The sequence below is a fragment of the Hetaerina americana genome, unplaced genomic scaffold (genome assembly GCF_022747635.1).
Source record: "Hetaerina americana unplaced genomic scaffold, ioHetAmer1.1.p SCAF_3, whole genome shotgun sequence".
In the NCBI taxonomy this organism is placed as follows: domain Eukaryota; kingdom Metazoa; phylum Arthropoda; class Insecta; order Odonata; family Calopterygidae; genus Hetaerina; species Hetaerina americana.
In genome coordinates this window covers 1191609-1263697 of record NW_027286874.1, presented here as the reverse complement: position 1 = coordinate 1263697, position 72089 = coordinate 1191609, and positions in this window count along the sequence as shown.

Here is a 72089-nt window from a genome sequence, read left to right as displayed (position 1 = left end):
CAGCATACCTATTCTTCCCCTGGCCCTATCCTGCCAACCAAAAAGGCTAGCCCCCGTATATCACAGTTCAGCATTCCATTGCCGATCAATATGCCCTCGATCCACTTCTCCCGCTTTTATATTTCTCCCACCAACCTCTACTCGTCCCCTTTATCATGTTTTGCTCGCCTACGTTTGTTTCATTCTTTTCACATTTTATATTTGCCATTCCTCTCTAGATTTATATCTAAAAAGTCTCCATCCCACGCTTCTCCTATTCGCTCCACGAAATGGTTCAAGGTGCCATACAAAACTATGCTCCATATCACCTGAGTGCGTCATAACATTCGCTTTCTTTCCACTGATCCTCAATTTATCACACCGGCCTTTAAAAATGATAGGCTACAGTAGACTACAGTAAATTGCAAGCCTTCGGGTGGAGAAAAAATAAGATTGAAAACCTCATAAATCTACGACGAGTTGGATATGGACAAAGTAGTAGGTTCTCCCAAAAAAATATGTGATAACAAATTCCTAAACGAAGCAAAAATCTTATGAATAACTTGAACCAAGAACTGGTATCGGTGAAATCCGATTAAAATATGCATTAACTGTTAGTTTTACCGCTTAAAATTTACAATAATAGAAATGATAATTTGGAATTTTAACCGTTGTATCGCAAGATTTTTAATTTTTCATGCCCATTTTTTTCAAATTTGAATATGGAAAAATAAAAAAAAAACGCTTGAATAATTGGATTAAAATTTAAGAAATGGCCGCTATTTTTCAATAAATCCAATGGCCACGAGCTCTAGGATAATAAGCAAGGAGACGTGTTACCCTAGCGTGTCTAGGGTGCTGATGGGATGACCCAATATGATTTATGGTGACTTGGGACACTCTCAGGTTCACCCAAGCTACATGGTGTTTCAGATGCCAGGCATCCTTGGGAAGCCACAGACTCCCCCCTTTACCACCCTGTTGTGTGGATTTCACACACCCCGTAAAGGATTTATTATGAGGTGAGCAGCCCCATCCTCGCCGACCAAACCAACCTCCGGGTTGATTACCTTGGTTAAGCAAGTAGAGACGAGGGGGAGCTGAAAAACATCCAGCGGAGAACAGGAACAGGGTAGGGTGGTTCTCTTTCGAGGCGCCCTCATTTTTGCCCCAGGGCCTCCTCCTTTCTTCCCTCCCTCCATCTCATCCCCCTCCATCTCCTTTCCTCCTGTAAAACGCTGCCTCGCCTCTCGCCCCTTTCCCTAATCCTCAAGATCCTTTCTGCCATCAGTCACCTCACATATCTTCCTCCCCTCTTTCTCTCCACTGGTGTAACGAGAGTATTAAAAGGAAGGGCCGAATACGACGTACATTTGCGAGTTCGGATACTAACCATCGCCAACTATTCCCGGCGACAACCTTCGGCGGAAAGATGGTTGTACTCCAAGCAAAATAGCATATGGGAAGGATGGTATCTTGCAACAACACTCACTCCGGCCTTAAAATATTCGCTATAATCCCTCCTTATTAGCCTAAACGGTATCTCCTCTTTCCCATAATTTGAATAAACTGTTTTGATTTCAAGGAAAGGTCACTTTTAAGAGTTTGCAAAAAGTTTTCGCGCTCTGTGGCGATTTATTTAATAGTGTAACATACTCGAATAATTAGAGTAAAAATGGCCTTTTAAGAATGTGCCCATTGTGAATCACATCTTACTATCTAGTCCAACAATTGTCTTAAGTATATTTAAAGTTAATTTCGAAAAAGATACTTAATTTATAAACTCTGTAACACTAGAAATTAAGCTGTTATTTTTGTAATGTTTTAGGGGAGGCGACCGACAGCTAAGTTCATTTGCGCCATTAGGGATGGATGGGGAAGTAGGAAGGGTGGAGAGAAACTCGGCGTCCGCATTAGCCCACTCTTGTCGAAAGGCGCGAAGGGGTCCGCAGGTAACGTCCCATCAAACGGCCGTCGTGCTCACTCAAAGTGCTCTCCACAAAGCACCTCAAGTAGGGATCGGGATTGTCTCCAGGATTTTAACCCGGGCCCTCTCGGTGGGGAGCCTGTATGTTAGCCACCGCACCTTCCCGTCCCCCGATATCAAGCTGATTATTTCAAAAGAGATGTTCTCATGGATAGGTAGCTCACAAATATTAACTTAGATTTTTTCTGGAGAGAAACACTGCACAGAATCGGTGGTATTTCTGCTATGAAATTTTCGCAGATATCTGTTACCTTTTTTCTTTATAATACTTTATATTATTTAATTCATATTTCAAATAAAAAATGATAGCAAAAGTAAATTTCATATACCAATCTGGTACTCATACATGCTCGTATTTTTACCTTTGTGCCAGTACGAGTAATCCCGAATTTCCATATTTTGAAAATAATTGAAATCTCTCGTTATATATATATATTATATATATATATATATATATATTATATATATATTATATATATATATAAAATATATATATATAATATATATATAATATATATATATATATATATATATATATATATATATATATATATATATATATATATATATATATAATATATATATATATATAATATATATATATATATATATATATATATATATATATATATATATATATATATATATATATATATATATATATATATATACATACATATATATTTCCATCAGACCTGATCAATCACTCATCTATATCCGTATAATACCCCTTAGCGACCGCTGGGATATGTAGAAGTATTAGTTTGTAGGTGCACTTGAGTATATAGTATGTTAGCTTATATACAAAAACACTCGAGCGCATGTATACGTAAATGCCTTTGGATATGATGAAATAGTTGTTTCGTTTGAATAGCTCATTAAATTTCAGTATTTAAACTGATTTCATTCTTCGGGCGCTTGGGCTCGACATTGCATTGGCTGCACGTCGTGTAAGGGCAGAACGAGTGCTTGCCTCTGAAGGTGGCGGTGTACATCACTGTTTATTTATCCTGGCGCTCTATTTTGCCAATATAATTGTGTGTTATAATAATTCTTTATGTGTCGCAAGGAAACCCTTCCCCCCGGCCAATTCCTTGCAGGCATGCATACCTGTGGCGCTCACTGATTTCTCGTACAAAGTTTTGACAATCCTAGCAGATTTACTCTGAACTTTAGAAGATTTTTTATAAAATGTTTCCTCCCATGGGTACCAGATACTTGCCATTTATTCTAAATGTGGCCTAACTTAAGCAAACTGCCATCATCTCTCACCGAGGTTTCCGCACCTCCCACTCCCGCCCCGAGGGAGCCGCCAAAGTTTAACCGCAGGTGTACGGGAATGGAGGCATTAGGAGAAGGGACTATTAGTATTGAGTAAGTCTATCGTCCAGCGGGTGTATAATGTCCTTGCTGCGATGTAGAGTCCAACAGGAAATAGTTTTTGGATTTTTTTGACTTGTTATACAACATACGCATGCAAATTTACTGCAGCGAACCACAGTAAACTCGCATCCCTGGTGGCGGGATTCCCCAGGCGATGCAGCCGATGAAGGCGGCAGTCACTGATACGGGTTGCTCCAGGTTACGCATCGTAACGTGAATCTGAAGGGATCCTGTTGTCCATTAAGGAGGTGCACTCGGAGGTGAAACGGGGCGAGACAGAGTTTTAGCTAAATCGACCATCTGCAGTAGCGTATCGACTGCGGAGGGCACGTTTGGAGTCGTATGGATGCTATCAAACGGAGAGTGTTGGATATCTGCAGGGAAAATATACTAGACATTGTTCATCTGAGGCCTGTTCTCCAATCGCATCGGTGTCCTTCATACCGCGGACGCATCGTAGTTGGCAGTGCAAACGATTAGATAAAGAGGGTTTAGCATATCGTGAGAGGGAAGGACGAGCACTTGAATCTGTGATTTGGTGACAGTGGGTCCATCCCTCTTAATTTATGTCGGTGACAGAATCTACCAATAGAATTGCAGTCATAATATTTCCCTCTGTTCGGCAAGAAAACTCTGGTGCTCTGTAATTTACTAAAATTTTATGTCTTGTCTGCTATCAAGAGGGTTCCAATCTTATTCCTTCGGCGCACCCATGGCGCGTACTCTCGCATGTCCTTACTGTCTCCTTGTAAAGAGATTCTTCATCTGTATTGTCATGATCTCCATCATGACGGGGATGATATTACAATATCAACATAATTACTACAAACATTTGGTTCCTATTTACGAAAGAATTAATTCCTGTTCATTTTTTTTTGACTTTTAATGGTTGAGAACCGTTTTTTTTAGATAAATTTCAAGATTTTCTGCCATTAAAAGTTGCAATTCTTGGACAACATTTACGTTACAAAATTATAAGGCGACGATGAAAACTTTCAATGGAAGAAAACGAGAGAAAATGAAACGGAAGGAAAGTGGACGAGCGAGTAAGAAGACTTTTTCTTTCGTTGGCAAAGGGGCAGTGTAGGGGACGAAATGGAGGGTGCAAGCTGGAAAGTCGTTTTTACCCATGAGCCAGAGCGTTGAGGCGTTTCATGCGATGCTTCATTCAGTCCTGAGCTGAGAATTATTAAAACTGCATCATGTTGAATTTGGACTGAGTTGCGTTTTCGGTGGACAAGGTGGGAGGGAGTGTGGAGGAGCAGGCAGGTGTGGATGGGGAGCAGCAGAGTGTTTGAAAGGGGGTTTCGGAACGGTGGGGTGCTCAGCTCAATTCCATTTTCATTGATAAAACTGCAATAAATACTATAATTCTTTCCCATCCGTCTTTGCCAAAAAAGACCATTTGTGAATATCGTGGCATTTTATGGAGCTGCAGGTAATGATGCTCAACTCCAATGAGAATATTATTTGAAAGAACCTACAGTCGTCAAATCTAGAAATTTTCTCCTGTCAGCGCATGAATGCCTCTTTTGAAGTTTGAACTGTCAATTTTAGAGAGACTACGCCATTAATTATGAAAAATGTCTAATATTACCATTGATGAGTGAAGGCTGGAAGCACATTTAAATAAGAGACTTGGGGCATGCACTTAAAATAGAATGTCACCCCTAAAAGTTTGGGGGGAGGGTGGAGGCTTATAAAAGAGATTCATCCGTGACTTAGACCCAAGTTCGAATCAAGTTTCGAGCGAAATGAAATCGGTTCCGATTTTCAATGCTCAAATAACAATCGTGTAAAGCAAAATGTTAAGGTGATCACGCACTCGAATCGAATGAATCAGATTTACTGAAAAGCATCTGAAATAGAGCTCCTTTTAATAAAAATTTTAATTACTGCCCTCTGCATCATGTTCCCCCTTCATCTGTCCTTCATTAATGTAAGTTTAACATAGTTTCTATCATGTTATCACAATACTGGTATCAAAAGTAATAAACATTATGTGATATAAGGGATTATCCAGTCAAAAACAGCTGATATTAAATGAACATTATTGGATCTTAATGCAACAATTTCAGAGCGTAAAAATCATTCGCCTTGACTGGGACTCGAACCCAGATCCCTCAATATCCGGTCGAGTGCTTTAGCCACTTAAGCTACCGAGGCGTCCTCTTAAACTCTGAAATTTTGGGGCTTTTAAAGGAACTAGATGTTATGACGAAATACCGTACATACAATGTCACATGCATTCGTAGTCGTGCGCGAGGCGCCACTGTCCACGAGGTTAAAAGCCAACTTTAAACACGTATGGTGTTTTCCCTTTGACAAATTCCAAAGAAACTGCGGGAGATGCCGCAACAGTAACTTTTAACGGAGTCATTCGCTAATGTGCATTTTAATGCAACAATTTCAGAGCGTAAAAATCATTCGCCTTGACTGGGACTCGAACCCAGATCCCTCAATGCACATTAGCGGATGACTCCGTTAAAAGTTACTGTTGCGGCATCTCCCGCAGTTTCTTTGGAATTATTGGATCTATTTTCGAATGCGTGGGCATGGCTGGGATCATGGTGCCTTGACTCTAATATGGTACGCATTTCTTCATACCTTTCTCAGTTTGAGTTGAAAGCTATGTATTGATTATGAATATGCGACGATTGAGTGAAGAAAGATCGTGTGATGTTCATATTAAATAAGGTAAAAGTTGCAAATTACATGAATAAATACAAACAAACGTCAATTTAACATTAAAAAACCATAAACACAGTAATCAACTCGAAGGTCGGTTTAGTAGGTGATGGTAGAGTTCACCAAGTACTAAGCCCGACGAGGTGTGACATTCACACATCAAGGTAGTGTGGCCAGTGCCTTTCCCTGAGCCGGCTATGGTTTCCCAGGAAGATCTGGTCCCCGAAAAATCACACAGCTTGTGCTCAGCTGGTGGTGCCGAGAGAGGCTATCCCGGGAAATGAATCCGGGCCCTCCGGTAGTAATAGTAGTTAGTAGTCCAACGCTCTACCCCTGGACTACCACAACCCATAAGTTAACGTAATGGAAATGATAATTTTAAGCAATATTCGTTTGTATTTCCAAATATTTAAAGCGACCACTATCTCTGTTAGATATTAGGAAAGGTCAAATAAAAACATTGAAACTTATGTATTTTTAATTTCGTAAATTTTTAAATAGAAGAATCAGGTCAAGAGGAGTATCTTAGAGAAGTAATACCTTTTAGGAATTTGCTAGTTCATCTGTAAACGTGATGAAGTGACAGATAAGTTCATTCATTGAATTTCAATGTTTTTCCTCGTAACTACCCAGAAAAAATGAGAGCATTCTGTTCCTGTGGCTCATATTACAAATACATCTGCCTTGTTTACACTATTTTTGAACCTTATTGTTGCTTTCTGGCATCATACTGAAAAATATGGACCACTTATCAAACCGTGGCTATCACCACTGCCAAGTCACTGGAGAGTGAGACAAAATTTTTGAGTTGACGTGAAATTTCAAGGATTTTCACTTGATTCACCTTCTATAATTCGCAATAGAAATCATCATCTTCAGCCATAAACACATTGATCAACCCGAAGGCCCAAAGACCCAAGAAGGTTTGGTAGGTGATGGTAGAGTTAACCCAGAACTAAGCTCGACGGAGCGTAAAATTCACATATTAGGTTAGGGGGTCCAGTTCCTTTCCCTGTGCTGGTTATGGTTTCCCAGGAAGGGTTGGTACCCGAAAAATCACAAAAATTGGCTGGAGCTGAGGGTGCCCAGAGAAGCGTGCCCGGGAATGGAACCCGGGCCTTCCAGTCAGTAGTTCAAGGCTCTACCCCCTGGACTACCGCTTAACCACATTATTATCTTATTTTATAAATTATATTTCATTAACAAACTTAATATTGTAGTTCATAAACTGATAAATATGCTTCAATTACTTTGAGAAATGATTGATCGATATCATATTGATGCACATACAAGTTAAGCGGGAGACAGTTCATACCCGCTGAGACTCACGGAGTTACTCGCGAGCCACAATTAGAGCAGTGAACCCCCGACGCCAGGGTATGCGCGGAGGGTCTTTCTGAGGGAAAACGTCGGGCGCAGGCGATAGCGTCCGCCCCCCCCTCTACACGCTGGCTGAGGAGACGCTTCCGTGTGCTAAGAAATTGCATTTAGGTCCCCAGAAGACCCTCCTTCGTGAGCAGCCTCATCGCGTCACTTGCCATGTAAGAAACGATCCCGGGGCGTGAGTATGGATGACTATGGTGGGGTGGACAAGGTGGGAGGGAGGAGTGTGGATGAGCAGGCAGGTGCGGATGGGGAGCAGCAGAGTGTTTGAAAGGGGGTTTCGGAACGGTGGGGTGCTCACTCATGAGGCATCTTTAGGGCCGGAGATGGTGAAGGGACGTATTGGAGTACATTGAAGGTGTGTAGTCAAGTAATAAAACTCATTGAATAGAATTAACACACCTGTCAACTAAGAAATAAAGTGAATCGCATTACGTAAAGATTCTCTTGTTATTTTGAATAATATCGAATGCTCTATTTTTTATTTAATAAATATTTCTTGTAATAATTAGATTGGTGTTTGAAGGAAACCGATCGGTTCGCCATTGTTAGCAAATACTTATGGCCTGTGATTATTTATTCGTTGAAATCGCGTAACTTTTTAATTGTAGTTGTATTGAGTAAAAATATGGTTCACGTGATTTAAATCGTGTTTTTTAAAGTTACTTCCATTTATTTTCTCAAAATAATTCGCATGGTGTGTTTACTCGTTATTATGGAAAAGGTGCATTTGAAGTACTCGTCCTAGAGTACGTATATGGATGGTGTAGAGCTCCGAAAATCCGGGGAGACATGACGAATCTGGGCACCATGTACCCTAGACGTTCGCCCAAAAGGTTCGGGCAGATTTTATCAATGATGAATCAATCACAAACCACAATAATTCACCCGAAATCTATTTTGATATGATATTTGAATTTGGAGCTCTAAGTACTGCATTCTGTGCGAAATTCACACTTTTTTAAAGGTAATAATGAGGGGGTCCTGTCCCTGATTCTTTGTGCTACCATTCGTGTTTGACCATCAATATCTACCAGAAGAATCACAGTTTGGGTTAAATTGGTGATGCTAATCGAACGCGGGCTCTCCGATCATTGGCCTAGCTCTCCACTTACTAGGCTACCAGGCCGCTTCTATTATGACTGTAGTACATTGTATGCACGTCAGGTTATACCCATACAGACAAGAAAAAAGTGATCGAGTGACGGAGATCGGATTAGTGCTATTGCAACTGTAATTGACTCCCACCCGAGGGCCCGGGCTAAAGGTCTCAGTTGTTGGTCACTTCCCCTAATTAATACAAAACAATGAATGACAAATATGAATATATCATTTTTTGGAACTCTTATTTGCCATATTGAGTAGATGTCTGTTGTCATCTGTCTAAGAGAGAAGGCATCATGTAGGTCAAATAAATTGAGGTGGTGCCCGTGTTCTTATTATTTTTGAAAGAAGCGCTCTTTGGGGAGCCGTGGGGGAAGGAGCTGGGGAGTGGTTCGCCGGGAATTTGTGTGGGCTGAGGGGGAGGGGGAGCAGCGAGTGGAGAGGGGGGCGGGCGATGGTGCAGCCTGCGGCGTCGCGGGGAGGGGCATGATTTAGGGTAATAGGGAACGAGCACAAGTAGAGAGAGAGTGTCACTCGGATGAATGGCTCACCGCAGTAAACTGCAAGGATACGTTTATCTAAACTTGGGAAGAGTTTCGAGCTCGCGAAATTCAAGCAGCCCTGTTATTCGTCGCGTAAATTGATAAATTGGTCAAGTTTGAAGAACGAATGAGTGTTTATTCTAGGTGACTGGCTCTCCCATTATGCTGGATCGTATAAATCAAGGATGTGCACACAAAAGAGCCAATTATTCATGTTGATTTGCATATTACGGTTACCATACTTCTCCGTCACCTTCGTTTCATAGAAAAGAAAATGCTCAACAATATGAAAAATTGAATTAGGACTGCGAAGAAAACATTTTGATCACGTCTACCATTTTATATTAAAATTTGTTATTGTAACGACTTATCAGTAGGACGAAATTCTCAATTGGGTTACCTAACATGTCATTCATAAACAAATTGTTTGAATTAATATTTCACAGTTTTAAAATCACACTTCATGATCATTTAGAAGATGATTAGAAAACGACATTAACACAAATTCAAAGCAGACACAAACACTTGCAGAGTTAAGGTTTGCGCCAAAGGCTACAATTTCCCATTTTGCATGCACCTATTTTATAATCATAAACAGTAATCAACCCGAAGGTCGGTTTGGTAGGTGATGGTAGAGTTCACTCAATACTAAGCCCGACGGCGTCTGAAATTCACGCAACAGGGTAGGGGGGCCAGTTCCCTTCCCTGTACCGGTTATGGTTTCCCAGGAAGTGACCCGAAAAATTACATATCTGTGAGTACGTGGGGAGTAGGAAATTAATGGGACAGAGTTAAAAAGTGGGTGGGAGAGGTATAGGGTCCTGAAAATAGGATGTTTTGCATCAAGCTTTATTGCAGGGCATGGGAGTAGCTTTGGGACGGGGCGGGGATATAAGGAGTGGATTGACTGATTTGTGGAGATCTGATAAGTAGGCGCGGCGTTTGAAAGTAAAGGAGGTACATCTGGGAAAATGTTGGCGGTGGAGTTATGGTTTTAGAGGATAGGGTAGAGGTTTTTTAGGATTGATCTCAGAGACTCTAGGCGAGGGAAATATTTCCTACAAATTGAAAGAGGGTAGGTTTCTGCGGTGGAAGAAGGTTAAGGAATATAAGCATGTCTTCGGATTCTTTCGTTTAGGTGGGATTCAGTATAACCTCGTTGGAGGAGGGAATGGTATAGTTTGAGAGGAATTTATCAAAGGAGTTGGAATGGTTGCAGATTCGTGTCCTCTCATCGAAAGGGAATGAGGAATGGAGCCTTTGGTGTGATGTGCGTGGCAACTGTTATAATGTTTATTTATATATATATATACATATATATATATATATATATATATATATATATATATATATATATATATATATACACACACTCGTACATATAGGAACAATAGTCAATCAAAGAGTTAGTTTTGTTGGAGCTCACCCAGCAATATGCAGTTACTTACAAATGTCTTCATTCCTTTGCGCTGACGATTTACACGATCTTCTGTTACTCGTTATCCTTCCTTAGCCTTTCTCGGTAATTTTGCTTCAATTTCTCTTGATTTGGGTAAATTATCCTGTCCAGGATGACGAAAATTGATTTCCCTCTCCTTCTTGTGTCTCCCACGTCTTCTATTTTTGTTCTTCTCCTCATATACTATCTTAACATTCTTCCGAGTTCTTTTACGGCACATTTTCTCCTTTATTGGCAGTCGCTTATGTCAAGATCTTGAAGTCACTAGTTGATTCCGGCATAACATTTGAACTGTTTTCGCAAGTTCTTACTTTCCGCATGTATCTACTGCTCGCCGGTAGCTGATGGAAATCCTTCTGCTCTACCATTTTGCAACTTAATATCTTCTATTCTATCTTCTAGAATCTTCTATCACTTATAATTTATTTCCTATTAAGTAAAACTTTTCCTCTTGTTCAATTGTACTCTCAAGTGTCCATTTGAATGATCTTTTCTCCTTCATTTTCAAACCATTATCTCAGTTCCGCTCTTTCTTCTCTTGTTGTTTTGCTTTGTTATCAACGTCCTTATGCAGACCTGGATTTTATTCATCACTGAAAGTGATTTTATGCCGTGTGCTAATCGACACCTACTTAACCACTGTTTGTGTATTCAAACTCTGCCTTCGGTCCTTCATTTACTTCGCTTACATTGACTTCTCAATTCACAAATAGAAGAATCAGGGTGTAATAAACGACTATAGTGTCTTCCTCAACGCCTTTTTAATTTTACATTATTTTTTATTTCACTGTATTTAATTACTGCCATCTGCTCTTTAAAAAAATCCTTTATCGTACGTCTATTCTTGTATTTTGTCCCAATTAAGTTTTTCTCGATGGTGAAAAAGTTATTCTCCATAAATTTTTAAAAATTTTTATCTCTCATTAGTTCGAAAACAGGACTCTTTGGCCTTTACAACGGTTTATTACAATGGACAAAGTTGTATGCACTCAACTCCTAGGTGGAGGAAAACCCACCCAGGTGGGAATCGATCCCGCGGTTCTTGGGTTGGCAGACGTGGACCACGTCGCCACCGAGGTCATTAACAAACTACGGTCATTCTACCTGTTTCCTCTTTCTAAGATGGACCTCTGAGCAAGAGGAGTTTCACTTTCACCTTTTTTTTCTTATAAATCCTATTTAGTCTAATTTTTACACTTCTTTGCCGCCGCAATGGCTTCTCGGTATGTGCTTATCCTTGGAATAGTCTTCATTGCATGAGTTATCCGGCAAATTGTCCGCATGGGTCAGCGCTTTTTATTTTGATATTGAGATAATAAATTATTTTTAATTTCCATTCGCTCTCTGCCCGCATCATATTTTAGATTGTACAGCTGCGTCAAGGTCTTATTTCCCGAAATGTTTATTAGTTGAGAAGGGATTTCGTCGATCCATTGTGTTGGCACATGTATCCTTCCCTTCCTCTTCAACTTCTGCTCGAAGAAAGTAGCAGATTCCTCACTTTTTAATAATACCAGCATTCATTCTCTCTTTAATTTCCTATCATTTGCAAAGACACTCGGAAGACTCTCCATCTGTTCGTGTTATCCGCTGCATCTTCAACAGGCATTTCACCTCTGACATTCCCAGAGGGAATGGCATTTTCCCCGCGTTTATTAAAGTAGTAGTTTGTCGGCGGTGAGGTTGAGGTAGTTCCCACGTTTCTGTTAGTTGATTCTACTTCTCGTGGCTCAAAGTTAAGTATTTAGGACTTCATATGCTTCTATTATGTTAATTTGAATTTTTTAAACTTTCAATAGAATTCATTTTACATTCTCAGCACTTTCCGAAGCCCTATTTCTGCATCTCCATCTTTTTTCTATTAGGTATCACTTCGTTTATGCCCAGCGGCTTTCTTTTCGCGGAGTACTGCATCAGTAAGATTTGTAAATGGGAAAATGTGAATTACATTGAAAGATTGCGAATGAGGATAACAAAGACCATGACTTTAACAAAAACAGTAATATTTAAAAACAAACTCTGAAATACGTTGTAGCTGAAAGTATTTGTAACGTCGTCCAACTGGCAGATGAATTTTTTTGTTTCTTCTGCATCCACATAAATACCCTGCGATTCACCAAATATGTGTGTGGCAGGGGGTGCAAGAACCAGGTGGGAAGGGTAAGTGGTAAGAGAGGACATGGGAGAGGAAGGGAAAAGGGAAAAATATTCAGTAAAAACCAATTATATAGCGTGTAAATTTGTATGCATGCTGAAGAAAGGCCCAATTCAAAACCAAGCGTTATAGTTTCACTCCAACTGACAATTCACTAAGTTTACTATTGGAACGCGAGTTTTGTGAAAAATTATTTAATCTGTGGTGCTTATTATATAACGTAAATTAAATCACAAATTTCGATGGAATTCAACACAATTTAGAAAGCAGTTACATATTAACATCTCTTCTGAGTTGTTTCCCATGGTTCCCTGACAAACTATTCATTCCGTTTTGGCTTCCTCTCTTGAAATCTAACATCTTCTGCTTCTAGTATGCCTGAGGATACGTCCAATTACTCAGCTTCCTTCATCTCTTCGTAATTGCCCTATTCCACAGACTTCTCTCCTCGACCACTCTTCGAATTTCATCTTCATTCTCTACACTTTTTTGTGCATTTAATTCGCAAATTTCTCCAGCAGCACCGCATTGTTATCGCCTCCAGTTTTCTTTTACCTGCTGATCACATTTTCAGCAAGAATGACAGTGAAATCCATGCAGGGGTTTCAGTAAACCTCGTCTCGCCTTCCTCTTGCCTTGATTATTAATATTTGCCGTTTGTAGCCCCCTTGCATAACATCCACTTAGGATAAAATTAGTAGAGCACTTTGAATGCACCGCGCTTTCTTGTGAGAGGGGCAGATGCTTCCTCAAGCGGATGATTAAGCTCTGCGGTGCTTACTCGTATTGCACCGGAACGGACCGCTTCGGCGAACCGACGACGCACGTGCGACCGCCCTCACGGAAAAATGATAATATTTGTCTCTCTCACCGCAGTCACCGGTTTGCAAAGTTGTGGCGAGTTGAGATGTTTTGCAGTGGAAGCGAGCGAAAATGGTCCATATGCGACGCAGCGTAATTAACGTTTCGAATGAATTCACGGATGAGCAGAATAATTTTAAATGCCATGATTAACAAGTATTCGTAGTTCATTCAATTGAGCGAGCATTACGTAGAATTCTAGAAATTGCACGACCGTGCTCTATGCATGCAAGCATTGCGTTTTAGTTGCATGGGGAATTGGTGTCAAGATATTGTGATTTAATGTAAATTTGTGGGGAAATAAGATAAAATGGTTAAATTTTAAAATATTTGGATTTCTCTAGCATATCTCTGTATATTCATACAAGAATCCCAGTAACTTACCTAATAAATGCACTGGAAAGAAAGTAAAGAAAGAAAGAAGTAATTATATCAAACAGACCATTATACAGGGTCGCACCCAAAAGTGGTAGGCCTGATTTTTTTACAAGAAATTTATTGACGATATACTTACATCGACTTAATAATCTTCAAAGTATGCTCCTTGAGCTGCTACACACTTAGTATAACGTTGCTCCCATTCCCCGAACGCCCGCTGGAAATTTTCTTTGGGGATGCCGTTGATGACCCTCGTCGAAGCCTCTTGAACGGCCTTTATCGAGTCAAAACGTCGTCCTTTGAGCAGTCTTTTCATTAGGGGGAAGAAGAAGAAGTCCGGTGGCGCCAGATCGGGAGAATAGGGCGGGTGCGGCAACGAGGCAACGCCGTATTTGGCCAGGAGCTGTCTGACGACGAGCGCGCCATGGCAGAATTTTCGGCACCATCTTGGCGCACACCTTGCGCATGGCCAAATCCTGTGAAATAATGCGTTGGTCGTTGGATGCAGACAGACCCAACTGCTCTGCAATTTCTTCACTGGTTAAGCGTCGGTCTGTGTTCAGCAGTGTCCTCTGTCCACATTCGTGTCGGTTCTTGCCGTCGACGGCCGTCCAGAGCGATGGTGGTCTTCAACGAGCTCCCTACCCTCTTTTAACAACTTGTGCCACTCAAATACTGTGGAACGACTTAAGGCCCCATAAGCCTGCTTGATCATATCGAGGGTCTCAGTTGTTGTCTTCCTGAGTTTCGCACGAAACTTCACGGAATAACGTTGCTCTAAATTCAGATTCATTTCGTTTTTCGACGCGGACAAAAAACTTGCTTCACTAAAAACGGTGTCCTCACTCAGCGACAGCCCGCAGGCGACTGCGGTTGGTGTTGGTCCTTTGCTAAGATCCCCCTTCACCTTACCCTGCCAGGCAGACTCCCCTCCACCGCTCCGTTCGCGCCAGAGAAAATCAGTCCAACCACTTTTGGGTACGCCCTGTATTTTAGCATAAGGCTGCGTAAAAATCGAGCTTAAGTGAAAGGTGAAATGACTGATAAACGTTTATGCATATTTTTAGTATTGTTTTATTGCTGAGACTCAAAAATTGATCATTCAGAAAGTAAAAGTCATTCGAAATTATTAAAAAAACTTACCAGAAGATAAGACGCTTTTTCGACGATAGGATATTTCATATTCTGTCAACAGTCAACTTCTTAGTTATCTTGGCCAGAAAGCATCTTGTTCCTTTTAAATTTTCAAATAATTTATTTCATCATTTAATTGAGCAAAAACATACTTTGAAGGCATCTTATACGGTTGGTGAATGAACTTTTTGTGGGAAGTAGCATATCATACGGTATCTATTGTTTTATTTATATCACGATTGAAAGTATACTTTTGAAGTATCTATTTACTCTCACATGTGCTCCCATACTAGGCCTGTCGAAAAAGAAATTTACTTTTTTTATATTTTATCTTTATAGCCGTATCGACCAACGACGGGACCCTTCCGGCTGTGAGGAAGGATCGGTCGGGCATTAGCTATAACACGAGCGGGCGGGGGCGATGTGCGCCGGAATCATTTCCGCGAACCTGAGGGTATGAAATGGAGATCATACGCCCTCCAGTATACAACATGCGCCTCTCAACGTAAGAGTGGAATTATCACATAATAATAACAAACAGAAGACTCTAGCGATAAGTTATTAAAATTCATGCTAGAAAATAGAGATTTAGACCGTCCAAAATATACCTGTGAAAGGTAGAATGTTTTAAATGAAGTTATTGAAATTAAAATTCCACAGACCGCTATTGAACTCGTTACGAACGAAAACCGTTTGGGCAATTACCTTAGTGAACAGACCAATATGCACGGAATCATATTTTTCTCGTAAAATTTGCAAAAAATACAATGTAAATACATGGCGTGGCATTGATCTCGACCAAAATATTAATTATAAATATAGATAACAGAAAAATAAGTAATTTCTAATGCTAATCAATATTCTGATTTATTTTGACCGTGCACCCACTGCCGCAAGGGCACTTGCTAACGCGAGGGCATGCGGCATTACCTGGAAAATGCCTGTCCCAAAAATAAGTAGATTAAATCTGGGAAAACATTTATTGCAGGCCAAAGTACAAATTGCTAAATTTCTTTATAAGAGCACCCTTATGTATCAACACACGAATACCAGTGCCCCTGCCAGCTGTGGTATGCTTCCTGTAAGGCATCAACCGGGCCCTCGTTCAGGCACATCGTCATGATCTCTTTGCCATAATCCAGTGGTCCAAAATGGTACTCAAAGGGGTCGTGATCATGATCCCACAAGACCCATATCTTGACACTAGTAACCACTTCATATTCTGAAAAGTTCGGGTCTCTTTCACCGTAGCCCAAGAGGTCCAAGTTAAGATTGTCACACAGGCAGTCTTCAGACAGCACCTTGGGGAACATCTTGATACACCTTCCTAATGGCTAAATATTCTGTAAGAATACAATGCACTATGCTTTAGTAAATATTGCACTCTTAAGCTAACATCCTTATACTTGGGGGTCAGTTAGAGCTGAGCATGTGTTCAATTTTTGCAGGTTTTCATCAAACTGTGTCGTTGATGGATATCCAGGGCATTCCTCATTATCAATCTCCTCGTTACTCTCCTAGGACATCCTGTGCAAGCAGAAAACCTTCACTTAGGACATTTCTATATCTACATAAGCATTCTAAACCATGGTCATGGCCTTTGAACCCAATTTTCCAAGCTTAATGGACAATTTCATGGCATAGTATTGCTCCATGGAAAGTGGCATCGTGAATTCCTGACGTAACCGTCTAACAGCTGTCCAATTTATCATCAATTCGCGCACTGTAAATGCCCACAGTTAACTAACGTGGGTTGTGTTGATTTCCCAAGACCTCTCATTGCCTATCCCACCACACTCCAGCCATTTGCATTGGTGGTAAAAAATCATTTTACTTATTTTGGGGACAACCCTGTGGATAAAAAGAACCTGGCGAAGTAAGTGCAAACCAATCTATTGCTGTTCCCCGAAGACTGGTCATCGAATGTGTCCTCGAGATTATTCAGGATCATTTGCTAACATTTTGTGTAACCACACTTGGCACTAAAAACTGTGGCTAAATATTATTTTCGTAATGCATATGTACGTTACTGCAATTTGGACGATGCTCTTCGTCATCAATAACTTTTAGATTAGTACCAACAAATCAACTGTCAGTATAAATTACCCTTGTGACTTATTTTAAAGATATAGCCTTCACACTTCGGGTTACCACTTTTTAGCTTGCAATTTCCTCCCACCTGTCTCTCGGTGGCTATTCTAACAAATTTGCTGGCCTCCATTTCTTAGTATCCTGCGTGCTCTAATAATCATATTGTCTACCTCAACAGGGAGAATTTGAACTATTTTGGATCATTTGCCAGGTCTTTGGTATTTGACAAGTTTTTACGAGGAAAATAAATTGTAAATTGCATGAAATTGTATTATAAAACAAGTTCATAATTACTTAGTTTTTGCATAGCATGATTTTACACTGCATATGAGATAGAAATACTGCTATTACCCGTTTTATTCTATACATAAATGAAATTTTTTAATATATTGAACGTATTTAGACACGCTTAAAACTTGTAAATTCAGTATACCATCGATATTTCCAGATTGGAGTAGTATTTTAATGGCGCGTTTACCTTATAAAGCAACCGAATATCTGAGTCCCATGTACACAGTATAGATGTAAATTTAACAACTAAGTAAAAATATGTTAAGATACTGAAAATCAGTAAAGTAATTACACTTTCTGGAAGGGGATAAAACAAATTCTTTACGATTTAAAAGTAGACTTGCTTCAATGGATGATTACCGACGAGGAAAGTCAAAAAACGTGGCGCACTTTTATCTCTCTCAATCCCCCTGAGTCTGTGAGCTCTCTCTTTCTCGGTTGCCGAGATACCAGTTCACGTTGCTTCGAGCACATTCCATTCTCCGTTGGGGGGGGGGGAGACTTCCTTCTGCTCATCCGCCTCTTCCTTCTTCAGCGCGACACTTTCGGAGACTCGATTTCGATGCGATGGCTCGCCGGGTCATTCCCGGCAAAAGTGTCCCGAGCCGCCCCGTGGGAAGGGGGTTTTCGTAAGAGCCCAGCTCTAAAAGCCGACGGCCCTTAAAGAAGACCGAGGTACTTGCTTTGGGCCCCATCAGCCTTCCTTGACGCAACCTCTCTTCACTCTCTTTCAGGCGCAGACAATCTTTCAGATCGGCGAACGGAAAAGCCATTAGAGTTCAATGAAATGAGGAACCCCATCACTTCTTCCAATTAAGTTTTATCCAGGTATCCGACACGTTGGCTTGCATGCCTAAAGATGATGCCACTACGTTGAAACTAGTTATACTTGCATCATATTTTACCAGATGAATGAATAGTGTTTTTTAGTTTTTGAACATGAAACAACGCATAGTTGAGATGATAATATAATTGGATCGGGAAGATTAATACTTATATAGTAGTGATGTTTTGCTGCGAATAAATGGGAAACACGAGCCTAAAAACATAGCGGAGATACACAAGTTGTAGTTAAGTGAGTCGAAAAAAGCCGAGTATTTGTGTATCACTCTTACCTCCATCCTGTCATGGGGCGATTACATATAAAAATGAGAAATGCCTTAAAGAGATATTAGATAGGTTTTGGGAAAATGTCATGGAAAAGTTATGGTACAAATTCATTTCGCAATGGTAAAAGATCACTTATGAAATGAAAAGCAAACATTTGGGATTCATTCATAGAAATGATCGAATTCATGACTAGCCGAGTTTAAAATAAAGTCCACCTGATTAGTCAAGAGATCTTTTGAGATGAACTCATGCGGTGGAGTTGCTTTTTAATTGTGAATTCCAAGGAGCTCAAAGAAGGCGGACTAAACTGAGGTTTCAAGAAAGTTATGATTGCTTGAGTACATCTACTTGTGACTTGTCGGAAGGGAAAGTTATTAAAGGAAGACAAACATATTGATGGATCGGATAACATGAGCGATAACATATGAGAGCGAGAGTTTCTGGCGAGAACATATCCAGATACCTTTCCTTCCCTTTTGCACAATTTGTGTATTTCAACAAAAATAATGTAGGAAGCTAATTATTAGCAAAACCCAGTGCCACAACACCCCGTCGTCGTCACACGCTCCTGAGCAATCTTTGAAGAGTATGTTAAACGTGAAAAGGATAAATTCTTACGCCCTATTTTTAGACTGACACTATTAAATAATACTTCCTTAAGCTGTAAATGGCTTACCATTTATGGCTTATGGAAATAATATATAATATAGTCAGTCTATGAAAAAGGCGTTGATTCATTTATTTGGTGCTTCTCTATAAATTAATATTATATTTGGAAATGGACGCGAAATAATTTCGGACTAACGATCAAATGGACGAATGATGAAAAAGGTGTAATACTACGCGGGAAAGGGATGTAGGGCAGGACGTTGCAGACGGGATAGTAGTATGTGAGCTGCGACACAATATTATACCTATGTATCTGGAAATATAACTATGTCTCGCGTTATTGCCATCCACTCACTATTCCGAATAGGAAAAAACCGATGATTTCGATTCGAACTTTCGATTATACTGTCTTCGGATTATGCCCATTGACACAAAAATTAATTTTCGGTGACGTATTTTTTAGAACCTCGTGTTTTTTAAAAATAGCAAAAAAGACAGTTCCATGAACTTTCCTACCACTGAACCGATACCTTTTCAATTTACTTCTTCAATAACTTTTCATTTAGTGGCACCACTCTGGCACCTGAGAGAGGAAGAATTTTGTCTTTTTGGTACTGGCCGTTCCATGGAATCATAGATGGATACCTTGGAAAATATTGGCGCCATTTATGCAAATGTTTTAGTCACTTGTATTTGATATTTCATTGTTTCCAGTAGCATTTACTGCTATGGCCCTTATTTATGCCGAGAGGTTTCTCGAAAATTATATAGACTTGCCTAATTATTTGCCATTTGTTCTTGAAGTGATACATACATTTCGGTCTCTAGCAAACTCAAGTAAGAATAAGTGGTACAAAGTAATAACAGTTATGAAGAACAGCAAAACATTTATGGAGAAAAGATGAGCGCTCTTTTAAATTTGCCAAAATACCTCGATGCGTGATATTACGCTATAATTACGTCACCAACACTCAGAGTAAAGTTTATTTAGGGCCCTTAATTTTAATTTTGGCTGCCAGTACTAAACATTTTAATTTTTTTAATTTAACAAAGAAAACAAAAGTTTTGGAAAAAAATATTTTTATTTTTCAACATAATCTCCTTTCAGCTCTATACACTTTTACCAGCGATGTTTGATAAGTTCGATACCCTTTTTATAATAAGAACTGTCTTGCTCCTCGAAGTAGCCATTAACTGCCGACATCACTTCTTCACAGGTTGGAAAATCTTTGACCACCAATGCATTTTTTAAGTTTGTGAACAGAAAATAATCCGCGGGGGCTAGATATGGCGAAAAGGGTGCGTGAGGTAGCAAATAAAACAAAAATTAGTTCATGAGTTTTGGCCATTGCAATAATGGATTTGTGAGCTGGTACATTGTCTTGATGAAACAACACTTTCTTCTTAGCCAAATGCGGCCACTTATGCTTAATTTCTTCGCTCAAACGTTGCAATAAGTTTGCATAATACTCGCCGTTGATTTTTTTCCTTTTTCAAGATAGTCAATGAAAATTATCCCACGCGCATCCCAAAAAACCGACGCCATGACCTAGCCCGCAAATGAAACGGTCTTCGCCTTCTTTGGAGCCGGTTTTATCTCCCTTTTGAATCCATTGTTTTGACTGTTCTTTTTTCTCAGGTGTGAAGTAAAGGATCCATGTTTCATCCATAGTTATGAAATGGTGTAAAAATTCTGCTTTGCTGCCGTGAAACTTTGCTAAACACTCAATTGAAACGTCTTCACGACACTGGCTTCGCTCGAGTGTGAGCACCCATCTGGCACACAGCTCTCTCATTTCCAAGTTTTCAGTAAATATCTGATGTACTGCACTTTTTGAAATGACTACTATGTCTGCTAGCTCGCGCACTATCAGTCGACGATCATCCAGTATCACTTTGTGGATTTTCTCCACCGTTTCTGGAGTCGTCACCTCATTTGGTCGACCAATGCGATGCTCGTCTTGACAGCTCGTATGGCCTCGTCTAAACTCTGCTGCTCAATATTTTACTGTTGCAAACTACGGAGCAGTCTCACCCAGAGTAGAGTCCAGTTCAGCTTTCATATTGGTTGGGCTGAGGCCTTTCGAATAAAAGTATTGTATCAATAACGATAACCATTTTTCTCCATTTTTACAAATTTACTGAAAACGTTCACTATGGATGGCTGCCAAACAAATGCTAAAGAACGTGGCGTGTTCAAACTTGAACAATATGCTTTTAAGATTGCTTACTTTCTAATACAATGATAGTTTTGAAACAACTACCGCCATCTATAGGTCAGGCCGGGAATTTATGGGGCCACCCTCTTAGAAAGTCAAATGTTCCCGTTGTATTGGGAAGCGATACATGGGCATCAGTTGCCATGGAGTGTGTCGAGCGATTGTTTGATCAGTTCATCCCTTTCAGTGAAAGAGCTAAGATCTTTGATGTGACGCTGCCCATAACGTGCAAACTAGGGAATTGGTTGGAGACGATAAAAAAATGCCAGTTCTTTAAAAGGGCGTCAAAGGTGGATCTAGGGAAATTGTGAAAGAATCCCTTTATCTCTTTTTACCTATTTTATATTGTTGGGTATCATTTGAATACCATTGACATTGGATTTAAAGCTTGATAATTGGGCTACAGGGTACGGGCACTTTGAAGAAAGTCGAAAGGTGGTATTTTTCAAAATTCAGTCTTTCTTAAGAATAGCGATGCACCGCAGTCATCAGCGTGAAGACATTAGAAAGGTGAGGATAATTTGCTCATCGCCATATCTATCTACTCCTTTGTATGGTGGAATTCATACATTGCATCAGGATAATAGCGGGGGCTCCTTCCCCTTTGCCGCCTCAGGATCCCTAGGAACCGCTGGCACCCAATGAAATCACACAGCTTTGATTTTGAGCTGGATCTGTTGAGATATAAAGCTGAGCTTAGTATGCACTTTATTACTGCACATGTAATAATTAATTTATTTATCCTAAGATGCTTTGTGCATCACTGCTGAATGTTGATCATAGTCCAGTAATGTTTTCCCCCTTTTGGTAGGTTTCACCTATTCAAAGGAGAAAGTTTTTTAATGCACCTGCTACTCTAAATGTTGTTGTATAAATAAATAGCGATAATTCTTAAAATTAAAATAAGGTTTATGAAGGAGTAATTTCAGAATCAGAGATTTTTCACGCTCAAAAGCCTCGTTAAAATGTGGATTCACAACGGCAGTTTTATTTTATGGGTAATGGTAACACTTGAATCGGAGGCTCAAAACTTCTTTCCTAAAATTCATATATCAAGAGTATATTTTAATCAGGTCAAACCTGCGATTTTAATGTATTTCAGAAAAATCAAGCCATGAAAGTTGCGTTTTATACTTAAAATGTTGGTCTAAATATACGATATTATTCATTTGACAATTAATATGTTGTCAGATTGGTGCGGTGATAATTCAAACAATTGGATTTAAGAAATACTATACCTGAATGTATTTTTCATGGCATCTATATTCTGATAATATTGGCAAAGACGAAGAGAGTAAAACTTACCATAAGATCTACTCACCGCAGGTGAAACGAAAACATTTTTGCAATTGGGTATTGTCTCATGTTTGCGACATTACATGAATCCGTTGAATAGGCGTCTCAATTAACGTGATATTAATCGCATCAGAGAATGTGAGCTTGTCAAAATAACCAGACATTTTATTTCGTTGTGTAGGTAAGATCCTTTGCCTATCCCTCTGATTATTTTTCACTTTCTGGGTTTTCGCATTTTACAATTGAGGCTCTAGTTCCATTACGGTGATTGGGGGCCGGTCCAAGTGGAATATCAGCGCTAGAGCACGCATTAGAGCAAAAACGTTACGCCTATGCTTAACCCTGAGCTATCCTTAATTTTCCGGGAATATCTGGTACCCGAAATATCATATCAAAATGATAAAATTGAGTGTCCCGGAATCGAACCCGGAACCTTCCTCTTAGTAGCCGTTTACTCCAACCACTAGATTACCTTACCTCTTGATGCTTTTAGCATAAAATATAAAAGCTAATGTCATGGCGTTACCAGTTATGAGAAATAATTAATGTGATCCCTGCACTGGGAGAAGAGGGATGGAGGGGGAGGTCACAAAGAGGAGAGGAATATCACCCCGGCTTCGTAACACATGTATGTATTTCTATTCCCTTCCCAACATCCTCCCCTCCCCTATCCCGCGATTCCCCCCCCATCCGCCCGCCCTCCCCCTCCTCCCCCCCACCCCCACTTGTAACGGGCCTCTCCTCCCCTTTCGATCGTCCCCCTCCGAACCCCCTTTTTCACCCCATCCTCACTCCCCTCTCTCCATCCCGTCCTGAATTTTTCATTGGACTGCCTCTTTTTCAATTTACGATGAACTGGCTTCGGAGCAATCTTGCCTTCAAGTGCACACCGCACGACGCTCTCCCTCCCCCCTCCTCCCGTTCTATCCGCTCTCAGGAATCGAATACTTCCGACGGTGTTCGCACGGCGAGCGAGAGGGAGAGGCGCCGCTTTGGCAGGCAGCTATGATTCCAGCTTTGATAAACCCTCGAGGGTGTAAGGGTATTGTGAGGGGGAGGGGTAGAGGCAGGGGGGCGGAGGGAGAGACCAGAGGGTGCGTGTACGTGATTGGTGCTGGTTGGTATGATCGTATGCCTTTCGTCACGAAGGGTCGCACCGAACCGGGGGGGACAAGGGGTCAGAGCAGCCTCGGTCAGAGGTGATGCCCCGAAAGATCATCTTCTCTCGCACGCCCCCAAACCCCCTTTCAGATGCACTCCTTCCAAGTAGACTCGCCCGGGCCGAAGACTACTGGTATCTCTGCGCAAGGGCCACGAGCTCCCAATCGGACTGCGAGGGTGGTTTTCAAAGCAACGGGATGTCTTTACCCGCGAAGGCTGTAAAAGGGGACCCAAGAAGAAGCGCCGTGTGTTAAAGTAAGGGATTGGGGGGGTTTGGGACGACAGAGTTCTTGGATGTGGCCAAAGGGGGGAGGATGAGGGGGTCGGGACGACGCTTCATTTGACTCGGATTAAGTTTCTACCCGCTCGCGTTACGCCGATCTGATTCGCCGGCACAATGGCGTTTTCTACGTGGCTGGGAGGCGTTCGAAACTGTTTCCCATCAATAAGCAAACACTCCGCAAATTGCCTTCAACTTGAAGGATGGCTTATTTTTACTAGGCTGAATGAGAAAAAAGAAATTAATAAATGCCTTGTTTCTCGAGTGGGACTAATTAGATAGTTAATTCAAGTTTCTACTTAAAAGTAATTCAATTCCTTTCCCAGAATATGGGGAGAGATGAAAGGAGTCTCTTCGACTATATTTCATGGATTTATTTTAATTCAATCCTTTCCTTTATTGGCTGAATATGCTTTTTTATAATAACCTACCTGTTTGTTAAAGTGCGATGTCTATGGATGAATTTTGTTGGTCTTTGATCAGATGAAAGTCCTGATTTTTCAGAGCACATGGTTTTTATCTCAAGTCAACAAGTAGGTAGACATTTTTCTTCACAAAGCTTGGGAAAAAATCTCGAAAAAAGAAAGCTTCGCCTCCCTCTCTGCTTTCATTTCCATTTCTTATTCCATTTAATTCATTTGATTCGCATCAAATCTTTACTGCCTTTCTTTGGACGTTCTTTAATTGGCGTTGACTTTCTGGTGTAATTATGAAACTTTGCAATGCAATGCAATAATTTCAGAGCGTAAAAATCATTCGCCTTGACTGGGACTCGAACCCAGATCCCTCAATATCCGGTCGAGTGCTTTAGCCACTTAAGCTACCGAGGCGTCCTCTTAAACTCTGAAATTTTGGGGCTTTTAAAGGAACTAGATGTTATGACGAAATACCGTACATACAATGTCACATGCATTCGTAGCAAAATTTCAGAGTTTAAGAGGACGCCTCGGTAGCTTAAGTGGCTAAAGCACTCGACCGGATATTGAGGGATCTGGGTTCGAGTCCCAGTCAAGGCGAATGATTTTTACGCTCTGAAATTGTTGCATTGAAATGCACATTAGCGGATGACTCCGTTAAAGTTACTGTTGCGGCATCTCCCGCAGTTTCTTTGGAAACTTTGCAATCTTAATTCTTGGTAACACTCATTTTCGCTTCAAGTCATTATGTTCCTGAGTGAATTATTATAAATGACCGTAAATAGTGATCTATAAAGGATTTAACGAAATTATGTCTTACATTTAGAGTTCGTTTTCGGAAACGGATGAGTAAATTGTACATTCAGCGCTATTGGCCATCAAGCTTTTGCGTTAAATGTGGGTCGCATCATAATGACTGAGGATGAATTCCCCAAATCGCGAGGTGTTTATAAGGTTTCTCTCTCAACCACTCGTATTATAGTCTTTTTGACACCATATTACATATTTCAAATAACATTTAAAAATTGAGAAAATTCATGGTCTCCACTTCAGGTCTTCAGCTTCTCCATGCATTTAGAAGATACCGTTGAAATTCTCTGCCTCGAAATCACTTTGATGAGTATCTTGAAGTTACCTGCCAAAGTTATTTTTCTATTTATATTCTACAAATGTTTTTTTCGATTACTACAAAAGAACTATTATGACCCTATTGGAATGCTTTTTAAAGGAAAGCATGTTTCAATTACCAAATTTTATGAATACCCCAAATGTTGCTTTATGTGAGCTTCGAGAATGTAATTCTTATTCAATTCAAAATTCAAACTAAATCATGAGTAATAAGAGTTTCCTAGATTAATATATAAATCAAACGGTGAATTGAAATTTGCATTGCATTCAGAGACTAAAACTTAGCCAAAGTCTGTGACAAATTTAAAATTTTATTTTTTAATACTTGCGATTAATATTTTGAATACGAAGTATTGATTATCTTAACAACTACTTATCTAACTTAACAATAGTTCTTCATATTTTACAAATAATTAATAAATCACCTTAAGTGTTTTAATTTTAAGATGCAGGTTTACTGCAGCTCTCCATTTTTCTCAATCTAGTGTTCATTCCCTCTCTTCCACGCATAGCCTCTCTGTTTTACGCCAATCCGTGGGATTTTCCTTTAAATCTCGCCTTCAGTTCTTTGGTGTCTCACCTTTTCCATATTTCTTATCTCGGATTTGTATCGTGGCATGCTCCAAACAATCGTTTGGACAAGCTTCTCCCTTGTTTACAACCTCAGGCTCTTTAAACATAGTACTTTCCTTTTCTTTCACGAACGCCTTCTTAGCTTGAGCTGTTCTTCGCATGATGTCGTTCGAGCATCTTTCAACCCAAGTTATACTGATACTTAGGTAGACGAAGGCTTTCTCTTTCCCCGTTTCAGTCCTCATTATCTACTTTAGCTTCTCTCTTTCACAACACAATAGGATTTTAGTTTTCTTCTTGGTGGCCTTCATAATATATCCCCGAAGTACTCGGTCCATAGCATTGAGAGTTGTTTACAGGTCCTCTCGCGTTACTGAAAACTACTGCCACGCTATCTGCGAACCCGCACATATTAATATCTTCACTATTTGCCTTGTCTTCTTTGATGTCAGGTGTTTGCTTCTTGCATTGCCACTTCTCGATAAACGTAGAATAGTGCTGGCCACAGGGCCCATCCTTGTCTAACTCTGTTTATTTAGGCTTCTTTTTCGCTTCTGTTTTTATTTGTATTGCTCTAACCTGATTATTGTAAATATGATTGATGATAGGGATTGATTTTTCTACTCTCGTTGCAATCCATTCCGAGTGCTTCTATTATCTTGTTCATCATGTTCCATTTGGCGTTGTTAAAGGGTTTTTTTTCCAAGCTCAGAATTGCCATATAATGATTTGTTTACATGCATGATTTTTCTCCAGTACCCTCTTGCTAAGTATTTTCTATCTTGTTTCTCATTTTTTTCTGAAACCGCATTGATTTTTCATAAGGCTATCGTTTATTTTTCCTTCAACCCTTTGGCTAATTTTCAGAGTGTTTTCGATGCAAAATACATCAGACTCAATAATCTAGAGTTCCGCACATTTCTCTGTTCTTGATTTCTTCAGCGTTGCATTCCAAAGACTGACATCATCCCTTGTCAAAGTTCTTTGGTAGTTTCCCACTGTTTTAGCTATCTTTGATTATTCCTAAGAGGGTATCCATCGCTTTACCCGAGGGACTTTATTATTTCCCCGTTTATTTAATCAACTCTTGGTACCTTGTTGTCCTTCTGGTCATTCGCGGCTTTTCCAGATTCCCTTCTCAGTATTTATAGCTTAACGTCTTTCTCTATCAATACCTCCAAATTGTCTATTAGTCAGTTTGTAAGCAATTTCGCCATTTCTTTTCTATATTTTGTCTCTAATTTCCTCACAACAAGTCCACTATTGGATCTTCTTCTATGCTTTCAAACTTGGTTCCGCAACTTCTTATGAAGACTTCCCTCAGTTTCATTTCTTTTATTTTTATTAAAATAAAGCCGCTTAGAATTTGCCGCATTTCTCACGACTTGCTTATCTACTTATTTTTGTTATGATATTCTTTATTCCCTCCCATCTTCGTTCTATGCTTGTCTTATTTATTATTTCTACTTTTCTGCCAATGGTTGCGGTGAGGGTTTCTTTTGCTTGCTTTTCCTCCGGGGCCTTTGTGTTTTATCTGGGTTTTTGTGTCACCCTTTTCACCTTCTTGTATTGTATTGGGCTCTCCACGACCACCAGGTGGTGATCACCGTATATCTCTCCGCAGGAGTAGCTCATATTTTGCTTCACTTGACTCTTATGTCTTGCTTTGACAAGCATGTAGCCACTTTGATATATTGTACTGTTCTTTGACATATTCCACGTGTATTCTCTTCTTCGATTTTATTCAAAGAGGGACTTCGTCACTACCATTGTTTTTGTTTTATTGGACCTCTATCAGTCTTCCTTCCCCAATGTTCCGCTTCCTCAATCCCAACTCTCCCACGCTACTTCCCTCTCGGCCCTCTCCGATCAAAGCGTTCCAGTATCCCATCAATATTAGTTCCTCCTTTTCTTTTACTTCTCCTTTAACCTCTCTCAGCTAATCGCATACGTCTACTATTAGCTAATTTGAATAGCTGGACGAGGATACATAAATGGGTGGTTTGAAAAGTTTCCTCAAAAACTTCACCTCACCTAAAAAATTGCTTAAAAATTAGAAAAAATATCTTGTATTTTTGATATGTCGAAAACTGTTCAGACTACCCTCGTACATACCTGCTCTGTCACGGTGTCCACCAGCTCTCTATCTATCTTTATCAACAAAGTCCTATTTTATCCTTTTCCCAGAACCATTTGATCCCTTTTGCCTATCTATATTCTCGAGTGTGATTCCCACTCCTGTAGTCTTTTAGTCTTCTCCTGAATACGTATCACCCGATATCCGTCCCTCTAGAAGTCGCCGGCCCCGGAACACTAAAAAACGCTTGAGTAATGGTGAGGGTGCCCAGTTGCCTCCCATGGAATGGGGTCCCGATCCTCCTGTCCAACTCTCTATCCACTTATGTTTCCCTTCACGTCCTTATAATAATTTTTCGCATATGGAATGCTTGAGATGTTCCACTTTCTAAACATGTAAAAATGTCCGCAAACAATGTCCCTAGAGAGTTTCATTTTAAATATGGCACCATTATGTTGTGCTCATGATTGTGATGCGGTACTCTTGGGTGTCAAGTACGAGGTGTGGGTCGGTCGAAATACTATCAATTCATACGCCTAAGCAGCTGCCTGCTGCCACTTCATCTTCACCGAGCGTCCTCCAACAACTCTGTTTCCGCAATTTCCTTACGGGATATTTTCCTGACCTCCTGGGTAATTTGTCTCACTCGAATGGCTCTCTCTTTCTCTTTCCTTCTACTCCTTGCCGTGCTTTTTTAATCAAATAAATGGATACCTTCCCCAAGGGCGTCCTTTATTCATTCCTCGGCAATGTATTGCGACTTTTAGCCTTTTAGCCCTCAAGGCGTGTTTTTCCTTGTTTGAATGCGTCAAATAATTTTTAAGGAGATGGGAGAGGGAGTTCACCGGCGTGAAAACTTCCGTCCCGCATCAAGTAGCGCGACATGTAATCAATCAATCGCCCATTCGATATCTCTCGTGTTTCCTACCGCCCTCCCCCGCCTCTTTCTCCCTGTTCAACCAACTCCACCTGCTATACCCCTCTGCCTGCCCCCCCCCCACTGTTCAGCACTAAAAGACTTGGATTACTGAACTCCCTACCTCAAAGGTGCGCAATTTTGATTCATGATGTTACAATTACACCATAGTTCTATTTTTTGGTGACTACGGTTGTGATACGAATTTATTTATAACTTATTATTATGCTTATATACTATAAAGTTATCGATGGATTAAAAAAATCTTTTCATAGGTGATGAATATTATGAGAAATTCAATTTTAAATAAATGTGAAAAAATTTGAAACTATAAAACTTTCTATCGCCTTTTGTTATTTATTATTTTTGTATTAGAGAAATTAGTTTAACTAAAAAATATATACTTGCTTACATAGCTTCAATTTAATATAAATCGATTCATGAGGTTTATAACTTCGCGTAATATGAACACAGAAATAAGCTTCCACTGCCAATCAGCCGAAGAAGTATAATTAGTAAGCGCATAAGAGGATTAGAATATTGGGAACCAATCATAATAGTAATAGGGTATTATAGATTGTAAAATCAAGAAAAAAAGATAAACATTTAATTTGGCGGCTTGAATATAGGAAATCAGTAAATAAGGAAATGTTTTAGAAGAATGTGTGAAAAAAGTAAAGAAATCAAAAGAAGAATTCCGTAAGATAAAGCTTTTACAAAGAGCAAGGAGTTAACGACAAGGAACAGGAGTAAAATGCAAAGAAAAATTACAGAGAACTTCTATTTAAGGCGTGCCCTTGTATTACCCGGAAACTCGGTCTTTGAGAAAAGCATAGATTGGACGCTTCTTAGATGTATATCTGTGGAAAAATGAAAAAAATACAAAGGAAAGAATGAAACAGTTTTAGGTGAAACATGGTAAAAATCCTTCATGATGAAGGAAGACACTTTACATTTCCACATAGAAACAGTTCTAAAAAATAGAGAGAATAGAATATAATGTTAATTGAAATAAATAGAATTTTCTACATAAAAAAGTTCTATGCGGAAAAGCAAATTGTCTTCTTTCATCATAACAAAAGGAATAAATTAAAACAAATGAAGAAGTCATAAAAATGGTGGGGGAAGGTAAATTATTTTGGAAGTAATTCGAAGGAGGTACGAAAAGTAGATGTTGAAGATACTGAGAGGCGATTTGATGCTGAAGACTTGAGGTAGAAAGGGGAGGATTTTGGGTAACGAGAGATGGAAAATGTTATGTTGGTTGAACGTATGTCCTTATCTAAGTAATGGTTTCTTATAAGATGAGTATTTAGTGCTGTGTTTACCAAAGCATAGAATTGTAGCAGTTGCCACTACTCGGGTCAAATGAACACGTATCCTAACGGGGGGAACGCTTTTAGTAATATTAAAGGAGGTTAAAGTCAGTCTTGGTTAACCTGGTACCTTCGGACACTTTTAAATGGAGCCTCGATTACTTTAATGCACCAAATTGGAGCCACTAAAGTGTCAAGACATGGAGACGCTTTAAATAATGATTAAAAATCGGGAAATGTGAAATACAGAGCATGAGTGATGAAGCGACGGCAGGTAAAACAGAATTCTAATGGGTTGAAATGGTGCTTTTTTCCAAGTCCGCCACTCTTCCATTGCTCGGCCAAAAATTCCCGCAGTCACCCTCTCTTGCCCTCCGTGGCCCTCTTTACCTATCACTGCCCAGGAACCTCGTCCCTCGTTGAACACATCTCTCTGCCGGCTGTTGCCTTCTGGCATACACATAACTCCAAATTCAGTTCGATCGGCGATAACTTCCTTAGGGGTCGCGGTTCTCCTTTCCTCCAACTCAAGTCCCTTTCCCTCTTCTCTCTCCCTCTTCCCCTTTCACTCAACTTCCCTCTCTCTCTGCATCGTTTTTACAGCCCTCTGTTCAATCCTTTTAAAAACTCTCGAGTCGGCACTCATGCCACATTCCGCGGTTCTCTCCCTTACATTTATCATTTACTGGAGATCACCTAACGAATATGTGTTATTCCATATCTTATCTCGACTTCCAATCACTCGCTTCTTATTTTGCGTCTGGTGGGAAAGTAATCGGGCGTGAGAAACTGAAACTGGGGACTGAGATGGTGTTTTATGGCTGCTGTGGCATTGGCTTCCATCCTGCAGGACCCGATTGAAAATATCGATAATGGGGCGCCATTCTCATGTTGCTCCTAGTGTGCGTTGTAATGGAATGTTGTCTTAAAAAGTGGTACCCCAAACAAATTTACTAAGCAACAATTTTTGTGCCGTGATCTCTTGTACTGCGATGGGCAAGCACTATGGCTGATTGCGAAATCAAAATTGCAGTTAATACAATCGAGCATCGTTCTTGTTTCGATGCGTAAATATGGATGAGCGTTTAAAATGCCAGTTTTAATAAACAAAAATTTAACTAAGTACAATATATATGTATATGTATATGTATATATATATATATATATATATATATATATATATATATATATATACATGTATATATATACATATACATATACATATACATATATATGTATATATATGTGTATATATATATAGTTTATGTACGAGTGTATATATTAATTTTGGTGACTAAACATGGAAATATGATTTCAATGAAGATTTCCTAACGGAGCAATAACTCAAGTAATTAACATGCGTAATAAAATGTATGCTTATTACTAATTTTTTGGAGTAAAACTACTGGACTGAAGCTGTTGGAACAGCATTTGTATTAGTGTAATGAACTCCAACTAATATCCTTCGTTAAATATTCAACGATAAGCATTACGCCCTGGAAGCCTATTTACCTCAAAGGTTACGAGGTGGGGCAGTAAGTGTGCCCCACTGCCACGTCCTTGCCTACAGGTGGTAATATAGAAATTGTCTTTCTATGTTTCGTAATTGCTGGGGTAAAGCACAAATATGAATGTGATTGCACAAAAAACACCACCCTCTAATTTGAGGTTATCCGGTCAACTTGTGCGAGGAGAATTAGAAATGATATGATCTGATCATGGTTATATTTTGTGGATTAGAAACGCATATTATCGTGTTGCATGGATCGTGTCCAGTGTCCGTGTCCATCCCCTGATTGAATGACGCGCGTAAATGTAGCACTCTCTTATTCGCATGGGACGGTATGTTACTTTGGCTCTTGGTTGTCTTTTAATCATTAGAAAAGAATGACGTCAACGCAGGGATGTTTTAATTCTACTGCCGTGAACGCTCTTTTATTTTGATGACGTGGATTATACAGTAATGAATGAAAAGAAAAAAGAAGGCTACACTGCCACTTGCTCGGAGGACTTGGTCGTTCGTCACCCATGACTGACGTCCTCCTAACTGGGCCCAGGAGGTAGGCATAGGTGGGTGGTGGAGGCGGTTAGCGTCCGGCCCCGCCCCATCTTTCCCGTTTTTCCAACCTCCAATTATCTCTTTCGCACGCGTCAGGTCACCAGTATCATCATCAGTTCGTCATTCCCCTGTCTTAATTACTCGCCAGCCCTAGTCAAATCTCTCCTCTTTATGTACTAAAGATTCATTTGTTTGAATGGAATGTTAGTTTTGCATCATCCTCAAAGTCCAGAGAAAACAACCACGTCTGATTATTTTAAGTCATGCCTGATACTGTGGGAATGCTCCAAAATATAGAAAAATCAACCATCCAGTTTCCGAGTTGTTAAAAAACGAAAAATTGAAAGCGTGTTTCTAGTAATTACATTTGAATTATCCAATGAATGTTGATAAAACAAAAACTCAGTAAACATCCGTTTGAAATTGTAGAGTATAGATCGTACTCCTTAAACCTCGTACGTCGTCTGAAATTAACTTATTAGAAGGATACCTAGAGTGAGCAGTTCCTTTCCCTTTGCATACGGTTTCCTACGAACGCTCAGAAAATTTAACAGATTTCGTAAAATGGAAAACAAAAAACCAAGACCCTAAATTTGATTGGCTCTAGGTTTATTTATGGAATTAGGTAAAAACAAGGTGACAAGTGAGAGGAAAATGGAAACCACCCACTCGGTTACTCGGGTTTGTTTGGGAACAGTGACCCTCGTGTACCATAATCACACACAGGTAATGCACAAATAAATAACGAGTGTGTTAAGGAATAGCAATCACTCTCGTGAATCGTATTCACACACACTTTAATGGTTTGCAAGGATGTCTCCTATGCCAGGGATCCGTCGATCGCATGCAAGAAGGATTATAATTAAGAACAAAATTTAAAAAATCAAAAAGAAAGGACCAAAGTTCTCGTTCGCAGTCACTCAATCGCTCGGGTGTGTTCGGAAACAGAGACCTTTGTAAATCACACGTACTCACACTTTTAGGGTTTACAAAGATTTCTCCTATGCCAGTGCGTAGGAGAAATATACCCAAGTGTCTGTGTGTTTGTTTTTCATTTTCTTCTTACTTGTCACCTTGTTTTTACCTGCCCCCTTAAACAAACCCAGTGCCAATCAAATTAACGGTCTCGGGTTATTCGTTTTCCATTGTTCCACGACCTTAGGTACGTTCATTTTAAGTTTGCAACTTTGGTAGAGCTCCGAGGCAACTCCTGGAATCAAACCTGGGAATATCGGTAGATAACCGAACATTGCATTCAATAGACTCTGCACGTTCTCCAAATTGCTAAAGATAATTTTCCTTTGCTCCTCATCCGCTGAGCAAGTAGTGAAAATGAGAATATTTGCGAAGACGACGGCAACGTGTCGAGTGCGCTTTTGAATGAAAGTGCTGTGCGACTCGGAGAGAAGGGATTTGGGAAGGCGAGAGAGGGAGGGTGAAGTGATGGGCTTATTTTTGAGGAGAAGCCACCCTCTGGGGGTCGTGTGCTCAACATGCTATTGAAGGGCGGTCTTTCCCTCGGCGCGAGGGATCCTCGCCTCCCTAGAGCTGACCCCGCTCGATGAACTAAACGGTTGGCTCGTGTCGAGTTCAATCTTTCACGCGAGGGCGATCCCAGCTCCGTTTAGTCTCCGCAAATTGCCCGCTCTGCGTGCCCGGGACAGAGGCCTCGAAATTGTCGCACCCCCATGGTAATCCGTATGGAGTAGGAGGAAGGAAAAATATAAGATATTCACCTTAAAAACTGTTACCCGAGCGAGTGTGTACTTGCAGAACATTTCAGAAGATGTTCAAATCCTCGCTCTATTCCAACCAGACGAAACGTATTCAGTGACTGAAGCCAAAGATAAATAGATAGAGGTCTTTATTTGGGTGAAATTGAGACCAAATGTTCCCTTTTTCCATTAAACCGATCATCACATGCATATTATATTAGCCATAACATTTATAAGTACATGCATACACAATACCTCTGCACGTGCATAGAGTTAAATACATATAGACAGGCATGGATGCATTATGCACAGATTTGCATATCTTAACAAATATTTACATCCATATTACATATGTACATAAACATGTATAAATTAATACGCACCTGCATATACAAAAAGTAAATTACAGTAGAGAAAGATGATGATAAAATAGGGAAAGTCTAAGCAAAGAATGATGTTTTTGGGAAAAGCTAGGGAGAGCGTGGCGTTGCTCACCTCGTAAAAGCCCACCCAGGAAAACACTCACGAATAGCCTGCAAAACCCTATGAATTAAAGTAAAGATACATAAACATTGTAATGATTATTTTCACGCAGTAAAATATTATCATATCACTAAAACAGAAATGAATAAACTAAATCACCCATAAAAAGTAATGAGAATCACAACATAAACATTAAGCATATTCTTCTTACTGCATGAATTGCAAAGACGTAGCTGAAAGCTTTTCCCACTCATCCCCATCGCGATCCAGACTCAAGTAATCAGGATTCCTGAGGATTTTTTCTAGGTACTGGCACTAAATTACGAGTATTTAGGATTAAAATACCAAGTTCGAGAATGGTAAGTACATAGAAAAGCATTAAGTATACAAGTATCCGTTCAGTAATGGAAAACTTAAAGGGCTTCGGGAATCTAAAGTACCAACTGCAGTTATTCAGGTTAAAAACTCAGTTCGCTGACAGAGATAACATTAGAGAAATGTTGTCTGACACGGAATTAAAATGGACGTACGAGGCTTAACCCAAAAGTAAAGTCTCGTATTTTATTGTTATACAAAAAACAATTATTTTCTATAATATTTACATTTGTCTTAAGGTTTAACATTTTTCTATTTTTTTAAATAATTGTCATTCCGGTCGTTGCATTTTTGCAGACGCTGTGATTTTTTTTGTATGCCCATGTCATACCTGCTCGCCGCCATATCATTGAGAAAGCGTCGAGCCTCATCACTCACCTCGTCGTTGGAGCTGAATAACCTAAATAACATAAATGAATGATATTTTATATATTAAACACAGAATACAGAAACCGAACATTTGTTTTTGAGACCTGGCCCAGTATATGTGAAAAATAACATGTCCAAATACTGAAAAAATTTGTATCAAAAGTATTTCAACTTAGGAAATGCACAAGGTAGTCACAGGGGTGCTATAATTTCGAGCTATAGGATGTTAGGTTGGTGATGATGTCCCGTCCAAACTGTTGCAGAAGGAGAGCGACGCGACGGTTTGACGGGTGACGTTGGGGTGAGCGTAGTCGTGGAGAATTCCAACGCCCTTGCTCAACGTTCCTCTTCTCCGTTCCTGAATTGCCCGTCTGAGTTTTTTCAGTGTTGTACAGAACCTGTCAGCGTTTATTATGGTTCCATCAGGCATAAAGTCGACCAACAATACCGCCTCTCCAACTCAAAACACAGTAGCATGACTTTAAGGGCTTACTGCGGTTGTTGCATTTTTGCGGTTTGGGTCAAGAGAAATGCCCCACGCGTGTTGTCAGGGCACGGGTTTAGAAAAAGAGGATAGTGGGAAAAGCAATTTGGTCTTTTTATTTATGGTATATTTTGAAATTGGGGGAGGATAAAACACCATTGGATATTGTATGTTTAAATAAAAAAACCTTCGACAACATCTCTCACGAGAAATTGATGCACAAATTAGGTAAATCGGGAATTTATGAGGAAGTGAATACCTGAATTAGGGACTTCTTATCCAACCGTGAAAAAAGAAGTCATCGAAGGGTTAAGTTTATCAGAGTCACTTTAAGATTAAGGCTGGGAGTGTTATATGGTCCCCACTGTTCTAATATAATTTAAACACCCATGCTCTCAAGTCAGCACCAATCTTAGGTTAGATTTAGCTGACATCACGAGAGATAAGAGCACCGGCAGGCTGCCTTCGAACGGTTAAGACCAGATCTCGGAGTGGCGTATAGAATGGGGGTTAGAATTCAATTTCAGAAACTGTAAAGCATTGAAGTTTTGGAATAAAATAAATAGTAAATAAACCGTAGATCATGTGATCGAATTGAGGATTTGCCCAGAACGGGTAAAATGTTTGGGCGTCACACTGGAATCAAAACCTTAGGCACACACATAAGAAGAATAGTGTCAGCCTTAAGAAGTTAGGTTTCAGTGGACAGGCTGTAGGAAATTGTAAAAAAAAGAGAGTTGCTCCTTCTCTTAGCTGAAGCACATTTAGAATAGGTACCTAGCATTTGGAATCCATAAGAGAAAAGTTTTATTCAAGTATTGGAAAACGCTCAGAAAAAATCCGCTAGGTTTGTAAAAAATTTACAAGAAGCAAGTAAGATTGACGGGTATCTTGGAGATATTAGGAAGCCTCTTGATTCTCAAAGAAAATAGACATGGCTTGAACTTTACGAAAGGCACAGAACAACTATTTTTCCTGCTACACAAAGGGAGTTACGTTATTACGTCAACAAATTACAGCGGTAAATTCAACCACGAGATAGAATAAAGGAACTGGACGACATCATATACACAGTCAAGTTGTCGTTCACACAATACACAGTTATAAGCAATCCCAAGAGTTCGAATTTATTTATTTAAAGAAATGCATTTGATGATTTAGCCAATTATAAAATCATGATTATAGGAAATAATGCGAGTGGGTGTACGAGCGTTTTCGTAAATAAGCTCATACGAGATGTAAGGATTGGCCGTTTTCTTATATTTAAATATTGGCGGGTCAGAAAAAAGTTTAATGCATACAGCGCCATCTATTGATTGTTTACAAAGCAACTGTAGTTATATCGTCTTGAATCAATAGCAAATTATTCGGATAAAAATATCCGCGAAAATCGTTTGCCTCCGCCTATTGCAAAGTGCGTGCTGTGATTCGATTTTTGTGAGCAAAATTGTCATCAGCTGTCCAGATTCATCAAAAGTTCTGCCAAGTTCTTACACAAGAAACTGTGGCTTGGTTGACAATGGCATTTTAAGACGACGAGTGACTCACGGATCGAAGGTTGAATTACAGATTAATTACCTTGCATAAATTGGAAAGATGTCTCTTTAGCAATGATGTTGAAAATATTTTAATACCCCGATCGTACTACGGTAGGAGTGATCATTTCAATAAAATTAAACAGATTAATTACAAAACAGGTAGATTTAAGATGTGTTTTATTCAACGAACGATAAGGGATCAGAATAAAAAATAATGTTTGTCTGACCGCGCTAGGAGGGAAAGGTTTTTGGGTCAAGGGTAGTCTGACGTGTTTCTTATATTGTTCCTCCAAACCTTTTATATTTAGAACCCCATGCCACACACTCTTGTGGTGGCTTGGATTTCACTAAATAAATGAAACTTCAAGATCACTGCTGTCAACTGGTTCAATTCCCTGGCAGCAAATTCTATGCTGCTGGTTTAAAGAAGACGGTGAAGCATTATTTAGAAAAAAGAAGTAGGATTTGCGGAAAACCTAAACCGGAAATCAATAAAAACTTTTACAGATGAATTTATATTGTTATCACCAAAGGGTCCAAATTTACGAAAATGCCTCGAACATATTCAAATAGATGTATGAATGACTGGTGCCCCACACAATTCCAAGCCACGCGCCCTCTCTACGGCTTGCAGGATATTTTGTAGATGCAGTTAATTACCCTAGATAATGGTATTGAGGTTTCCATGCCTACAAGTAGATTATTGCCCTAGGTACATACATCTTATTGTAATGCCATCGAAAATATTGCGACACTTGAACAAATTTAAGATATTAAGGTAATACACTTACGGATACCATTCACATAAGAATTTCTGTATCAAATCGAAAATTTGCATTTTCGCCATTTATTGTAATACCTTTAAAGGGAATAGCAGAGATATAAGGAAGTTCTGTTATCTTACCCAATAGGTTTGCTGTCAGTCGTGATTTCTAGAAATTGGAAAATTCATAAAGATTGTTTGCGTTTCTAAAATGGAGAGGTTGTAAAGCTAATGACTTTAACCATGTCCATCGCAGTATCATCGGTATGAAATCATGACTGTTTTACCAACAAATAATAAGCATTAATTACCGATCATTTCTGGCTGTTTTTATGTGACTATGGATCAAAAGTTGGTGAAATCAGGTATTAGATGAACTACATATATTTTTGTCCTATAGCTAGATTTTTGAGTCTGAGTTCCGAAAGCTCAAATGCGAATTCGAACTCGGTGGATTTCCTAGCCGAAGACATCCATCAAGCCTGGATTAAAAATAAAAAGTCGGTCCCCTCTGAGTTTTCGATGCCCACGGTGGGATTAAGGGCAGCAAAACTGAGGAGTTTGAGATTCCCCGATACCACCAGTCGAGCGGACAGGGTGTTCGCTACCTAATCCGAAGGTCGCTCATGGAAAGGTCATGCCTTCTCCAGGCATGTTGCGATACCAGCCGGAGTGTAAGAATGTTCCATAATAGTCTGATATGTCACACGTTCTTGCGGAACATTCCAGCGATAGAAATGTTCTCTATTTTTTCAAATTTAGCCAAGTCCAATTTTTCGAATGCGGTACATTATTTTTCCAAGAATACCTTAGACATTACTGTAAATTTTCGCCGTTTTGTATTTCGCCATTATTAATTGACTCGTACACTTAGTGAAAATTCCGTACAATAGATAAATATAATAATAAATAAATAAAAATAAATTCCGACCGGAAGTACAATTCCGGTCACGCAATTGTTAAGAAGGTTGATGTTTTGCGTTGGACATGTGTCTCGACAAAAAACCAATATTTTTAATTTTTTTGCGAGGCAAACAAACCTATGTCACATTTGCTGGAGTAAACTATACGGCTGGGTTTTTTTTACTCCCTTCTAAATCGTTTTACTTGCGTAGCGCAGAGATTAAGGTTTTCAATGTTGCTCAATGGTGCCCACAATATACATTAAAATTTCTCTCCACCGAATATTTCACGAAGAGGACTTAATCATAACGGCAATGATATTAGTGAGGTCAAAGCATGCGTTTGTGCACGCACACTTGTGCAATTGAAACCGGTCTTGAATGACTTGAATTTCATGGAAAATTGTTGCTTACTCTCTTTGAAGTTATGAAGAAGTTCAAAAGAGATGCCATTTACGGCTGCAAATATCGCTGAAATTATTGTATATGAATGAAATAGCAACTGAAATTATTTTAGAGGGAATGAATGAACTGATTTGATTTGTAAGATCGGAACTGACTCCAGAAAACTAGAATACTAAGTACATTTTATCAATCCCAGTACTCAGTTCTTGAAGTACTAGATATTGACAAAAGGTGATATCTTAGTTACTCATATTACAAGTGTCCCATATTGGAAATTCCCACTAATGAAGAGTGTGGAACACTTTTCCAAGTGGCTCCTCCTTCAGTGGAATGAAAGGACCCGTCAATTCTTATCGTTGCAATGAAAATCTGCGTTTGATTAAATTGTGATTTTTTTGAGGTTATCTCTTCCTTGCTCCGCATTTTCCGACATGACTAACAAGAAGAAAATTTATTGTCACTATTCTCTTAAACCCTGTACAATACCTCGGAGGCACAACACATTTTGATGACCAAGGGCATGTATGGTCAGACGCAGGGATGGTCGTGGGTACTTGGATTGTCGAGTGTTTTATGGGTTTAAGGTCGGGCAGAACAGGCGAGATTAGTCGAAGATGACAGATTCTTTTAGTGCCATTTGACTGCCATTTAGAAAAACAAAACTTCACTATATTTCTTGAATATTTCCTGGGTATTGCTTACAGATGGTTAAAAGTTTTTCTTGATCACAGACGGGTATACACTCAAACTTAGAATTTCGACTTCTCCACATTTAACGCTAGCTTTATAACTTTGGAAAACACATCAGCCAAGTCCTATTCCTCTTGCTGCAACGATTTAGCTGCTGCCCGTGTTCCGTCTCAAAAATTGAAGATGAAGCTGAAAAGGAAACTATTTGCTGTAGAAAATGACCAATTATTGCAGTTTTCCACAATATTTCACTATGAGCTTGGTTCACTGCGAGGTTAGTCTCAACGACTTGCTCGCTTTCTTGCCTTTAATTTACTTCAACGAATTTACTGATATGTGTAACATGATGATGCAAATCCATTGAAACCTATTTCATGATGAAATAAGTCCAAATAGTAAAATATTGAAGTAATTGGAATTATATCATATTCCAATTCCGCAATATCACGCCTTTAACGTCGCCATTAGTTAAGCTTTGGCATGGCAGAGAGTATTCGGAAGGTATCCGGGTCCGGATAAAAGGAAATCACCTCCAGTGGTGGTCCAGTACATTTCAATTGCCCTGGGACCGATGGTTTATTACCCTTGTTCTATAAATCTGAAGGAGATGAATTCAAGTCATTTTGTATAATTATGTTTATTTTATGCGTTTATTTCCAAAAATAACAACTAAATCTCAATTTTACCCAAAAACCGTCAAGAGGAGAAAGACGAGATTTGTCATTCGACGAAATTGCTTGGGTAGTATGTGCGATCGGCAAGCGGTATCATTTTATTTTTGGGTATTTCAAATTTAAGAAATGACCTCCATCATTCTTCCCAACAAGTTATAACGGTAAAAGATATTAGGTCAATTGCTTAGTATGGAATGCAATTTAAATTGACTTCTCGTACTTAATGATCTCACTTGTCAAAGCAATTCCGGGTTAGAATCTACCTCTTTGTCTGCGTTCAATTATTTATCTTTCTCTCGCTTGTTCTCTGTCAATATTAGGTAATTTGCTAACTTATTAGGTATTTTTGCTTTTACTATTAGGGTCACAACTGATAGACGCCTCTTCGGTGTTAGATCTCAGAATAGGAACTCTTCTTAATTTGCCAAGCGAAAATTTCCTCACAATTTGCTCGATAAAGCATAAGTTATTCAATAAATTTCACTGAAATATTTCACATTATTTTTTCCTCTCTAGGTTCAAATTTTAACGCAACTTCTAAGTAGATAACTATTTCACTTGGTCCGTCAAAGTATATCTATTTCTTTGAGTGCATAGCCGCATCGATTAATGAAACATATGGGTAGAGTCTTGAAGCTAATTCAGACAATTATCCTTGATGTTTCTAGGGACTCGCGTAGTAAGCCCTTCAATCGCGTGATTGCTTGAAGATCGCTCTGTCTCATCCTTCTCCTGTTCGGAGGGAGCGGCATTTTGAGTGAGCACCATCGACCGCACCAACTCCCGCCGCGCCCCGCGGCTGAGAGACTCGACTCCGCCGAGGGCGACTTTTTCGACTCTACCCGCCCGCTCGCTTATCTTTCACTCTCCGGCTTCCTCTCCTCGCCTTCCCACGCCGCCCAAATGGAACTTCCCCCTTTCCCGCCCCCCCCATCCCCCGCCATTAATCCCCACGCCCTCTTATCCGCCCCCTCTTCCCAAACCCACCCCCCTTCCATTCAAATTCCCACCGTCACTCCTTTCCCGAGTGGGACCTGTAAAATCCTCCATCCCTCCCTTTTCTTCTCCCCGGAGAGGATTAGGAGCCTCTCACTCTGATACCGTGGGAGTCGCCACTGGGGGAACGAGGGGTTCAAGCTTTCAGGGGGGCGGCCGGAACCCTCGTGTGGAGGAGGAAGTGTAACTAATGCGTTTTCGCTTAAAAACTTTTGGGGGAGTTTTATTTGAGAGGTCTATATTGAAAATTGAAGCTTTTTGAGTTAACTGTTGATCGAATTTCCGAGGGCATTATATTTTTGTGATGAATTTAATACATTGTCACTCAAATATCGAGCTTTATGCTGCAAATGATTGGCATAAATTAAAAATTGACAAAATATACAAAAGATATTTCTGATCGCTAAAGTGAGGTTTCTAATTTTAAATTTATATATATTCAACTTCCAAACAACCATTTGTAAATGAATACTGTGGAATCCTTCTATGCTACGTTGGAATCACTGAATTCAGGTACAAACTTTGGTTAACCGAGGTTCATTTAAAGATTGCTTTCCTTGAGGGCGACCAGGACTATGAAGGCTCGCTCGAGGTCGGAGTGTCTGGAATTGACTTCTAGATCACTCGACGGAGTGATACATTTTATCCCTTGTGCTGATCATCTCTCTTATCCTTTCTTGTCCTCGAAAAAATAGGAAGGGCTTATCTTTTGAGCATATGGTGCGATAAACCGTTCTTTGCAGTTGGTGAGTAACTCTACCATCATTCCATATCTAGTTACATGAGCATTGTGACATGGAGTCATTGTGATTAGGTTGGTGAACTGTCGGGCTCACCTTTCTTCCAAGTGAAAGCCCGTTTTAATGGATGGAATGGATGGAGGAGGTTTAAGAATTAAACGTAAAATATCCGAAGGTGACGGAGATATTGAAAAAATAGCTCATATTTCTGGGATTATTACAGTAAAACAGAAAAGGTATAGGAAAGCTATCCTATATTCCGCTTGATAGCGGAAAGAGTTATAAATCCACTAAATTTGACATCGTGGCATTTTCAGGAATGAAAAACATCACGGCATGGAAATCCCTCGCAATAGAATAAAATATTCTTTCCCCCTGGTCTATTATTTTCCATTCCTTCATCCTAAGTAACTCCCCGCTACTCATCAATTTTAAAATTTAATGAGATAAAATACAAATATATATCTGTGCATATATACTGGAATCTACCTCCAAAATTAGTTGAATTACTATTTTTCGCCAAAAAATATGGCTGGACTGGGACTATTTGTGGCGAGAAAGATGGTAGGTCGTCTTGAAAAGTAACGCGACCCACGTCAATTGTCTTTAAGCCGCTACAGTGGGCTGATTGCTGCTAGATTGGAACCCTGCTCGTGATTTGCGTCAAAACTTTGCGATCCCATGTTCCACGAAGCAACGGTATGCGACAACCTTTTATGTTAAGCTGAAAAGATCGGGTTTAGGAGATAAAGAAATTTCCCAAGGGATGGTTATCCGTGGGCACAAGATGCAGCGATATAAGCTCAATTTCGATCGACGTCTGAGTGTCAGAAGGTTTGCAAAAAAGTGAAATATTCCGAAAACCGTAGTTGCATTCTAACTGAATATTTAACCAAAAAAATGAAATTGCATTCTTACTGAATATTAAGCCATAAAAATGGCGCTGGCGTCGGTGTTTCGATGCACACGGATATCATTTTGAACAATTTTTGTTATTTGTCCTGATCTGTGACGAATTTTTCCCCAGATTTATTCTCCTTATTTTTGGGACAGTCCCTATATATAGATGTGTGTGTGTGTATATATATATATATATATATATATATATACATATATATGTATATTCAAACGCGAAATCCCGCCATGTGGCGAACAAATATTCTTTTACCTGGAAATAGATGGCAGCAGGTGGAAACATCTGGTCCTAAAGTCCCGGTCAAGGAAATATTTTTGCGTCGAATGTGAATAATACTGTATGTGAAGTTAGCAATAGCGAACAAAGACAAAAACACAAATTTTTATTAACAGTAAGTCTATGCATTCAAGTTTAAGTTATATCAAGTTTTTACGCAAGTATTTCCTCATCAAAAAGAGAGAAAAATACTATGTATAAAATCAGTATTTAAAATGTTTCATACGATATATGTTTTATACTCTTAAAAACAAAATATCTCCGGCACTTACACGTTCAGTAAGCGCATGAGGTGGCAGATGTAGAGAGAAATGGACGAATGTAACCCGACAAGTTTTTTCCTCAAATTGACATTTTGAAATGATCGTTTTTTATCATAGTTCGTGTGAATTTACAACACAACATGTTAGCCAGGTGCAGGATTAAACTCTCGACTTTCGTTCCCTTGCCAACAGTGATCTACTCGCGGTTCCCTTTTTTTCATATCACACAATGTCTGATCCCCTCTCGGCTCCATCCGTTTTGCTGTGGAATAGTCTCCGTTGGCGCCTTCATACAAACACACACATACACAAACACTCACGCTCGCATCACCCACGGTGTCCTCACTCGGAGCGGGATCCCGGTGCGGCGTGGCATCCGGGATTCGATGTTTTTTCCCGCCGAGAGACATCCAGACCCGTGGCCGCCAGCCATCCCCGTCCGTAACGTGGCGTGAGGGGCGATGGGGGTGGGTTGGGAAGGGAATGGAGAAGGAGAACGGAGATAAAGGGAGAAAGGGAGAGAATGAGTGGGGGAAAGAGAGCCTTTGACCTTCACGCGAGTCTGAATCCTGGATGGGAGAACGTTTTTCCATTCACATTTTTTTTTCTTCCCCCAAAAGATTGAAGTCACTCCCTTTAACACTTGGGTTGAGCTTTGGGGTGGTAACACGGAAACTATCTGCCCACATATCGCGGCGATAAAACAGTGGAACCCTCGATACACGGCCGGAGTTCCGGAGTAAAATTCGTCGAAATACCAAAGCCGGAACCTGTAAAAACCTCTCAAAACTACAAGAATAGTTTTCTACAACTTTCAATGTCCTTATGTTGCTGGAAAATTCCAAAGGATGAAACAATTCCCTTATGGTATCGTGACGCAATGCATGCTCAATGAGTCAGATTTCACCAGTTTGATACATTATTATACAATTGAAACTATTTTCTTCATAAAAGAAGCAAAATTAAACTCCCAGTGTTCCTTAATCTAAAAACCATTAAAAAATAAAACATTTCGCTCTAGTGCTCTTATGAGCTGACAAGAAATGGGACACTATATTTAAAAAATATTTTAACCCATAAGATAAAATAAATCTAACAGTTATATTTTAAGTTTAATATATTGTTAACATTATTTGTGTTTTAAGTTGGATCAGAAAAAAAATAGGTGTCTTAAAAACATCTGTAGCTGCATTCGGTAGCTCTTTTCAGTAATATTACTGAGCACATTACATTTTATTGGACGCAATGTTCTCCAATAAATATAAAAAGCAAAAATTTACAGTAGAAGTCGCAACATAATAACAGTATTAACATGCATAAATTTGGCCAGTACTTTAGATATGAGATATTTTCGTCATCATAAAAACTTCCAATAATGGCTAAGGATGGACCTAATTTCATCAATTTTTTGATTGAGTGTCAATAATTTATAGTTACCTTCAAAATTGTTAGATTGTCTCGACAACCGGTAAAGTACGTATAGTTAAAAATGAAATAAGCTTCATCTAGTAGAGCATTCCTTAAACATCATCATTAGTCACCTCAACTATTCTCCCCTGCTAACTTGAAAGGCTACCTGCCGCCAGGTTAAAATTGGCAAATTTCCCGAATGAGTTAAGCCTTCAGTCACCTCCCCAAATAACTGCCATAGCGAATGCAAAATGTATGAAAAGTCAAAAGCGAGTTTTCAAGATTCAAATGTAAACTCGAAACGATTCCCTTCAATTGGGTTAAATGAGCAATTACATATTTGTTTCATCCAATCATAAATACGGCTTTCACCGTTGAAAACGTTTATTGAAAAATGTAATTTTGGTCTGCTATTGACGAGGCCTCAAATAAATGGAGCTGGCGCCCAGCGTTATCCGGTACTTCTGTGGAAGTATTGAAAAACGCCTGCGCCTGAATCGGAGAACGCGGGATGGGACGTGAGGGGGTTGAGGGGAGTTAGTGCGCGCCCGTGATGTGAATATAATGTGCGGATGTGTGCACCTCACCCCCCTCTATCTCTCTTTCTCTCTCTCTCTTTCCGCCTCCCTTTCAACCTCCTCCTCCGTTACATACATGCTCCTTTTCCCCTTGACTTTCTTCCAAGTCCTGTCCGCCGTCTGTTTCTTTCCTTTGCCCTGAATAATGTACTGCAAAAGCCTTTCGTCGGCTCAAAAAAGTTTTATCAGTTGACGGTGGATGAATATTTCAATGATACTACAGATGGAGGTGAATGTCTGAATAAATTATGAGAACCACCTGTAAGGGGAATAATATGGGATGTAGGACCAAAGGATTCCTTGGGTCGATTGTAATACCTGCGTGTGAGGATTTACTCGATCCCATGCTACTCTCCTGTACAAGGATTTTAGTCTCGTTACAAAGAGTTTGAAAAGGGAGAACCTCTTTGATGGTGATCTGTTCTTCCGATGAACTGAGGAATTAATTCTTCGTTATATTAATATTTATATGAAAAGACTATTATCACTTTGCCCGTGTGCATTAGCACTGCAAATGTTTTCTCATCATTAAATAAATATAATTCGGGTCTTAGACGAGGAAACGCATTTTAAATAAATGTTAGCCGATTATTTTGGGATTGAATTTTCCAACGAGGGTCGTCTACGCGTGTTTACCCGTCTGTGTGAGCGAGTAAATGGTAAATTGATTCCTGATGGCAGTTTGGTGGGGTCCTCTGAGAAGGAGCGACAAAGGAAATGATGGCGATCTCAGCTCCATCATGTTCACCTTATATCGTGTGACCTCAGCTGCCCAAATGGCCACCATTAGATATTCATCTCCGATGTTCCCTCGCTACTAATGGAGGAACCCCTCTTTCGCGAAGGAAGCATCAGTCAGAGAGCTGACAGTGCCAGGGGTGGTTAGGTTGCACCATCAGGAGGTAGCAGAGCGAGGGGTTGGGTCGCACCATGCAAACCAAACATGACGCCTGAAACAAAACAAGGGCGGAAACATAGTACCCTCTGGACTTGGAATATTATGGTCACTGAAACTCACCAAAAAGGGATCTCTATAATTAGAAATTTATCGTTTTTATTAAGGAGATAAAAGTGGATTTGTTGATGACAGAACGTTTTCCGACGAAAATTAGATTTGCCTTGCTTTTTTATCCCTCGCGATTTGCTCGAGACTTCTTTCTCCCTCGTGATTAAGTGATTTAGTGATAGTACATAAAACATGAGAAGGAGCCGTTCTTTGTGCTAAGCTTCATGATCATTACGCGATGTTTTAAAACGGTTTTAAACATGCTGAATTCAATGCTTTTTGAGTTTTCACCTCGGCGGCTGCGAAAGAGTGGGGGCTGGAATGTCCCGAGAAAAACCATTTTTTTAATTGTTACCTTTTTCAACTCAAGGTGAACTTTCATAAAATTTTAATCGTGTTACTGAATATCTTCAATGTAATCAGAAATGCAAGAAAAGAAATTCAATTTTTCTCTAGTATTTAGTGAAATGAACTGAATTCCCCTCCAAAATATTTTCCTCCAACTCAGATAGAATTTTTCGAAGACCCGACTATCTCAGATAAATGCAGAAAATTTACCTAATCCACTCTTCAAGAATTTGTATTTAACTTCCTTTTATTTTTTCTCCCAGGAAGAGGAAAAACTAAGTTCATGATAATACTTGCAGTAATATCCTGCATGTTAGGTTAAAGGCAAAACAGTTATGTCATACGTGTTGCCTGCGCTGCAGGTTACTCGAATAAAGATTCTCGTATTGAATATCTCGTCGCCTGCGGGTGTGCTGTTCATTGATGCTGAATGCGCATTTATCATGCATATTTATAATGAGCCATTTCACTGTACAGCTTGGAAAATTAAAAACTTTGAAGCTGAAATATGCCTAGTTTACGTTTAAAAATGATAATCAGATGAATAATTATTTAATGGAGAAACGAGATGTCGAGCTTAATATTATGCATTTATGTAATTAGGCTCATACGTAGTCCATAGCGAATTGAAGCTGAAACAATGAATCATGCAAACTTTTTACCACCGGTTTGAAATGCGGACTCACAGCATAAAAGCGTAGTAGCGATGACGGCACAAATTTATGAAACAGTAATGCGAACTAATAGTTATTAAGGTTTAAATACATTATAAATTCTGTATTCGCACTTTATTATGGAAATGCTAACATTGCTGGCGATTTAGTAGGCGTAAAATGGGAATGACGGTCGCCTCTCCCCCACTCCACCTCACTTTCCCTCCTTTCTCACCAACTACTAGCAGATCTGGCCCCACTCGAACGCGCCCCCGCCTTAGATAGCTCAGGGAATATGTTTTTCAATGCTATCCACATTAAACTTCTTGATTGAAAAAAACTATTTTAGCCTTTAAATTTTTTATTGTTATTTCTCTTGAGGTACTCATGAGACTTTTCGCGGACGTTGATATATACGAAATACTTTAATTAGGACTTCATTCCAACTTTTGGTCAGTTTCACCCATTACGTAAGCTGGAAATGATTTACTGGTGATGATTTCAATCTTCAATAGTAGAATTTTGCAGTAATATTCACCAGAGAGATCTTAATTTCGTGGTTATTTATCTATATAAAATTTTTAATATTTTTAATAAAATGGCATATTGTTCAGATCAGGTGTCTGTGAGCTCAGCGATCAAGGTTGTCAAGCCTTTTGCATGTGGAACAGGGTGCCTCAAATTTCAAATTAGAGTCAAAGAACGGAAAGGTATTCTTTGCGGGATTACTTTCGTCCCTATTTATAAATGTTACCGTATACATACCATAAACAACCACGTCACCACAAATTTACCAGAATTTTACATTTTTAGAAGAATGAAATAATCTTTTATGTTCTAGAAGCATTTTAAATATTCCGATGCAACATTCACCAAGAAAACATTGCGGTCTCCATGTGACCATTCACCATAGCTTCAAATCACATCCACTCTCAGAAGTAACGCATACTCAGTCAGCAACACCTCACTTTTCTTTCCCTCACCCTTCAAAATTCTGCCAAACCATCCAAATCACTCCATCTCCTAATTTCTGTTCTGTTCGTTCTATTTCAGTATACTAATGACCTTCTTCAATAATGGCAGCAGCTGATTACGACATTTTACGAAGCTAAAGCGTCCTCCGAGGGTATTTTTTTGCTGTGGAAATTGCACAACCATTTTGAAGCAATCAATGTTTCTCTAAATATATCATCACTTTTTAACCATATGTTACATATTTGTACGCCCATATGTGTATATATAGGAAACTCCTATATATACAGGGAATCCCTATATATACAGGCATTTCCGGTACATATAGGCATTTTAATTACATCAAGCATGATATTGCAGCGTGTCTGTTCCAAGTGCACCAGGTTAACGTTTTTTAGGTTAAGAACATAAAAGAGATTTGGCAATAGCTGTACATTACTATTTGCGCTTGGTAGCTGGGAATGACCTGCGCCGTAGAATCATTGGATCAAAAGGAAGTGAACTGAGCGTGACGAATTTCACTTCAGCTTTCTTCACTGTGGCTAAACAGTGATGAAAATGCTTTTATTAGAACAGATATTTGAAAGGAGTCTGCTCTATCTCAGGAAGTGCGTTTTGCACTGGAAAATGCAGAGTGACGAAACCTGAGATAAAGTGTCTCACATCCCCCGGACAACGAACCTATGGCAAGGCGTGGGCGCGTCGTTGGAAGGGCGGAAATTTCTACAAACTAATTTTGTTTTGAGGAAGCCGTCTAAATAAAGACGACAGCGTCACGGGTTGGCATGCATGGGAACATCCTCCCAGCCTCATTAGCCACTATATGCCCAGGCACTCGTTTTTATCCATGTCAAGAGGCCTTGTGAAATCCCGTAGAGAACACACCGGAGCCGAAAGGACAAATAATCTCAGACTCCTGCTTAACTGTTTCTTTTTACTTCTGGCTAAAGTTTTCCCTGTCGCCTCCAATTTCGTATCCATAAATCAACTATGTGTACATTTTTTTATTAGCTTCACCTGGATTTAAGCATTCACCTTTCATATTCAGTGCTAATCTCACTTTAGATAAGTATGTAGGAGCAATTTTAAAGTACCTACAATTTATTCGGAAGAAATCCTCTAAATCTTGAGCATGCGTTTAAATACACACTTATCATAACTACCTTGTACGCAGATTTCTTTCATAGTATCGACCACAGACTAAAGTAGTTTATGTACACACGTTTATATCATTATGCAAATACTTTCAACAAATACTTGAGTATTGATTGTTACAGATTTTAAAGCATTTCATGCTTACTTTTTATCTTATTGAGTGAATCCAGCGCCTCAACTAACCCACTTTAGAGGAAACAGTTATCTAATTTTCCTATCACCGTCTACGTATATCGTTCAAAACTTTTCCCTTTATTATTGATACCTGTACTACATTATGTCATGAGGTTGCCACATCTGCATATTTTCCTTATTATCCATGGATAAAACCAAATAAATGACTGCTGTCTAAATAAGCCAGAAGTATTTACGTTATTTGACTATCGTAAAGGTGTCGGAAAGTATAAATAATGAAATGTGATAATTATTTTGAAGCACAATGGTTGGTTTATATTTAGGAGTTCTATTCATAATTGTTAAGTTCTAAATTCCTATTTTTATTTCAATATTTACTCCTTTGAAGAATGAGCTTTTTGCCTCTGCCCTTTGATCCTTTCGGGTAGTTAAGTTAGGCTCTCCCCCTCTTTTGTGGACCCTTCCCCTGCTTTTTAACCTATGGAGCAGCCATAAGGCCTCATTTTCACCGGAAAGAGAATGTGTACACTCTCTGCCTTTTTTATGCGTTGCAACCGTTTTCTCTCCATACCTCCGTTTCCCCATACTCCCCCTTTCATGTACTCCCTCTTTTACGTCTGCCTCCCCCTCTTTCTCTCGCCAGCACTACTCATAAAGCATATCCCCTTTTGCTCTTTCCCAACCTTTGGCCTATCTCTTAATCTCGGGTCGACCGACTGCAGACTGGTGAGGAAGGGTCCGACACCGGAGGTCAACTTATCCATTCCTTTGGGCTTTCCTTTTTATGAGAGAGACAGAGTCATGGTGTGAGAATATGGAGCCACGCAGGTTTTTTAAATCCCGTCTGTCCCCGGTAGCTCTAACACTTTCATGGAAGCTAACAGCTCAGTTACCGATGAATGTCCAGGAGAGGAGTAAAACTTGCGTGACTGCTAGTTTTATAATCCATTTTTAATGGAAAAAAAGGAAAGTTGAGAAACATTCACAATGAAAAAAAGAAGTACTGAAACGTTGCTAATTGAATTCTCTCTCTCTCTCTCATTTGACCAACGAGCTTAAAATGTTAAAGAGCTTATGGTTGCAAAACAGGCAGTACAAAGGTGATATCGTGAAAATATAGGAAATGGAATTATGAATTTTGTGACCAAAATGGAGACTTTTTCTAAAAATGACTTATCTCACTTAGAGTCAACTGGAATATTTCCCTAAAATAAATTTTCATTTAGCCATCATTACATTATAATGCTTTATATGCATATTTTTCCCTCCATTATATAATTTTAGTCTAATATATCTTTCGATATTAACTTTTATCATTGTTTTAAGACTATTGTGAATAATTTGGTAATGTAATCATTGTCTGTAACAATATATAAGAATTAAAATTACTATTTAAACTCCTATTCTCAAAATATCATAGGTACAATGATTTCATAGAATTTTTGAGTAATTTATATAATACCTAATATTTAAGTTTTAATACAAACAAAATATTTCCTGCTGAACGTCGCTCTCTTATTGGTCTGCTGGATACCACGTATGTGTTGATGATTTATGGCACTACGGAAGTACATCTAATTTTATTTTTTATCTGATTACACTTAAAACCAAAAATCCCTCACTTCCGCTTAGGAACAAATAAACTCCAAGTTCAAAATTTAGGGTGGGGTTGAGTGTAAGGCAACGTAGTTGACCTCCCGGGTAGATAATGTATTCTTAAGCGTAGCCAGGGAAATTTCAATGTCAAGTAATGGAAGCATTTTGTATTGACTTAGGAGTTTAGCCCTTATGTAAAAAGGAACCCTCGTCCCATTTCGTGAACAAATCGGTCGTCGAATAAGTCTGAAATATATAGTACGAAATTTTAAAATTTATAAATTTTGTATTTTAAAGAAGCAGAGAGCGCTTTTCCATTTTTTACTCGCAGATTCCGTATGTTCCGATCGCAAGGATAAGTGAACCGACTTGTTAATTTGGCAATCTGGCCCTCGTTGGGTTATCGTAATTTCATGGGCTATCATTATCAAACTTCTGCGTGGAAAATTTTCTAATGCGTTTCCTGAAGTAAGGATTATTGATCACCCTTGACTTAATAAGACGGAAAGTATAATAGAATCAAATAAATCGTCCTAGTTTTCCACGAGTGGCCCACGGACAAGATCAATAGATCCTTGATCAGAAGACTCAGATAATGAATCTCGACACCTTTTCAGTCCACGCTCGGGGATTGGTTCTTACCAGATTCTTCTGGGGGGGCCAAATTGGGGGTAGAGAAAAAGGAAATAGAACCTCCATACAAATTCAACACGTGAATTCCCATGCTGCTGTATTCTTGATACATGCTTGAGTTGACCTTACTATTAGGCCCCGAGAAAATAGAACATATCCGTTTTCATATGTGCTACTTACATAGCTCCTCAAATAATTGGATTAGTTGATAAAAAAAGTAGGAATTTCTTAACTTAATTTGATCTTCAATAGTGCGAAACGGTGTTTAGTCCCTCGAGTTCTCAGTTAAGAAGCCCCATTGAATTTTTCAAAACAACAAACATCACACTTTTCGGGCTCCACTTTCGAGGCATGATATATGCACATATGTGTATAACTAATTGATTTAATTGCAAAGTAAATATGTGAAAAAGAAGTAACACGGTGCAATTTCCTTGTGCACACATCAAACATGTTTTTATTCGGCGCCTATCTTTAATCAGTGGCTCGGCCTGAGTGATTCGGTAATGTGAAATTGATATGAAAGAAACGTGGTATGCTCTCACTTTAGGCTTAGTTTTGAATTGGAACTACGCCTGAAAAAGTTCTTGCAATCCATTCATCACCCCCTCCCCATTGACATCGCTTCTTTTCCCCCGAGAATTCCTTCGGCGGATTGCCAGAGAGCCTTAAAGTGCGTCGTTAGTTTTCGTCGTCGACATTCTTTAAAAGGTGCCTGCTATATCAAACATTTCTTGCGTTACGCCCTTTCAAACGTCTCTTAGCTCTTTTTCTTCTTAATCCCCTTTTTTCCCAGTTTTGAAAGGGCATTCCCGCCTCTTTTAGGCAGCAGCACCAAATTTTTAAATAGCGTTAGAATCTCCTTCTGATCAGAAAAATTCCACGGAGCACCTGGTATATTTAATGCTAACGACAGAGCATTTTTTCGTAATTATTAAAAAAATAAATTAATGAACGCACTTATTTAAAAAATTTTAATTGTAATTACTAAATAAAAACTTGATATTTCAGGTTATAAACCTGCCAAACTTATTAAATAATCCCCATAAATATCGGTAGCTTTTTTTAGATTCAAGGTGCTATGAGAATTTAGGTATCGTGGGCAACCTAAAGGAACCAGCTGGCTTTGAGGGGTTTAAAAACGAAATTGAAGCCATTGCGCGTTGAAATAATCGAGCCTCATTTTTTTCATTGCACTTGAAGTTTCAGATTGTTTAAAGTATGTCAGTAATCTAAACTTTTACTCTAGAGAGTAATACTTTATTCATTGACCGGTTTAATACATTGAAAGGAAATTTGTAAAAATTATAAAGGTGATCACTGTGATTTAATATCAAGGATAAGATAAATATCGTTTTAATAGCTTCCGAATGATACGTCCGCAAAAAAATCAGTTTGAATTTCCGTGAACTAGTATCGCTCTGCTGACTGCTTCTTGTAGCGGCGACCAATTTGTTATTTTAAACACCTGCTAATAGTTTACCCGTATGGTTATTATTTTGTGAATTAGTTCCCGTGTTGAATATATTATTATCATGTATGTTAATATCATCCGTGTATTTATGTTTTCTTATATCTAAATAATTTTTATTAACGCTTTTATACTAATGACGTGTTCGGAAATATTTGTGAATGTACGTATTATCTCATCGTTCCTAGAAAGCCTATCGTAAATAAATAAATATTCATATAATCACCAACATTAGTTCATGATAAGCTTCCGTTAGCAATAACTGGAATATGATGGGCTCTAATTTCCTCGGAATATATGTATCCTACTGTTAGTTTTAAAGTCCCAGGTATTCATTTCCGGGCGGATTCATTCCGGTGGCCTGAATCGAGGCTTCGTTGGGGGTGGGCCCGGGCCTAAACGAACATGGATTCCGGGCCAGGCCTCCGATAAGTAATGTTTAACCTTTCAATGATTGAAAGCTCTCCACGACCGACGCGTCACTTGTAGCGAGGGCATCTCGCTCCAGTGCATTGCCTTCTTGTCATCTCCGCGGCGTGAGGAAGAACGGGGAAAACCCGAGATGATCGCTCTCTTTCCGCCTCCCTACAGCCGCCCCTGTGCACATACGGTTGCCGCCCCTGTGCTCGTACAAACGCATGCTCCGCAGGCATCGCTCCCAGCCCCTCCTTTTTTCGGCGTCCGGTCCGCCTACTTTCGGCCAACCCCTCCTTTCAACCCCAGCCCCTTCCCTCCACCTCTCTCGCTAACCTCTAACCTTTTTCTGACTCTTTGAGTCTTCCCGCTAACGGTGGATGCCTTCTCTCTGCCCCCTTCGTTCCGTGGGTACCCTCTCAACTATTTATCGCGGCATCTAGGGACTCCATTCCGACCCATTGCCTCTCCCCCCCCTCCCCCCAACCGCTCTCTTCTTCCCATCTCCCTCCCTCACCCCCACTCATCTGGAATCCAACTCTCTTCTTCCATTCCTCTTTCCCTCTCTGACCCATTGGTCCTCCCCTTCCCTTACTCCTCCTCTTAGACTCCAAGCTCATCGAAATGGATGACTGGACGACCGCTTGGTTTGTGGAAACTTCGTAATCATTAATAGTGCCCATTAAAATAATTCTCTCTCCTTCTCATTACCGAAGAGGTCACAGCTTTTCGATTGGCAGCAACAACGACTATGGGTTTGCCCATCTATCTCTTACCCTTTTTCCCGGTTGATTCCCTGGATTTTTCGGGCACGCCATGTCAAACATGATCCTTAAAAAGTGCACTCAAATTCGATCCAATTGGGTTTTTTCATTATAATATAATTTTTTACCCATGGGATATAAATGTAGTTGAATTTAAACTCGGAATTGAAAAAAAATTTACTACCTTTATTAATAACTCTATCCTTATTAGTATGAATTATTTTACTTTTTCTGATGGAATGTAGAAATTATTAAATTACTGAAGAAGCGAATAGCACACGACGACATTTAACGATATTTCCTCTTTTTCGCCATGCCCTTATAATTCACTACTCATAATGCGTGAATTTATTTCTCAATGCTCCCTCTTGCACGAATCGCGGCCGTGATGGACTGCAAGATGTACGGTCTCTGACCATTATGCTTCATTTCCATGTAATTGAATTCACTGATATAAATTGATATAGACATGTTTGATCTAAAGCTCTACCATTCCACGAAACAGGACATAAATAAGCTTTGCCTGTGTATATCCATTACTATTACCGAAAGGTCTTGCTTTTGGTGGAGGTTAAGAAAATAAGTCATTCAAAAGCTTCAAAACATGTGTACCAAGAAAGCGATAGTTGAGATATACGAGACCTGTTTGTCGTTATTATATGTGAAATTCATTGATAATGCTAAGAGAAAGCTTATTTATGATCTCATTGCTTAAATGCAATAATAAAACTATGAATCCACTGTAAATATTAAGGCGATGTTTGAGGGCACCGGATATACTAGTTAAGCAAAAGGTATCTATTTTTTCAGTAAAATTAAACAAGTGATTCAACCGTACGACTCGAACGGCATTTCTCCCTCGTTCCTCCTTTTTCCCTCTTCATCCATGTTTCCATTCCCATCCCATTATTCCCGCTTCCTGTCATCTCCATCCTCTCCTGTCTTTTTGGGCCGTGTCTTTCAATATGTACGCACTTTTCCACCATCCACGCAGAATCCGCCTCATTTCCTTAATTATTCAATTCGTCTATTCTGTCGTTCGCATTCTCTCTCTCTCTCCCAGTTGCCTGCACGCTGTGTGGGGGCGGCTGTAGGTTCCGCTCTTGAGCGCCCTCGCGTGTGGCCTTCACTCCCTCCCTTCCCGACTCCCACTCCTCCCCACTCATCCCTTCCCCTCCCTCTCCTCTCATTCGATATTCACCCCACATGTCCTTTGGCGCCATCTGGGTAATGCTTCCCGGTCTCTCCTCTCTGCCCTTCGTCTTTCTATGGATGGGGATTCCTCGCATCGTGCGAGACCAAACGAACGATTACCCGTTCCAATTTGTTCTCACATCTTTATTGTCTTGTATCTCATTCATAACACTGGAACACGTTCTTCGCTTACCCACATGATGGATATTGCTCGTCCCTCGGTGCCTCTCTAACACATTTGTAGCGAGAACTTAGGCATTAAGCTCTGGATAAGTCATTATTTTATAAGGAAAAGTTACGCCAAACTATTGGCACAGGACATCCGTGTTGAATAGTACAAGCAAGGCTGACACAAGTATGTAAATTGAGTTCACCTATCAGAATTATTGGTCATGACAACTGTTTTCCTTCTGACAAAATATTTATTTGATTCAAAGAGATTTACCATCCTATAATAATTAATGAAACAATAATTCAGTTTTGAATCAGTTGTATCTTGAATTATTTAGCTTAGAATACGTTTTTCATTCTTTTATTTATTTCATTTTTAACAAAATCTCTGTCATGATAGAGTTCAATCCATTCTTATATGTACCTACTAAATCTTAAATTGCAATTCATATCTCCAAATATTATTACAGATGACATTTTTACTACGAATGTGATACAAACTTGCAAGTGAGGAGATTTTTAGCTGGAATTACCATTTCGTGGTGTAATCTAAGCATGTTGATATCGCAGAATTCTTCTGTAAAATGCATTTTCTAGCGGTGAATCACTGACACTGACACTCTAAAGTTACTGACAAACTGATTGAAAGGTTATTATTCGAAATAAAATACGTTATTTCGCTCATTATCTATAAACACATGCTAAGGGTATAGACCCTAGTCTCCAGTCATTTTTTATTACTGCCAAGTTATCACATTTTCAACTTAAACGCGGAATTATATATGAATAAAATCGGCCGAAAGAACTTAAAAAGGACTCGTTCAAATCGAGTTTGGCTAATGGGAATAGTCAGAGGCGAAGTTTTTCGACGGCAAACAGCTGAATGTGTGCACACCTGTGCCGGGCAAATATCGTTTGAAGGGGTCATTTGATCGAGCCCCATGGACGATGTGCAAATTAATTGAAGCTCTCAGAGTCCGGAGGGCATTTTCAATGGAGAGGCAGCTACTTTTCATTTAATATTTTTTTAGCTTTAGGAGGACACATCATTGGCGATGATTTAAGATATAAATAATCATAATGAATAGCAAAAATAATAACCCTGGCATTAATTTTATTCCCGTAATTACATTGGACGGACGGTTCTGAGTACTCTCATTCAGTTTTCATCGCACTTTGCAGCTTAAAAGGCTTCAGTCTTGCTAAGGTGAAATTTACGCATCAAACAGCATTTTTAAACAAACCTACTTGAAGAATACTTGGCAGTGAGAATTCTACCACCATGCAAATCATAGGTTCCAAATTTATTTTAAAGTTGTTTTGTTTATGTTAGCATTTACGTCAATTTCCTCTTTACTTTTATTACCCTACATGATTTCAAAGTTTGCGTTTTAATAAGTCCTTGGTTAACATTTTCCTTTAATAATTAGTTTAAATTATCCTTAATCCCTATCTGATGCTAACTAAATAAAGAAACGTGATTAATTATACATTAGGGATGTGCAACTTTAACGTCTTAGTTAGTGATGCAATATAAATTTGATCTCTTAATCTAGGTTTTATCATGTCTCCTTAAACTTAGGATTAACTTGAACATCCTCAAAACTCAGTTTTATCACCGCTAATTAAGTTCAAAACCGAACGCTTAACAGCTCAATAACTAACAAACGATGTTGCTGTGGTTACAATCTTCATATTCATTTTAAAGAAATCTTATTTGCTTATTATATCGAATTTGTCGGTGGTCTCCATATTAGATTAGCATTTACATTAAATAACGATGATTTACATTATTATTTAAACCGAGCCTAAATCTTAAGGAAAGACGCCATATTAAATAACTGCCTGGTCTAATGTCCAGGAGGTTTCTCAATTTTTCCTTATATTTTAAATGAATTCTCACTCAAGAGATTTTCGCTCGAATATTTGTGTATTGTAGTTAAATTCAACTATAATGGACTCTCCAAGATATTATTGTTCTTTTACCTGAGGACAAACAGTCTTTGTTTATTTAGAGGCTATCGTAAAACAGTCACCTTTCAGCCTTTTACATCAAATCATAAACATTAAAATGACCACAAGGGCAGCCTTGGTGGGATTCGTAGCCGCGGTCTCTGACCCCTGGTCTAGCGGGTGACCCCCTCTCTTAATGAGGCTTTTAGCTTGATGAGCTGATGAGGATTTTTATAAAGATTTTTGTGGATTACTTCTCAGTTGTAGTCAAGAGTAGAAATCAGAAAATTCACGTGAAAAATTCCACGAAGGTAAATTAGAGAAATTAGAGAAATCAAGGTTAAAACCTTGATTTCTCTAATTGCATCGAAGTACCGCTCTGATGATTTATCCAAAGAAAAATATCTTCAGCTGACCGTTTATTTTTTTCAAATATTTTATTGTGTGTTGTACTCTGTCCAGTTTCTACATTTCCATTCTGCATTTAATAAGTCTCAGTGAACCCACCCTTTTCAGAAAGGAATATATTTTTACAGGATTAGTCTTTTTTCTAGTTTCAATCTGGATTTAATTCAAAGAGACTCCTTACTTTAATACCCCGATAACATAGTTGCCTTGACATTGAAAATACAAGACTCTTGGGCAATGCAACCATCCATCATATAATTTTATTTTGTCTTATGATGAGCATTTCCCTTTGGTGGTGCCAGTATAGGTGGAGTAGAAGTGTTTTCCGCGGTCATTTCCCACCAAAAGTTTCCTGTTCACTCGTGTCCTCGGAACCCCTCGCCTCCGATCCACCATTCATTCGGCAGTCGTATTTGGGATGGAGCCGGGTGCCGTTACATTTCTCATCGCTGGTGGCTCTATGGGGCTCGACATGTTTGCCATATTTCCCGTCCCTTGGAAGGAACCGCTAACTCAACTGAAAGGGCTTCTCCCTCCGCTTAGATCACAGTCACCGGTTCATTTGGATTCCATTCCCTCTCATGTCTTAATGCCATTTAAGGCGGAATATTTCGTTATCAGCCCCTCGTTTGCTCTCTCAAAGGCGGCAAACCCCCTCTTTCTTCCTTTATGACTTCCTATAAAGGTTAATTGTCGATTTTCCGCTTAAAATATACAGTTCCGAAAGAAAATCATCGTTCCTCCTTGGCGGATACTTGAATCAGAACCTCTTAAATACCCTTCACTAAACCAAACGGAGATTTCTTCGGATTTAATTATTATGCTAGACATCGAACGCGTCACATGTGTTAGCGGTTTTTTTATCCGTGACATTTGGAAACCTATAAATGAACGCGATGCATGCAAACGCTTCCTTCAGGAGAGTATGTACTCCCTGCTTTTGAAAGCAGGTCTCAGGAAAGCAGGTAGCATACTCTCTCCTACATACATACTCATATAAATAATACTACAAATATTATTTCTACTGGCATTTTCACTACACGTAATCACTACCTTTATCTTACCATTTTTCCAAAACCTTCCATCCCAATACATAAAATATTAATCTTGTTCCATTTTTTTAGTTTTCTTTCACTTAATGATATTGCGAGCGATAATTTCTGTCGTTCTACAAAGCACGTAAATGGATTAAGAATGTCATTAAATTGAACCGATTTCAGTCCAGAGTGCCGTCTTATATCTATTATTTTCTGAGCCATTCTAATGGTATCACATTTATATTGGAATTTATTCCACTTTAATGGTCACTCTTCTCCACGCATACCTTCGTTTATTTGTTTTGATTCATTAGCCTGAATAACATTAAAAAACCTTACGAACCGGATGAAAGGAAGCAAGAGACTAAATCCAGTTCAAAGTTTGAACACATGAGTTATTTATCCAAAAATGTGGATAGGTATTTTAAGCATTTTTTATGCATTTTATACGATAAGGAAATATTAACGTATCGTATTATGGAAAAGTATTAGTTTCTCGTGCTTTATAAAAGTCTATGTAGAGTAGTAGTCTCTGTAGAAACTTTTGGTACCTTATGGTGGCGTTCCGGATATGACCCATTCAAGTATAATACTCCCCGAAGTGCAGAGAAGATGCAAGATTATCTGGGTACCAGAAGCTCCTGGAAAAAGCTGTAGATTTCATAATGAATTTAACTAGTCATCATTAATATTTTAATTTTGTACATTCCTTTAGGTCTTAGACCCTCTCACATGAGTTATTTTCTAGCCTATTAAACCTTCATTGAGACTAAAGACTATTGTATAGGTTAGAAAAATGCTTGCATTAAGTAATTAAAACATTTTTTTTGGGAATAGCTAATAAAATAATGCATATTTCAGTGGAATTTTCATGCTATGGGCGTAAAATAAAATATTGAGCATCGGTAAGGGTCTTAGGGATAGTATTTTGTTGAGTAAAATCGTTCAGTTTTTTCCAATATATACACTTATGGTGGTAAATTATCAATATAACTCTATCAAAAAATGGTAGGTAATTTCAGTTGATATAAATGTAATTGAATTCTGAATTAAAGTGCATAAAGTTATCATCTAGTTTAAGTAAACATTTCATAGCAAATTATAGATGTTTTTAATGGTAAACGTTTTCCGCCAGTATTTCAGAACGGTGAGAGAGAGAAAGGAGCTTTCTAAAATAGGCGTTTGGTCTACTTTATTCCTTGGATGTCTCTAAAGTGATCTATCTCTCAACGCTAGTCCTTTAAACTCCTCCGTCTCTTCCTTTCCCACCCCTCTTTTGACACCCTTCAAGATCGCTCCGAAGTTTGAAAATTGCTGGCATACTATATTACCCTCGCATTTAGTCAAACCGGAAAATGAGATGAGGCAAGTTCTACCACTCCCTCATCGCATCGGATTAGGCCCATGTAGTGAAAGGAACGATCACCTCCTTAAAAGTTATTTCATTCATTCGTAAAATTGTCATGTGTGTTTTATGAAAAATATTTCCTCTGTGTTAATTCAAATCTTGAAAGAAAAACGATTGATGATGATGCAAAAAACCTTTAATTATTTTTTGACACAAAATCAATCTCTTTCTAATGTTTTCTCCTTTGGCGAATAATTACCCAAAATATTATTTTTAGTCTACCGTATAAGTTAGACATCGGACTGATACATAATTAAAACCTATATATTCCTTAGCCTTGGTCAAAGAAGGGCTGACCCTGCACTATAATAAAACCTTCTTTGATTCCACATAAATTCTAACTACCCTCAATCTGCCAAGAAAGACTTCTCTTTTCTTCCACCTATTTCACTTGCCTAGAGTTATCCCCAGCATCACAAGTTCCTTCGCTAATTAAATTGCTCTGAATCCATCATTCCGGCCTCTTTGGATATCCCCCAATAATCACCTCTCCTCTCCGCCACCATATCTATACTTTCTCGCTTGTTTTCCTTAGCGTCCATTTTACTTTTTCGTCCTTCTCCATACACACATCTAAAAAGCCTTCAATCTACATTTATCATCATAATTGTATGACCAAATTTCCTAGCCATAAAAAAATACGATTGATACTTAAATTTTCAATAACCTCGCTTTTAAAATCCCACGCCGCGGCACTATAATTAACTCCTGCCTTTTGGAAACTTCGTCAAATTTCCAATGAGGCTGCGCAGAGCATCCCATTTCCGTGACTTGGAATTATAGATAAATATATATATATATAAATAGACACTGGTCATTATATTATATATAGCACCCGTTTGATACATCCGTGTTTGTATAAGCCAGGCATATATATATATATATATATATATATATATATATATATATATATAGAAATACATATATATAAATATACATATATATATATATATATATATACACACACACACACACACGAGGGTCATCCGTAAAGTAGTACCCGTTCGTGAAATAAAGACACAAAAGTAAATATTAACAAACATAAAAAATTTTATTTGAAAGAGGATACTTTAAACTACTTCTCAACATAATCTCCAAGCAAATTAAGGCATTTGTCATAACGTGTGACAAGTTTCTGTATTCCTGCTGCATAGTCCTTCGCCGCCAGCTCATTGAGATACGCGAGGGACCCATCTTGCACAAATTTTTGCATAATGCAGATGGTGTTTAACAATTTCATGAACAATTGTTCGAGAAACATTGGGAAAATGCTCACAGATGTCATCAATTGTGACGCGCCGATCGTTCCTCACGAATTCGTCAACTGAGCTCACCAGTTGGTCTGTAATGACAGACGGTCTCTCCGAACGCTCATCGTCGTGTGTGTTCCCCCTCCCCATGTTGAAGTTGCGGCACCACCGCCGAACAGACGACTCGTCCATTACATTGTCTCCATACACCTCCTTTAATTGGCGATGAATTGGTGATAAATTCCCACAGCTTACCGGGAGCGGATGCGGACTCAGACTACAATTTAGTTGTTATGAAATGTAGCGTCCGTTTCAAAAAGATATGGCCGGGGCGGCGAGTTAGAAAATGGAATGTAGGAGCATTAAATGGGTTGAAAAGGAAGGAGTACAAACAGGCGGTAGAGGAAATCATGGAGGGTGGTAGAGAGGTAAGTACTATCGAAGAAAAATGGGAAATGATCGAGTAAGGGTTGTCTAAAGCCGCAAAAGACACTATTGGAACCGTTAACGCTAAAAGGACTAGGAAACCATGGATCACGGATGAGATGATTACAAAGATAAATGAGCGGCGAATATGGAAGAATATAAATACAGAATTAGACAAAATGAAGTACAAAGAATTGAACAATAAACTGAGGCGGGCAACAAATAAAGCAAAGGAAGCATGGTGGAAGACGCAGTGCGAGGATATGGAAAGTCTGCAGAGGAAGGGTGAAATCGGTGCGCAGTTCAGCAAAGTTAAATCTTTATCGGGAAGTAAGAAAGGGAGATCAACGATAGCAGTTAGAGATAAGGCAGGTAAGGTAATAGTTGACGCAGGAAAGATCCAAGAGAGATGGAAGGTATATAGAAGAACTGTATAGTAAAGAACTCTGACCAACAAAATTAGATATTGAAAAAGAAAATGACTGAGAGGAAGACAGCTTAGGTCCAGGCATACTAGACAATGAGATAGAAAGGGCATTAAGGGAGATGATACTAAATAAGCCCGTGGGGGTAGATAACATTCCCGTGGAACTTTTAAAATGCTCAGGAAAATGTGGAAGGAAGAGGCTATATGGGCTGATCCGTAGTATTTATGAGGAGGGAATCTGGCCGGAAGACTTTGTGAGATCAGTATTAGTTCCTATTCCGAAAAACGTAAAGGCCACGTCATGTGAGGACTATAGGACAATTAGTTTGATATCCCACGCAGCTAAAGTTGTTCTCAGTATCATATACAAAAGGATAGAGAGTAGGGCAAATGATTACTTAGGGGATGATCAGTTTGGGTTTAGGAAGGGGAGAGGTACGCGTGATGCCATTGCAGTAATGAGATTATTAATCGAGAGGAATATAGAACACAACCAGGAGGTATTTGCCTGTTTCGTAGATTTCGAAAAAGCGTTTGATAGAGTGAATTGGGAAAAACTAATGAGTATATTGCACAAAATATGAATAGATTGGAGGGAATGGAGGCTAATCCGCAACCTGTACATGTGTCAGACTGCTCAGGTGCGGGTGGGAAACGGGGGTCAGGATGGGCAGTGTTAGGAAGGGGTGTAAGGCAGGGTTGCCCATTATCACCGTTGCTGTTCAACCTGTATGCAGAGGAAATGATCAAAGAGGCATGGGAAGAACTCGAGGTAAGAATGAAAGTGGGCGGGGGATTCGTAAAATCAGTTAGGTTTGCTGATGACCAAGCTTTAGTTTGTCAGCCAGCCAAGGGGCTGCAATCACTGCTGAGTGAATTGGAAATTCAGTGCGACAGGTATGGGATGAGAATCAATATTAATAAAACAAAGGTTATGCGATTTTCTAGAAAGAAAAAGGCCAAGCTTAACATTAAAATAGGAGGGCAAAAACTAGAGCAGGTAGAACAGTTTACGTATCTCGGTAATGTTTTGGACCAACAGGGTCAAAGTAGTAGGGACGTAAGGAGAAGAATTGCGCTAGCTAAAGAGGCTTTTACAAGGAGGAGGGAGTTGTTGACAGAAGCGTTGAGTAAGGATGTTAATAAAAGACTCTAGCAATGTACGGCGCGGAAACATGGTCATTGAAGCAGGAGGATAGACGTAAACTGGAGGCTTTTGAAATGTGGGTGCGGAGAAGAATGGAGAAGATGAAATGGACAGAGAAGAAAACAAATGAGGAAGTACTTGGTATGGTAGGCGAAGAGACGGGTTTTTTGGGGGAAATCCTATGGAGGCAGGTCTAGCAATGTACGGCGCGGAAACATGGTCATTGAAGCAGGAGGATAGACGTAAACTGGAGGCTTTTGAAATGTGGGTGCGGAGAAGAATGGAGAAGATGAAATGGACAGAGAAGAAAACAAATGAGGAAGTACTTGGTATGGTAGGCGAAGAGACGGGTTTTTTGGGGGAAATCCTATGGAGGCAGGAAAAGTGGATGAATGGGGTATTGACGGGCATTGGAATGTTGAAGACTGTAATAGATGGGAGAATGTTAGACAAGAGAGGAAAGGGAAGGAACAGGATAGGTATGTTGGACGGGATGAAGGGAGGAAGAAAGTACTCAGAGCTGAAGAGGGACCTGATGTAGAGTAGGGTGTTGTGTTTTTCTAGGGATCACAAATTATTTAATTAGTAGTAATAATATATATATATATATATATATATATATGTATATATATATATATATATATATATATATATATATATATATATATATATATATATATATATATATGTATGTATGTATGTAGATGATTTCATCGAAGTAACGCAGAAGTGTTTAAGAACTTAGACAGCAGCATACACAATATACATTATATGAACACATGTTATTTTTAATAATTTCGACGGAATTTAGCTCAGTCTTCCTTGGGGGAAACGGAAGTAATGACCGCTGGAATAGGGGAGGTGAGGGATGCGAAAGAAACAGAAGGGGCCCAGGGGAAGGGGAGAACGGGAGGTGGTGGAGGGGGAGAGGAATGTTTGGGGCAGAGGGAAGGGAGAGGAGAGGCTAGAGGGGAGCAGAGATAGTGAAGGAGTGAGATGGAGGAGGTGGAATTAACAAAAATTCGGAAAATAAAATAATTTGTTCACCCACACATATTGCAACATCCAAGACCCAAATTTCAACCTAAAAATTCGTAATCAAGACCCTGTAAGTCAATATACAGGCCACGAACACCAAATTTCATGTTGAAGAACAAAGTATTCTCCTTTCCGATATGAATCTCTTCCTTGAAGTGATAATGCAGACCATTCTTATTAGTGAACGACATTGAGACCCAGATGCTGATAGGTGATGCAAAGCCAAATGAATGCCATTTCTAGAGTTTAAATTCTATAGGGTTTTCGGATGTGGGTAAGGACGCTAGGACGAAAACATTGTAGCACTGGTTGAAGGGGGTTTTATGATGGGAAGAATGTTTAGGGATTGGAGACCCACAGTCGAAGAGGAGGGATTGCACGAGGCGCGATGATTGTTAATACTAAAATTCAGGGGTGTGGAACATTGGCATATGAAAAAGGCCAGGCACAGTTTACAGGTAAGAAGATGAACAAAAATTTTTCCGACTGTCCTCTGCAACCCCTCCTTTGGCTCCGATACATTGATGACATCTTTCCACTCTGGCCACATAGTATAGATTCCCTCAATTCCTTCATCTCCCAACTCAGTTATTCATCATCTCTGTCCCTTACCTCCACCATTTTATCCTCTCAGATCACCTTCCTCGATGTCAATATTTCCCTCAGAAATAACAAATTCCTGACCTCTGTCCACACTAAACCTACGAATAAACAACAATATCTTCATTGCAGCAGTTGCCACCCCTCCTATATCAAGCGCTTCCTGCCTTACTCCCTTTCTATCCGCAGTCACCGCATTTGTAACCATCCCGAATCCCTTAACAAATACCTCAACAACCTTCACCACTCTCTCCTCCAACAAAGAGATACCCAGATTCTCTCCTCCATAAAAAAATACTCAAACATTCCTACAACCCCAAGCCCCCCTCAACCACTCTGGCAGTGCATGGCTCTGTCAACCGTTTTAATACTAACTTACGCGAGCGATGATAGGGAGTATTGCGGTGGGATATCAATCATCTAAGGAAAAATAATATTTCGAAGTTATTGTTTTATACATCGATGTACGGTTTGTTCATTCGATATGAATTGAATTATGAAATAATGATATTTTTTGCATTATCTGAAAGATGTATTTGTTTATTTTAAAATTATAAATTTTAAAAATATTTGTTAACAATATTATTTTGAATTTTAGACACATTATTAATATAATTTTATGATAAAACTGTTATTGTTACATAAGATGAGACAAAAAATAAACATTGAAAAAATAATAAATATATAAGGAAAAGCTACTAAATTACATACATTTTTGTCAGCCTATTTCTATTAATTGTCTGCATATTTCCACATTGTCTGATCGTCAGGTTTACCTCTGTGTAATATTAGGACTTTTTCACTATCGTATGGCCGTTCATCAGCCCCTCTGGTGAACCAAACAAATACTGTGGCCACCTTTTTTGCACCACATGACTGCTAGCTGGAGTGACATAATAGTAGTCGAAGTGTTACAGGAGACTTCCGACAGCTGATGTCATTTGCCCCATTAGAGATTGACAGGAAAGGATGAGAGTGGAGAAAAACCCGGTTTAGGCGTAGCCTGCTTTTAAAAAAGGGTGCCAAAGGATCCGTGACTTACCATCCCATCCGACGGACGACGGTGTACAAACTCAAAGTGCCCTCCACAAAGTACCTCAAGTGGGGACCGGTATACCACTGAAAATATCTGTTGCCTCTGAGATTAGAAGCTGGGTCCTCAAGGTATGAAGCCAGTACGTTAGTGACCGCACCATCCTAATCCCTTTGGGGTGACAGGAACATGCATAAACCCCCTTAAGCGCTCATACCGCCTTGAGCAACTAAAATATTGCATTGATCAAAGTATCTACTTGGGAAAGAATTACAGGGTTCGTCCGGAAAATAAGTGTACTGAGCTCAGGAAAAAAAATTATTACACTTTTACATATCTTAAGCTAATATTCCTCAAAATAGGACCCTTGTGAGTCGATACACTTGTTCCAGCGGCGTTCCCATTCCTGGAACGCTCCCGCGAAGGCATCATCGGGAACCTCTCGAAGACTCGTCGTCGACCTCTTCTCTGCCCTCCACGAACATCTTGTGCCACCGAAAGATCATGTTTCTGGACATGGCTGACTCCCCGTAAGCCTGGTTAATCATACCGACAGTTTCGGTAGACGATTTCCCAAGCTTTACCGCAAATTTGATGGAATAACGCTGCTCCAAAAACTTCGGCATCGCGTTCCGTGACGTGGGTCGAGCGTGGAGGTTCGCGTTAACAGAGCTCCTCACTACACCACAGCTCAGAGCCGACTGCCTTTTTCAGCGTCGCTTGCCAACATACCCCCCTCCAATTGCAGCCCGTCAGAGCGGTGCGGGGGGCGCCTGGAGCGGCGCGCCCAGCCCAGGAGTCAGTACACTTATTTTCCGGACGAACCCTGTAGATACCTTTTTGGGGTTAAGCTCGTATCAGTAACCCTTTCATTTGCAAAATCAGCTATATTTGCGAGATTCTTGTTTCAATATCTATTTATTTATATAAACACACTTCTTTTTATTATATACTATATTATTTATGTTCTTTACCATTCGAGAGAAAAATTTGTCTGCAGAGTTTGTTTAATGGTTATGATACGATCCATTTTATCTTTATCAACTGCGTATCAGCAAGAAACCAGTGCGCATATGCCACTAGTCTCAGCTGGTGGTTGAACAGTGAGAATTTAAAAGATTAGCTTAAGGGTCCATTCTGAGATAGCCCTCGATCCGAGACAAGTTTTTCTTCTCCGGTCTCATTCCTTCCATCGATTCATTACTTAACGTGCCCTAATTGCCCCTTCCGAGCCATAAAACGAAGTAAATGACCTCAGACCTCCCGTCCCCAAAGGAGAGCTACACCTCATGACAGTAACTGATGGCGACTCACTTCGCCCCGAAATAGCCACCCGCCCCCCCGCCTCCTCCTTCCTCCCCACACGAATAATTCTCTCGCCAAGGACCCCCCCTACTCCCTCCCCCCTGTGAGTCGTGATCCACCCCCATTCTCTCCTCTACCTCTTGGGCCCTTCTTTTTCCATGGATGGTGGCTCAGGTGGATGAGTCCTCTGCGGTGCTAGGCTCATGCGAAGGACAGTTAACGGAGAATGTTAAGTTAGGGTGGTTTGGATTCACCGTGGGATTCAAATTGTCTTTTCCATGACTTTATGAAGATATTAATAAAATTGATTCGTCAATATTAAATTTGCATTATTTTGTCTACAATAACATTACTGTTTAGTAACACTACTCATATTTCTTAGTGATAGCTTATTCAAAGTGCTCAAAATATTCTGCTTGTTCAATTATTTTGCCATAAAATACGATCGAATTGATAAGTTCCACATTGTGCTTAACTCGGCGTTGTCAAGGAATGCTTAAATTCTTAGATAAAAATGCCATAAGTTACATAAAATACATTTTTACATCAGGTATATTTAGGATTAAATCCCGATTGCAAAGTCTCAATTTATTTAGATCAATCAGAGTTTATTTTAAAAGAAATTCTCAAGTAAATTTTCGAAAATATTGCTATTACTGTGAAGCTTCACGTAAATGTAAGTCCATTTTTTACAATAAAAAGTTGATGCACCTATTTTTCTGCGAGAAATATGGATAAATAGGAACTGGCGCATTATTTGAATTACTTTCAATAATATAGAAGTTTCAATTTTTGAAGTCTCCTCTCTCGTTTCGCCTCTCATTAATATCAACCTAAAAAAATCCTTAAGAGGTTCCCCTTGAGTCGAGCGAATTAACCTTAAACTTTTCAAAACTCACGTATTTTTTCTCCAAAATCGTGAGTTTTTTACTTTATCTTATGAAGTTATATTTACAGAAAAAATTAAATAAAACTTAAGACATTGCCAGAGAAATATGTTTAACGAGTCACGTTTTAAGTGTGACTCGAACATTTGACCTAAGTAACTGAATGTGCAAACGTTGAAATGGTAAATACTCGAGTCTTGCCGAGAGCTGTCTCCGCTTTGTGCTATGAGGAGCTGAGTCGAGTGATTAGTTGCGCTTTCTGGGGCTAGGCCATCGCTGGTGATGCGGGAGGAGGGTGCAGGATATGAGGAGGAGGAGGAGTGGAGAAGGGAGACGCGTGGCGAATACGAACTTTTGGGGCGCTTCACAAAGATGGGGCTGGAAATCCATCTCCCTCTCCCCCTTTTCTTCCTCCGGCAACCCTCGTCATCCCCTTGCTCCCCTGTCTCACACTCTCTCTCTCCCTCCCCTCTCTCTCTCTCTCTCTCGGAGGAGGAGGAGAGGGAGAGTGTGTGTGTGCGTGCGTGACGAGGGGCGAGGATTCGTTCGGAGGGTCGTCTTCAGCACTCACGGCTCGCCCCCCCCCTCCACCCCGCCTTGAGGCATTTGTGACGTCGGTGGTTCGTCAAGTGGCATTCTCTGCTCTCATCGAAAGGTTTAAAAATCTAAAAAGGTTATAGAGGAAACGTGTGTAATATTCATTCGGCTGAAATGGGGATGATCATGTTATTCTAATGTAGTGACGTAACTAGGACGTCAGTGATCAGGCAAACAAATGTTTACAATTATTTATGCATGCATATATATATATATATATATATATATATATATATATATATACATTCAAACACGAAATCCCGCCAAACGGCGAATAAATACTCATATATACAGAAACATATATAAGGAAAAGGGATAGGAACACGTATAAAGGACGTACACAATACGTGTTGTGTACGTCCTTTATACGTGTTCCTATCCCTTTTCCTTATATATGTTTCTGTATATATGAGTATATATATATATATATATATATATATATATATATATATGTGTGTGTGTGTGTGTGTGTCTGAACCCTGGGGAGGGATTAACTTTCCCCGTCAATCCACAGATCAATCTCAATCTCAATATTCCCCATCTTTTTTCCTTTTAGAGTGATGTAATATTAAAAGAATTATTTTACAGTGGTGTCATTTTTTAGTGATCAAAAATCATCTTCAATTGAAATTTTTTCCCAAATTCTAAAACACCGTTTCACGATTTTTTTCGAACGACACCTTGCTAAATCGCCTTTTCGCACCCAAAAATACATTTTCTCCATTTCATCGAAATTTTTAGTCCTCGTTTCATCATAGTTTACACGATGTTTGGCCACTTTACGGTATCGAATATTATTAGGTTTGAGTTATTTACTTTCCTTTTGATGGAGTAGGTACATAAGTTGATAGTTTTCAATTATTACTCTGCAACTTTAATTCAATATAACTCGTTAGTTGGAGTTATTCTATTTCATAATTGTAGGCATTTGGAAAATCTCTGAGTGAATGTGGATGCCTCGGCAGCTTCAATGGGTAAAGCACTAGAACGGACATCATGGAATCCGGGTTCGATTTCCGGTCAAGATGAATGATTTATACACTCTGAAATCATTACATTGTAATGCATATTTAGCGGATGATTCCATTTAAAGTGACTTCCGAGGCATTTCCCCCAGTTTCTTGGAATTTGTAGGTATTCGTTTTGGAGTAAAACTCCGGTGCCCGTGTTTAGAAACACAATTATCTAATTAACTCTGAATGTTTGCTATCATCCAACAAAATAATTGGCATAGTGTTTTGAGTTCTTGCTATGGGAAATTTGTACGTATGACATTAGTCGGAGCTGACATTTTGTGTAGAGGACCCTGCAAATTCGGGAAGAGCTGATGCCTTTGGAGTCGGTGTACACTTGAATTTGGGGCAAATAGTTCACACGTTTTCCATGTATGGTGAATCGGGCGTGCAAATTATCTCGTACCTCTGTGTAAACAAATGAGACTGATTGAAGCGCATCAAGTCATGATTTTCTGGGACTTTTGATAGTTATTTTGAGTTGACGCCTAGTATTAGCAGTCGGAAAGGGAAGGCGTTAGAGTATCTCCTCTCCCCCGTTCCCCATTTATCTCTGCTTCCTCCATCCATCCCACTTTCCACTCGCCAGTTCTGAGAGGGGGGCTCGGAAGTAAAAAGAAGAAAAGAATCGCTCACATTCAGAGATATTAGAAAAGTCTAAAAAAAAGTCACTCCGTGGGAGGGGAGAAAGGATCAAGGAGGGGTCAGGGGGTTGAGGAGGAGGTGTTGGGAGGGGGCGTGGCTGATGCCTGACGCCTAATTAGCGTCGGCACCGACGGGAGACCTGAGGACGTCAAAGGAGAGGGGGAGACTTGTTATCTCCAACAATATCTTCCTCCCCAATCCCTCGTTATATAAAGAAGTGGAGCTCATCTC